This window comes from Mixophyes fleayi, chromosome 11 (genome assembly GCF_038048845.1).
Source record: "Mixophyes fleayi isolate aMixFle1 chromosome 11, aMixFle1.hap1, whole genome shotgun sequence".
Classification (NCBI taxonomy): domain Eukaryota; kingdom Metazoa; phylum Chordata; class Amphibia; order Anura; family Limnodynastidae; genus Mixophyes; species Mixophyes fleayi.
In genome coordinates this window covers 38,926,838-38,987,785 of record NC_134412.1, presented here as the reverse complement: position 1 = coordinate 38,987,785, position 60,948 = coordinate 38,926,838, and the positions used below count along the sequence as shown (strand labels likewise).

The 60,948-nt window shown below is 41.8% G+C and overlaps 2 protein-coding genes across 3 annotated transcripts; both read left to right on the top strand.

Moving 5' to 3' along the window:
- The first annotated feature begins 474 nt into the window (after positions 1 to 474).
- U2AF2 (U2 small nuclear RNA auxiliary factor 2) lies at positions 475 to 14,215 on the top strand. 2 transcript variants are annotated; one of them, XM_075190789.1, is made up of 11 exons: positions 475 to 671; positions 4,632 to 4,767; positions 5,186 to 5,289; positions 7,222 to 7,373; positions 8,320 to 8,436; positions 8,600 to 8,738; positions 9,077 to 9,156; positions 11,017 to 11,139; positions 12,464 to 12,550; positions 12,686 to 12,934; positions 13,651 to 14,215. In XM_075190789.1, exons 1-11 carry the CDS (start codon positions 623 to 625, stop codon positions 13,783 to 13,785), a joined length of 1,371 nt encoding a protein of 456 aa, XP_075046890.1. In that variant the 5' UTR covers positions 475 to 622; the 3' UTR covers positions 13,786 to 14,215. The 2 variants fall into 2 exon arrangements, with proteins under 2 accessions (XP_075046890.1, XP_075046889.1); XM_075190788.1 differs by having other exon boundaries at positions 9,077 to 9,183.
- An 18,220-nt stretch (positions 14,216 to 32,435) lies between these two features.
- On the top strand, positions 32,436 to 43,501 carry TMEM238 (transmembrane protein 238). The gene is made up of 2 exons (XM_075191712.1): positions 32,436 to 32,922; positions 43,035 to 43,501. Exon 1 carries the CDS (start codon positions 32,476 to 32,478, stop codon positions 32,917 to 32,919), a length of 444 nt encoding a protein of 147 aa, XP_075047813.1. The 5' UTR covers positions 32,436 to 32,475; the 3' UTR covers positions 32,920 to 32,922; positions 43,035 to 43,501.
- Positions 43,502 to 60,948: the final 17,447 nt, after the last annotated feature.

The window sequence follows — 60,948 nt, the reverse complement described above, 5'->3', positions numbered from 1 at the left end:
CCAAATGAGAAGCTACACTGGGTAATAATACAATTTTGACATATAAAACAAATATGACGACAAGAAGCTACTTGTGTGCGCCATGTACAATGCCTGCCTTGCTCACGTGATCAACGTGCGTGTTCATTCATACTCAGCCCTATGGCGCCATTTGTCCCCCTCCCCCACTTCACTTTCCACAGCGATACGCGCTTCAAGCACTGATATCCACTCCCGCGATTTTTACTCCCTACCCGCAGCAGCCATCTTTATCGGCTGAATTACGTTATAATAGGACTTGCAAGTTCACGGAAAGAGCCGAATGGTCATCGACAAACTACTCCCATCTGCGGAACAAGCCGAGAGTGTGAATAAAGCCACGCCCACAACTTCTGAAACAATAGGAAACCCTGAGTAAGCCCAACCTATATTTTCCGGAAATAGCCGGTGGTGAGGTTGCCCCGCCTCTTTCTTCCGGATACAGTCGAAGTCTTGCCTAAGTCCCACCCCTGTGTTCCGGAAACATCCGAAGTTCGTAGGTAAGTGTGGAGCTGGTGCCTCGTCTTCCTCATCCAGAGAACAAGAGCACGGAAGGAGGGAGTGTGCAGGCAGCGCTCAGACACGGGCCGCAGTTGTCTTAATCATGTCCGACTTCGACGAATTCGAGCGGCAGCTGAATGAAAATAAGCAAGGTGAGCATTACCCGGCGTTACCAGCCCGCCTGGGCCCAGCTCTGGGTGGTGGCGAGAAAATGTGCGCGGCTGTGGCCTGCTGGGGCGGAGCTCCTGTGTGATCTCGGCCCCTAAGAAAGGCACAGGCCAAGGAAGGCCTAGGCCTTGGCTTATATCCACGCTTCAGGCGTAGCTCTCGAGTGGGCACCTGGAGTAACACGGGGTCGCTGATTGTATTAGGCCTAATGTCTGCTCTTGTCTGATATCTTCTCGTGTAAATCATTATTACATTAGAGCCTATTGTTCTACAAGGTGAAAATACCGATCGCTATGTTATACTACAGCGGATAACAAACAGGGCAAATGGATGTCCATTCTCGATAAAACTAAGCATGTGCTTTCAATGTATCAATTTACTGAATACTTTTTTCTTTTGTTTTGTTTTTTTGTTTGTATTTTTTTTTATATGACTTGGGTTTTCTATTTGTGTATTATTGGGGGAAAAGTGCAAAAGCAGGGGTATGGTGAATATTTAAAATCCAATATTGATCGAAAATATTCAGCTCCAAATATCGTGTTAATATGTCCGCTTCTGGCTGTTGCAATTCCCTAAGTAACCTTTAAGTGTTTTAACCAAACTAATTTAGGACTGCTGTAATGGTTTTGTTTTTGTTCAAATACCATACTGTAAATTATATCAAACAAAACAAGGTAGTGGGTAAAGTGATTACTTTTTTATTTTTTACTATAGTTAATTTTTTTTATTTTACAAAGGGAAAAAAAATCCACATTTTGGAGCATCCTCATGCATGTTGGAATTGTTTTTTATTTATCAACAATAGTATTCATTTTACTGATGAGATTCAATTTGGTTACAATAATAAAATTTTAGGTGTGCTTTGCCATCTGTGTGAAAATAAGTAGGCCACTAAAAACTAATGCCATTTTATTTAAAGTACAGTTAAAAACATTGTCAGCCAATGGATTTTGGACAGTGTAGTTACGCAGCTCAAACACTATTTGCAATTGTATGTTCACACTAGTTTCATGAATGCAAACTAGCATAGGTGGCTTGCAGCATGAACAATACAGGTGGTTTTTCCTCCCTCATTTTAGACGTGGAGAGATTATATATATATATAATTTCTATGAAGTCTTATAAAATCAGGGTTTGTCAGTGGATTTTGAGGGTCTTTCTGTTTAATAAAATACATAAATCGTTAATATGGAATGTGAAAAACTGCATATTCTATATTTTGTGCTTGGGGAGAGTGTGCCAGGCCCTCCTGCTACAAGTTATGGGGGGGGGGGGGGTTTATGATGCTCATAATGGAAAAGCTCATCTAGTTTCTGTGGAACTGGTGTTTCTTGATGTCTCTAATCTGACTTGATTCAAATCTCTTAGTTAATTGTTTAGCAAGCTGTTTAACACTAAGGACAAGTTAACTATAGCAAGCCATCTACTCATGTTTAACAATGAGCTTAAACTTGGCAGGTTTTAAAAATGGCTGTGAGGTGCTGCTAGACATCAGTTTGATGCCTGGCTGTGCACAGTCCCAGTAATCAGGTACAGAAATTTCAGCTAATTTTCCCTTGCTTCTCAAAGGCGCACAAGGGAAAATGAGTGCAGACCATAGTAAAAACTCTGCTGTAATTTGTCTCCACAAACAGTTCTGGAGATTCACAGCAGGCAATTGAATTCTTCCTTTGTGTCCTTTAAATGGTGGACCTATCGGTGGCTATATTTGCCACTTGGGCTTAACAACTGCTTACTTCTGGCATCGCTGGAGTCTGCTGGCAAAGTTGGAAGATGAAGGCCAGAAATGTGTCATTATTGGGTCATTTGCCCAATATTGCTTAAAATATTGGTGTGTCCAGCATGACACTATGGGGGGTATTCAATTGTTAGCGAATTTGTAATTTCGAGCGAGTTAAGTTTTTTTGTTTTTTTTTTACCGAAACGGTCTTATCGCGCTCCAACCGTTTGTCAATGTTAAAGTATAGGCTGGATGCGAACCCTCAGCGGAAAAAGCTATTCAATTGTTTTTTTAACGCTGTGGGTGAAACAGGCAAATCTGCTGTTTCAACTCTCACCTCCTTGGTCTTTTTAAGTTAAGAAAAATCTAAATTAAACTGAAAAAATGGGTGTAAAAGTTCATTAAAATAACCTGAAAAGTACTATCTTTTTTTTTTAAATTCTTCAAAGTCCCCCCTTTAAAAAAAATCCATTAGTGGTGCATGTATTTAAACTTTTTTTTTTTTTTTTAGAGGGGGTGGTTGTGCCTGACCTCAGTCAGCTCTCATCGAAATTGTGAAAAGTAGCATGTTGGTTATTTATTTTTTAAAACCAAAAGCGTTTGCTCCCCACTCTATACTTTAGTCTTAACCCTAGTGCTGGCAGGCTATTGCTGTGTGTGTTTAAAATCTTTGAAAAATTTTGCGTAGGCCTTCCCCTATTTTAATTGAACCAGCACTAGACAAACCAGCCGGGGTGATAGGCACTATAGCAGGGGGGGAACACAGTTTGGGTCCCACGGCCATAATGACTAAACACCCACAGACTGTTCAGCGCTGGCCTGGATTCTCTAGGGAGTGTGGTCCGCTGAAAAATGTAAGCGGGCCACCCCCCCCCCCCCCCCCTCTCCCCCCTAGGGACACCCAGCCCAGTGTCGATAGCACTAGGGCTCTACCTACTACCCCTGGGTTGTGGGTAGTAGGGTAATAAATGGGGATTTTGTATGGGGAAAAAAAAATTGACTTGTGGAACTACATGTCCCAGCCAGCCATGTTGGCCTAAATAGTGTGGGCATGCTGCTACTTGTCTAACTACAAGCACCAGCATACCAACATTCTTTTACACCCACGGCTGGCTGTGATCTGTAGTTCCACAAAGCAAAATGTTAAATAAAAGCACAACACCCTCATTTCAACCACAAATCTTTATTAAAAATAATAAAACCCCAAGAAATGCAGTAAACGCCCTCATGTACACTATAGATTTTTATTAAAAACAAAAAAAAAACAAAATACTCACCATGGACGAAATCCTCAGTTTTCTGATGCTTTACCTACACACACTCATTTACGCAAAGTCCCAACAAATATTTGTACCTTATAAATGTCCATGCTTGGCCAGTGTTCACGAAATGTTTGTAAATGGCATTGTTGCTTGCAGTGCTGGGGCCCTTCTTGATTGCATTAATTTTTTATACTAAAATGACTGCCTTAACCACTCATTTCAAACTCGCTAGGACCAATAATAGAACGCGAGGGGGTGGATGCAATGTTAACAATTGAATTGAGCGTTTTTTGTTTTTTTTAAAACGAGCGCTTTTCACCCGTCTCGCTAACAATTGAGTGCCCCTATAAGCCTTATAAGATAAGGTATTTGGCATATCCTGTGTACTGTGGTGGTAAACATAAAAAAAAACAAAAAAAACTCCCCATCTTTCATTTACTGTTCTATGTAATATTGTCATATAGCAAAACAATTGATAAACCTAAAGCTGTTGTAAACTGCCACCTTTTGTCTGAGGCAGTGACATTTGGCTTTGCTGTTTTTAGTACATAGTGCTGCCATATGTATTAAAGTAGACGCATGCCAATTATTTTATATTGCATGTGTGCCCTTGCTCTTTCCTGACTTCTACTCTGGCCACGCCTCCACTAGACACACACAAGGAGGAACGAGTAGGAATGTGCCACTCTTTTCTCCATATTTGCCTTCATACCCTGCAGAGATTGCATGCAGCTTTTCTTGGCTAGAGTAAAATTTTGAATGAATAGTTGTTAAAACAACCTTGTGATAGTGTATTGGCAGCAATCTGTATCTCAATTTTAGCATGTCCTTTATATTAAAAGAAAAATAGTTCTCATTAATTTTCATAAGTTTAGATATGTTGGTAATCTCTTCTAGAAAATACATTGATATATTATGTAGTACTGTATTGTCTGCTATAACGTTCCTTTCACTCATCCAAGAGCGAGACAAGGAGAACCGCCATCGAAAACGTAGTCATAGCCGTTCTAGAAGCCGTGATCGAAAACGCCGGAGTCGCAGTAGAGACAGACGTGCTAGAGAACAACGTAGTGGTTCTAGGGATCGGCGGAGACGCAGGTATGTTAATGGAAGAAAGCCTCCCAATGTTCACTTACTGTTAGGTTTTTATGAAATGGTCAAAAATTTTAAGAAAAAAATACCTTTCAATGCATTCTGATTACAGTACACATACATGTTGTCACTGCTGCATAGTTAGAGGTGATGGAAAGGACCCAAAAGCTAGTAGGTTGTAGGCAAATGTTATTTGCTTAGACTTGACATGCTAATATCAGTAAATGTCTTGTGGAAGTGCAAATGCTTTTTGCCACAGCTTGGTTTTGAGGGAGTGGCTGTAGGGCTGGTTTTTGTAGTGGTTTTTTTTTTTTTTGTGCTGTCACCATGTCGTGTTTTTTTTTTTTTTTTATACTATTTACTGTGTTGTATTTTTCTTTAATTGTAAAACTTTTCTTGTTTTGTGCTCCCTTCCCCATGTCAGCCGGTCTCCAAGGCATGAAAAGAAAAAGAAGATCCGTAAATACTGGGATGTTCCACCTCCAGGCTTTGAACATATCACTCCTATACAGTATAAAGCCATGCAAGGTATTCTATTTCACTTTAATGTTCAAATTTTACCTAGAGGAATGATGCTTTTGGGAATAGGATGCAGGTGACCTTGCTGCACTGCTCCTGACAACTCATAGGGCTAGATTTGCTAAAGTGCAGTTTGATGAAACCAGTGTGTTTTAAAACACTGGATTTACTAAATATTGCTAAATGTTTTTTGTTTAACACTAAACTACAAACGGACATTTTTACTAAGTTGTTTGATAAACCCCCAGGAAAATCGCCAGATAAAGGTGTTTCAGAGGAGAGATTGCTCAAACTGCATTCTATTTGAGCTATATTTCCATTCGGAACATAGGAAGAAGCACCATTGACATATATAAATTATGGGGGCAATCATTAGTTATTGCTTATGGGGCACTTTTTATATTATGGGGATATATGAATGTATAATTGGGTAATAGTATTTGATTGTTAATGGGGAATATACTTATTTATGATGAACACATTCGGAATATATTGTCCCCATAATATAGTACAATAACATTTCCACCTTATTATAATGAGAAATAAAAGTTGCCTCATAAGTTACAAATTATGCGTTGATCAATGATTGCCCGCATAATTTGTAAGTAACTGATGCCTCTTATGTTCTGAATGGCATCATGTTTGTTTTTTGTAAGTGTGTATGTATAGATCTCTATCGTTTTGACAAAACTACCATCTGTTTAACAGTTTTAAATCCATCACACATCACCAGGCATTTTACATTGCGGCATCAAACCACCCTATGGTAAATGCGCTGGTTTGGAGCAATAAACCGCTGGCAATGTGTGGCAGTTTAAAAATGCCACCAAATGTGTTTTTATTTTTTTTATTTTTAATCCACCAAATGTGCCTACGTGAGAAAAGTTGATTTGCACTAAAACAGTATAACTATCTGCCCATACCAACAGTTGTAAACTGTGCTATACATCAGCTATAACTCTTATATTCTATATGGTAAGCCTAGAATTCCACTGAAGAAAAAAATTCAATAAACACATTAAATTTTAGTTTTCGTTTAATTTGCGAATTTGAGCTGTTTGACGTTCATTATGTTGAATTTAATACTGAAAGATTGTATAGTTGAATATTTTTCTTGAGGATTTAACATAAATTCAACAAATGATTTAAATCTAGAATAGGTGGTGGTAGGTGAGAACTTTTCTTACAGCTTCTGATATTTGCCAGGGTAATTAAATCTCAAACCATTTTCAATTACTTGCAGCTGTTATTAAAACAATGCAATTATCTGATACAAGTCAAAATGCAACAATTGGTGACAGATTAAATTCAGCCGTGACTAACACGGTGTTAATGCAAAGACCGTTAATACGGTAACAAGTCTGCTTTCTGTTCGCGGCTCAGAGCCGCAAGCAAAAAAGCCAGCGTTGAAATTAACGTATTAACGGTAACTACGCACACTATTGCTGCAACGCTGGTAATAGTGCGCAGGCTGCGTTGCTTTCAACAGTAACGCGGCCAATTGAATTTACCCCTTGTAGTTACTGTGACATCAGTTGTCTGCCCTTGTGTTTGTTTGTCAATGATGAAGTGTGAATTGGTAGACTCAGTCATGCTTTATTAGGGTTCGTACATTCGGACATTGATATTGACTAACAGTTCAAAAAGGAATGCATGAAAAGTGACCTTATGAAGAGCATTTGTTTCAGTATTAATGTTGCCTGTAGCTTTCATGAGCATTAATGGTTCTACAGGGAGCATCTGAGAACAGAATTCGTATGCTCCTTTAAAAGTGAGGACAAAGTACAAGGTTTTAGTCTAGGCTTTTGTGAGTCCTTTAACTCCTGTATGTATGAGCTCCAGTCACGATGTATTTTTAGCTTTAAAATTCATGTCAGATAGTGGCTTTGCTTGATGTACTTTTTCACTCATTTATGAAGTGTTTTGTATTTTGTTTAATAGCTGCTGGTCAGATTCCTGCTACAGCTCTGCTTCCAACAATGACACCTGATGGGCTAGCTGTTACACCCACACCTGTGCCTGTTGTGGGCAGTCAGATGACCAGACAGGCCCGCCGACTTTACGTTGGAAATATTCCTTTTGGGATAACGGAGGTATCAAGGACTTTTCTACTAACACTTATTCTGGATTTCCTGTTAACATGATCCTACATTTGTGTGGCTCTCCATTACTATTGGCCTTTTTACTTCAATGTGGTTATCCTTTTTTGCGTCCAGGGGGTGGATAGCAAACATTGTCTATTTTATATCCCTCTCATATGAACTCCCACAGTAGAAATCAATTGCTACTCCTATTCACCCACCACACCATCACCCTCCTATAGATTAAAATGTCTGCTACTCTATAAAAGAGTAGTAAGTAACTTCTAAATTTGCATGGGAGTTTACATCAGTATTGACTTGACTGATCAATGTTTACCACAAGGCGCGCACGCCAAGGTGGACTCTTCAGCTTCTGAATTATGGATTTGCTTTACACATTCTCAGCAGCACAAACTAAGCCTTTCAAATCTGCAAAAAGTGTGACTGCTTACAGGTGGCTTAAAAAGCTGCATTTTTTTTTTTTAAATTTGGTGTTTTGTTGTTTTGTTTAACAAATAGTCCGACCAGGCACAAATCTGTTAAAATAAAGTTTGAGGGCTCAGTGTTTACTCTTTTTACTTCTGGAAATGGTAACAGTTTTAGACGCCAAAGGGGACATGGCCCTGCGATCTGTATGTATTGCCTTTGTTTCAAAGTTTGACCAAATTACACTGCAGTTAGTTTGTTTGCAGAAATTGGTAATTATTTTGTAAACAAAAACCCTTCTTTAAACAAACTTTGAATAACAACCCTTTTATTTGAAAAAACACGATCAAAGAGTTGTTTCCATTTCTTTTTAAAGTGAAAATTGTGGGGCTGAAATCCCTTCGTAGCAAAATAAGTTTGCTACCATCATGCAAGGCAAGTAGGACATTCTAGATCTTACAAATGCTCTTTCTTTTACTGTTAGCAGGTACATCAGACAACCTACCTTTTCCTTTTTTTTTTCCCCTCATAGGAAGCAATGATGGATTTCTTTAATGCTCAGATGCGCCTTGGTGGGTTAACACAGGCACCAGGAAACCCTGTCCTTGCAGTACAGATCAATCAAGACAAAAACTTTGCTTTCTTGGAGGTTAGTAGAAATTGATGTCTGGGGTGTGTGTATATAGATATGTGATGGCAAAAAATGGTTGACGTGTACTAGCACAGTGCAGTAAATTAATTGCCATCTGACAATGTGTATATCGTGCTCAACTACAGTACCAGCCTTAAAATTTGTTTACTTGTCCCTGTAGTTCCGTTCTGTTGATGAAACTACACAAGCCATGGCTTTTGATGGCATCATTTTCCAAGGCCAGTCATTAAAGATTCGACGCCCTCATGACTACCAACCCTTACCTGGCATGTCTGAAAATCCGTCTGTGTATGTACCAGGTAAGCCATGTGTTGCGCTACTCAGTCTGCAGTTCTGTTAAATCGTGCACAATGCCTCAACGTGGGTTCTCAATACCCCTCATCTGTCGCTTTAACTTAAATTTTAGTATTTATATGGCGCTCAGACGAATTGGTTAATATACGCCTTGAACAATAATAACATCCTTTATTTTCTACCAGAGCACAGTGCAAATTTTATTATTGCAGAGCTTGCGGTTCCAACCAGGACTTCAGAACAGAAAAGGCATAGCTGGAAAATGTCCTTTGTGTAAAAGAATGGATCATGCGTCATATTAAGTGGGTTTTTTTCTCTCCAAATATCATTCCTTTCTTAACAGGGGTGGTATCCACTGTTGTCCCAGACTCTGCACACAAGCTATTCATTGGAGGTTTACCCAACTATCTGAATGATGACCAGGTAACCATGGCGTCATTAAGCCTATGGGTTGGTAATTTCAGGCTTACTTATTTTTTATTTTTCATACCTGGGAATGTTCTCAATTTGGTGTCCTATTTGAGATCACTGTGGTCCATATTTTAAATAGACCACTTTCCTGAAGTGTTCCATTACATCCAACTTCTCCTTTGTCTGTGCCAATAGAGAAGTCATAAGGTTGAATGGGCACAAACTCCGCAGGAGTATGGTTTCCTGAAAATCTGGTAAAGCAACAGTAGCATTATACCAAGGAAGCTTGTGATGTTTCTACTGTTGCTACAGTTTTTCAAGAGAAACAATAATGGTTTGGGTTTCATGTGCAGAAAACAGCACTTCACCTCTAAAATATATTGGGTGGGCATGTGAACTAATGGATTGTCTTTTCTGTTTAGTTTTTTGCAGTTTAGTATACATGTTACTCTTTAAACACTACAGTGTTCTCTCTAGTATTAAAGAGTAAAAAAAAATGGATATTTTTTTTTACTTGAAAGTACATGAGTCATTTTGTTGAAAGCATGAGGTGGTGGTGGTAGATATTAAAAAAAAAAAAAAAAATATCCTGCTATGGGCATTGCCTCAGACTTTTTTTTTTTTTTTTTGTTCTTTAATTTCCTTCAGCATATCTAGGTATTTAAAAGGAACCTTATACTGAAATATAGGTTTGTTCTTTTTATTAAAATGTACAGATATTTAATTTAACCTTCGTTTGCCAAGCAGTATGTCTCCCTTTTTATGGCAACTGTCAGTATGCCAAGGAAGGGGGGATGCATAATCAATATTTTATTTAATATTATTCAAATTGTAATAGACACTTTTTTTCATCCACTAAAGAAAAATATTTACCCGTTTCCAAATACCCCAGGTACTGGTAAATACAAATCTACTTGACACCTGTATGGAAATCATTGTAAAATTATCTGAACTGACTGGAGCTTAGGGGCATTTTCCCTGTTCTTTCTAAACTGTATAGTGTTAATGCAGAGTTTTTATCATTTTTTTTTAAAGCTGACAGTGGACCAGCTACTCATGAGCTCTTGGGTGGTACCAACTTGCACTAAGTCATGGCAGTGAATTCAACATGCATACAATTCAAGTAACTGTCTGTCTACCACAAGCCAGACCACCTGGTTGTAGTACACATTTGCATTTATTTACAATATTGGTTCTATAGAGAAATTCATAATTTAAAATGGCTCACAAAATTTGTACCTGGTCTTTAAGACCAGGCTAAAACAAATGAAGATCAGTGATTAATATTATCCTTTTAAAATGTACATTTAAGTCTTATTTCCTTAAAGAATACAATATATTTTATTCTCTCTTGGCTTTATGTATAATGGCATTACCACACTGGTTGGTGTGTGTATTTGTGTGTGTTTTTTATTGGTGTGTTTTTATACACTGCCTTAATTTTACCTTTTGGTTCTAAAAGATATTCTACAGTCGCATGTATAACATTTGTGTATTGCATAAAATTATGTACATTGAATCGTATTATGTACAGAGTAGTAGTTAAAAGTATGCAGTAGCCTTGGGTTTTTTTTTTGTTTTTTTTTTTATAAAGCAAAGCTTAACATTATTGTGTTTTGTAATGTAAATTGTGGCAGATCAGTAAAACATGTAACTGCACTTAAATTATGGCTTTTTACTAGTTTTAGTAGACTTTAATCTGATACTTTTTTTTTTTTGTACAAATTGCAGATTTCATTTTACTGTTTGTTTTTGTTGTGTGTTTTTTTTTTTTTTTTTTTTGCTTTTTCTTTTAGATTAGCAGTCTGTTTATATGTAACATTTGTGGTTTCAATTCTATTCCTGTTAATATTGTTGGCTATTTCTCAACAGGTTAAAGAGTTGCTTACATCTTTTGGACCTTTGAAAGCTTTTAATTTGGTGAAAGACAGTGCTACAGGTCTATCTAAGGGATATGCATTCTGTGAATATGTGGATATCAATGTCACAGATCAGGTATGACATCTAGCTTGATGTTAAAAAATTTAGATCATACAAATGTACTTTTTCTTACTAATCTTAAGCAGTTGCAGAGATGTATCTTATTTTAAAAATACTCCTGACATTTGACAAACTGTTTCCTTGTAGACAAGTCTAAGGACTTGTTTGCACTGGCATGTTATCTAAGACGTGTAGTAAACGTCTTTCCTGATTCCCCCAAAGCTTTTTGATTGAGTAAGGAAGTACGGTCATCTAGTGTGATGATGGGTAATGATTTGATGTAGCCAATGCTACATCTAATTGTTCCATAATAGAATATAACAGTCTTTGTAGTTTGGTGCTCCATTTTATAGTTTATTTGGATTGTGGACACAACAAAATAAAGAGTAGACCTTGCTTGGTATAGGGCAATTTTGGGGTGCTAATGATGTGGGATATAATGTATGCATTTGCATATTGATGATCAACAGATTAGGTGACTCTGATGTACATTCACTGATTAGCCTGATCCTAGACAACTTATTTTCAATTAATTACCTCAATACTATTGCTTTCAGGCAGCTTGTGTATATAAGCTGAGATTGTGCCTTTGCAATTACATTTGTGGATAAATCTGTTGCAAAGTTGTTTCAGCAAAGGGAATTAACTTATGTCAAGCCTTCTAGTAGTAATAGTGATTGGGTATAAATATATACGTTTCAGTGAGATGTTACATTTTAATTTCTATTCAGGTTGGTCACCTAATCTGTTGATTAACATCAGTATATAAATGCATACATACATTTTACCCCACATAACCTCCCCAGAAGTGCCCTATAGCAAAGTAGTTCTGTTTTGTTGTGTTCATCTCTGGAGTCATATTCCCTATATACATATTGAACATATGACTTTGAATCTCCTACTCGGTTTTCTGAAAGTTGCCGTTGAGAAGTGTATCTCTGTATTCCCAAACTAGCAAGCATTTTCCGAAGGTGGATAACCACTTTATACATATGTTGGTTTTCTTTGATTTGTCAGTATTTATATTGAATATCCATTAATAAATTATATATCCACGTTAAACTGGCACTTTTATTACTTTGAGATCTTTGCACTTAAACTACGGTTAAGAACCTTGTTATAACATGTTAATTTTTGATCCACAATTTGAGATATAAATTATTAATGAATTTATTCAGACGTTCTCAACTAGGTTTATCACCCTGGATTCTCTTCCCCCCCCCCCCAAACATGTATAAACCCCGATTTCTTTTGACAGATACTACTTCTTAGGCAACAAGGTTATACATTACTTCCAGGTCTTGTGAACATTCTTAAATTTTTATTTTTTTCTTACAAGGCCATTGCTGGACTTAATGGGATGCAACTGGGCGACAAAAAGCTTCTTGTACAAAGAGCAAGTGTTGGTGCAAAGAATGCAACATTGGTAAGGTCTTTCTTCATTTCTAGCCTCATTATTGTATCTCTGGCTTTAGAAAATTGAGCATATTTACTTTTTTGGCAGATATTGCCTTATAAAGGTCTGCATCCTTATCAAATTATACTGGTACCTTTCTTGCAGAGCACAATAAACCAGACTCCAGTAACGCTGCAAGTTCCTGGGCTCATGAGTTCCCAAGTGCAGATGGGAGGTCATCCAACAGAAGTATTGTGTCTGATGAACATGGTTTTGCCAGAAGAACTATTGGATGATGATGAATATGAGGAAATTGTGGAAGATGTACGAGACGAGTGCAGCAAGTACGGCATTGTTAAATCTATTGAAATACCGCGTCCTGTTGATGGTGTGGAGGTGCCTGGATGTGGCAAGGTATGTTTGCTGCTATCTTGATGTCAAAGGGTTTTATGTAGCTTTGGTTTATATGTAGATCAAATTGTACTCATTGCATAACTTGTTTTCATTTAGATATGCTGTTGAGCTGAACAGCAAATGTAATTTGGAAGTCAGCTGCCAGAAATATCATTGACTATAGGAAAATGTCAGCCACTTTTTCATTTAAGCAAACAATTGGTCATATGCTTAATATTTAGATTATCTATTTAAGTATTTATATATTAGATATAACTTTCACGTTAATTGCAAAAACCATTTGACCATTTTGTTACTATTGTACACCTGCCTATGTATAGTAAGGCATATTCTGGGTACTGGTTTCAGTGATATGATTTGTGCTCTTGGTATAAAGGGAAGTCTGTTGTTGCTATATCTTTTAAACAAAGGAGCCATGTACTGCTGTAATTAAGAATACTGTTTACACCATTGCTCAGTGTAGTGATTTGGCAAAACTACAAAACACTAGTTTGCTCATTAATTACTAGATTTCAAATCTAGACTGCTAACCCACCTTTGAAAATCTTAGAAAAGCATAATGTTGAAGTGCAATTTGATTTGTTAGTAGAAAAGTTTATTAATAGCACAATAATCTGGAGCTCTTAACTTTAGTTTTTATTTCTTCGCTTAGAGTTAAAACAATTATCTATACTGCTTGTTTGAAATATATTTACATGCCAATTTTTGTTTCTCAGATATTTGTGGAATTCACTACAGTCTTCGACTGTCAGAAAGCCATGCAAGGACTCACAGGACGCAAGTTTGCTAATAGAGTGGTGGTTACAAAATACTGTGATCCAGACGGCTACCATCGTAGAGATTTCTGGTAGATGCAGTTGAATACCGCATATGGAGTGAAAATAAAAATTGAGCTTCAGAGGGAAGTGGAAGCTCAGAAGGACTTACCTGTCTCCTCTCCCTGCCCCCACTCACTTTTTTTTTGTTTTGTTTATTCCCTTCCAGGAGGCTTTTTCTGATGAAGTGTTTATATTTTATGGCCAAATTATTTTCTCATACTTCCCTGAATTTCCATAACCACATTCTCTTTTAACGTACACATTAAAAAAAACATTTATTCCCTGCCCAACTCCCCATGTCAATGCAAAACAAATCCTGGAAGCCCCACTTTTGGCCCCATGGACCATGAGAAATGTCGGTGGTTATACTGTAGTAATATGTTGTCTCTCCCTAATTTCTTTCTGTGGCAGTTTCATATTTGCAAAGTCAAATTGCTAATTAAAAACATTTTGTTGTATTTTACTTTTATTCTTCAGCGGGTTTTTTTTTTCTTTATGTATTCCCCTTCACTATAAGGACAACATTGGTATATAAAATGTTCCCTATGCTAAGGCATTAGCACTTGCATGGAATTGGATAAGATTTGCAATTTACATACCCTGCATTCTATTCTGAGAAACAAAGGAAATTGTGAAGAAAATTAATTGATCACTTGCATTGTAAATGTGATGTCACTAAAAAATTTAATTGTTCAGCCCCTCCCCCCCACACACCCTCACTAATGCTAATTAGACAGAAAATCCATTTCATGACAATTTTCCTGTAAATAGCTCTTGTCATTCCAACGTATGGTCATAGGATGCCCACATTTTATGTTCAAATAAGGACAGACTGAAAAATGGTAGCATGTGTTAATGGTGAATTTAATTCTGTCCTGCTAATCAAATTGTTAATGATGTTGAATGGTGTTTGGTCCCATGCCTTTTTAATGTGTATTTTCTCTGCACTATTCCCCCACATGTAAAGTGTATCTTTTTTTTTTTTTTTTTTTTAATTTGCTTGCCTAACTGGCACAAGCTTTGTGAATCAAGACTATTGGCATTCTTGAGACTCAAATTTACTGACTGCTCTGTTCATGTTTAATATTTTTTCCATGCCATGTAATAAACAGTCTACCGCAGCAGTTGCGGTTACATGATTAGCTGGTCTTCAAATACCCTGAAAAGTGTAGCGCTGCTCTGTGCACTTCCTAGTAATTGTACACTTCATGCGTAATGGTGTTATTAGGAATTGCCTACAGTGATTAAAAACTAATGTTGCTATGACACAGTATGCCTTGGAAAACATTTAAAATTTTAGGTAAAAAGACCTGCAGAACTGACAACAGTTCTCTACATCTTATGGCAACAACCCATTAAAAAACAAATTGCAGAAATCTGGATATTGTGTCTTTGTTTCAGGTTTATGAAGCATAATGACATAAAGCCCTGCTGGGGTATTACGGTTACCCCATTTTATCATGGATCCTCTCTTGGACTGGTCACCTGAGTTTTCTTAGCTAAAGCTGGCCCTCTTGCAATGGGGGAAGTGTAGCGCCAGCAGGGCTTCTTTATTGAAGCCATACAAAATGGAAGGTGGATATAAGATACACAGGGGTAGGAAATCTTTATTTACTAATTTTATTGATATGAAAAACTAATTTTTAAGGTGTTGGCAAGAGATGTACACAAATTTTTGCTCACAATGACTTTCTGTGGTCTGGGATGGCACCTGCTTGAAGCAACAAATAAATGGCCAGTAAGAAGTGCTATCATTGTGAATTCCTTCTGTGTGGCTTAAAAAAAATAATAATTTAAAGAGAGCCTACACTATGTACACCACTTCCGATAGAAGTGTTTGGCCTTAATAAACATTTGTGTAGAGAAAGGTATGTCTGAAGGGACCAATCACGGCTATTTATTATGTAAACGCATTCAACCTCAAAAGATAGTCTGATTTTATATCCTATTTCACACTCCTCCTCACTGAAACTATAATCTTTAAAAGCACTTTAGTCTAGAGGATGAATTAAATAGGTTGAATTATTTGGTATAGCCTTACCTTAGAATCTCTTCTCAGTAAGCTAGAACGACAATGTGTACCTTAAGATACTGGTTCATTACCTATATCTTCTCTGGGCTATAAAATCTACAAGAAAGACACTACATGATGGAAAAACAATTTAAGGCTAAATAATGTGTGCCAGATCAGTCAGTGTAAGAGATCAAATGATACAATGGAAGAAGACCTTTTCTTAAGATTAAAGTGCTTAATTTAATGTTGAAATTATAGTTGCTGTAGTCTTATTTTGGATTGATTAAAATAAAATTTTTAGGTTGATGGTAATAGGAAAATGGAAACTAGTTTTATTCTACTCTGGCTCAAGAGAAAAAAAACAAACCAAAACACTATGCCAGCCTATTGTGATTCCTTTTGATAGGTGAATTTCCTTGGTCAGGGGTAAGTATACACTATAATTTGTGTTTAGTTGATTTAAATGCAAGGCAGTCTCCATAAAGTGCACTAATATAAACTATATTCCTGAAAATTAGCAAAATGTACATTTTTGTAAACATTTGGCAGGCATGTGTTTGCCTGGTTTTCAAATACTCCCAATCCATTTCTCTGTGAGCACTAACAGTGCATGGTTTCCAGGGCACAAGTGACAAACAATTATTAATGGTAAAGAGGATTCCATGGGCTGCATCTGTAAAAACATTTAATACTGTCTAGGCCATCCCATGGCCCAGCTAGACACTGAGTTAGCCAAAAAGAAAGACGGTTTCTGGGTGCTGAAATCAGACTTGCACAACAAAAGGCTCCCAAGTCTGCTGTCTGTGTCTGAACTGGTGGCACATATATAAACCGAACATCAATAAATTTAGGGTTATTATTTAGCTATGATTAAATCCAGATAGAAAGTATACTTTTGCACCGTAGCAAAACCATGTTGTACTACATGATGGGGAAGCAAACTTAAATGTGCATATTGAGTCTTTGGAAGAGAAGCAGATTACCTGTGGGCATGATGTCGCTGGTGAAAGGAACTCCTGGGAGCAGCATTTTACAGCACCCCATTGCTTATGCATACCTCCCAGCATTAGCAACCTGGTGTTACTGGATAACTATATAGTTCAAAGGAAGGGTACCTTTACACCAATGACATTCAGCTTTACATCTCTCCTGATTTAGTGTGGGCATAGCATTTCAACATTTGAATCTCTTGCACCGTACATTGATTTTTTTTATGTTTAACTTATCTAATGGGCTTGCTGCAGTTGGTGGCATTGCAGATGACTTTTTTTTTTGCAGCTGGGGTGTGCTACATGCGGTCACCGATTTTCCAAAATGCCAAGAATATGCCATCGTATGCAAACACCCTTTTAATATAGATTCTCTGAATGACCCTTTAAAAATTGACAAGTATTGAAAAATAGAAAAGAGAATATATAGCGTGTTTTTGGGTGTGCAGCTGCGTTGACACTTGCAGGCAAACAGCCAGTTTTTTTTTTTTCAAATATTCACACGATTACTTTCGCTAGAAAATGTAACATTTTAAAATAAATCGATTTGTTTTTTGGAATCTGTGCTTCTGCTGTATGACTATTAGCAGCACTGTTTTTTTCCACTACTTAGTTCATATTGATATCTAGCTCATTCTGTATTCTAGTACTATTATATACTATATGGACAAAAGTATTCGGTTGCTTGACCATTGCACCAACAGGGACTGTAATGACATTGTATTCAAATACATATATTTTGATATGGAGTTGGTCCCCCTATTGCAGCGATAACAGCTTCCACTTTTTGAAGGCTTTCCACAAGATGTGGGAGTTTGTGCCCATTCATTCTGTAGAGCATTTATGGGGTCAGGCACTGATGTTGGACGAGAAGGCCTGGCTCGTAATCTCCGTTCCAGTTCATCCCAAAGGTGTTTGATGGGCTTGAGATCAGGGCTATGTGTGGGCCAGTCATGTTCTTCCAGACCGATCTCATCAAACCATGTCTTTGTAGTCCTTACTTTGTGCACTGGGAAGCAGTCATGTTGGAATAGACAAGGGCCTTCCACAAACTTGCCACAAAATTGGAAGCATAGCATTGTCCAAAATGACTTTGTATGCTGAAGCATTAAGATTGCCCTTCACTGGAGATAAGGGGCCTAGCCCAAACCCTGAAAAACAGACCCATAGCATCCACCAAACTTCACAGTTGTCGTAATGCAGTCAGGCATCCGCCAAGCCCAGACTCGGCCCTTTGACTGCCAAACAGAGAAGCAAGTTTTGTCACTCCACAGAACACATTTCAACTGCTACACAGTCCAGTGTGCTCTACACCACTCGAACACTTGGCATTGGTCTTGGTGATGTGAGGCTTGCATGCAGCTGCTCGGCCATGGAAACCCATTTCATTAAGCTCCCACAGCACAGCTTTTGTGCTTACATTAATGCCAGTGGAAGTTCAGAACTCTTCAGCTATGGAATCAGTAGAGCGTTGGTGACTTTTACGCACCATAGCGGAATATTCACTCCACCCGTAATGTATGTGCACATATGTTTATTTACCACTGAGAAGATCTGTCACCTAAACGGCTGATTTATTGAGGATACACTTCCATTCTTCCACACATTAAGACTAGCAGTGAATATCACTGTGTGTAACCTATTTGATCACCGCTCAAAGCAGCGACATGTCAGCGGATTGAAACATCCTACAAAGGGGACTGATCATAGCGGCTATCTGTAAGGTACAATTTACTGAGGCTGGTGAATATAGTACGATTACTTACCTACTGTTTCATCTACAATATCAGAAGTTTGATGATCCTCCTTCAGACTATTTTTTTATTTGAATATATGCATGCATTTATTAATTAAGAGAATATAGACTGTGCTTGTTGCGACAAGCCTAACATATTTTTATCCCCTCTTTTTTTCCAATTTATTTTCCAATTTAATTGAGAACAAACAGATTGGTTCAGACAAAATTTATATTATAGTCTGTATATTGCCATTGGAGCTTAGATTTGTAAGATTATATATCACCGGTGATCTGTATTCAAAGTACACATATCAATGCACTGATTGGGAGGCCAAAATATATATACTCAGAGTTTTATATAGATTTTTATTACTCATTGTATAGTGCTTTGTGCAATAAATGTTTTATTATATCATCTTCATTTCACAGATCTAGGGGTAAATGTATGAATCTCCGGATTCTTCATCTCCGGCGTGTTCAGCCTCCTCAGCGCTTAAATTTAAAGCGGCGCTGCATTGTAAAGGGAAACTTCCCTTTACAATGCAGTTCATACATCTACCCCCTAATCTTTTGAGTGAATGCCACTCTCAGCAGTGTGTTTTTCTTGACTTTGTTTTCACTAATTAGGATCTCACAAATCCTTCATAGCTGCGACTGTTGCATTTACTAGATACGTTCTAGATACATAGCTTATCAGCGCTGATATTTCTTTCTGTCTAATATTTATTCTCCTGACAGCCATGGCAGCTCTTGAGTAAATTACTTGTTTCCATGTAGGAGGGTTCATAGCAAGGGAGATGTAAGAATACTATACAACAATACATGTCTTTCCTTCTTGCTTGTCATCGGGTATTCCATAAAGGTTGTGTTGGTGCCCTGGCAGGTAGCTCAGTAGGGAATGCCAATGCTTGCACAGATAGATAAATAAATAGGCAGGGATGAAAAGGAGGGATCGGGCAGCATTGCCTTTGGCCACCACAAGTGATGATGAGACAGGAAAGAAGCATCATCATCAACATTTATTTATATAGCGCCAGCAAATTCTGTAGCGCATTACAATTGGGAACAAACATTAATAAGACAATACTGGGTAATACATACAGACAGAGAGGTAAGAGAACCCTGCTCGCAAGATTACAATCTATAGGACAATGGGAGTTTGAAACACAAGGGCATGTGCTACATCATATTGCACAATGGACCAGCTAGAATGCAGAGGTAAAAGTATTGAGTGGGCTGTGTGTGTGGCAATGTTGGTCAGATGGTTGTTGTCTTGTGTTAGCTGTGTAGAGGGCGGTAATAGGGTAATCTAGGGAGATTAAGATGGTGGTTGAGGAATATTATAAGCTTGTCTGAAGAGGTGGGTTTTCAGAGAACGCTTGAAGGTTTTAAGACTAGAGGAAAGTCCTACTGTGCGAGGGAGGGAATTCCACAAAGTGGGTGCAGCCCGGAAAAAGTCCTGTAACCGGGAATGGGAGGATGTGATGAGGAAGAGACGTAGATCTTGTGCAGAACGGAGGTGTCGAGTTGGGAGATATTTTGAGACAAGTGAGGAAATGTATGTCGGTGCAATTTTGTTGACGGCCTTGTATGTTAGTAGAAGCATTGAAACATGTTCTATAATGTTTGAATTGGGAAAGCAGGATATTGATAAGCAGAAGTAAATAGCTTAGTGGCAATTACCTGATGGGGGAATGTACAAGAGAATGACAGAAGCTACAAATAAAAGGCCACACATGTAATTTGTCCTTGATATGCTGGTTGTAGTGGGAAATTATAGCTTTTCCGTGGGTTTATCCCTTAATATTGTATATGTTATTTAAAATGTAGGTGAAGTCTATCTGCTTAGGGATGTTTTCTGATGCTTATGTTTTGATGAGGATTTTCCCTTTAAATACGTCATAGAAGGAAAATAAATAATAGGAACTTTTACAGTTTATTCAAAAGTAGTAGCTAGTACCAAGAGTGCTGCATGAGAATTGCTATCAGAGATACAGGGAAACTTAGTGCCAAGTGAAACAATTAAATCACCCACTTATGATCATTTTTCTCAGTTGAAGATACTGTAATCCAGGCATATCATACCATCTTCATTGGATAAGCTTCAAGTCATTAATGCAGGAGCATAATGCAAAACTCCCCTTAGTTAATGGTCATCAGCATTATTTCTAAGTACTGGGATGGCCGTGAAAATCATCTACCAGTCTCTCGGCGGGTCACCTCTACAGACTGAATACTCCATTCTCCACTCTGCAATTGGGCCTCCGCTCCCAACATTCCACTGAGACTGCTCCATTAGTGTCTCTACCTCTAGCACATCCTCTCCTCCCATCTCTGTGTCACTTGGGGTCCCTCAGGGCTCTGTTCATTTCTCACTGTACACCTGATTGTCTTGGGGAACTAATTTGTTCATTCAGCCTCGATTACCACCATCTATTATGATGACATCCAAATCTACCTCTCCCTCCCTTCTGTACCAACTGTCTCTCTGCTATCTGTACATGAATGTCCCAATGCCACTTAAAACTCAGCATATCCGAAACAGCTTATCATCTTCCCTCCCAGAGTTACCACGTGCTCTCAATTCTCCCTCATGTCTATAACACCACAATTTCCTCAATCTCCCAAGCCTGCTACATTGGTGGTACACTTGACTTCACGCTCTGCTTTTCCCCCATCCAGTCTCTCCCAATCCTGTCACCTCTACATTACAAATTTTGCCAGTATACATCATTTTCTTCCCCAAGATACTACTCAAACTCTTATCCAGTCATTATCTACCGCCTTGATTACTGCAACATTCTGCTATCTGGCATTCTCACTCATCTGCTTCCATCCATCTTAGACTAACATGGCAAGACTGACCTTGCTCTTTCGCCATCTCAAATCTGCCGCACCACTTTGCAAATCCCTACACTGCCTTTACTGTGTCCTCCAGAATTACTCACCCTTATCTACAAAGACATCTCCACCCCTTCATACATCTCAAATATCATCTCAAAATACTTGCTGTCTTAGACCTTTCCCTGATTTGTACTTTGCTTCATCTCTGGTAATCACCTCTTACTCCCACCTTCTAGACTTCTCACATGCGCGCTACCCATTTATGAAATTCGCTACCACGCTCGGACAGTCTCCCCCACAACCTTCAAATCTTTAATATTTGTCTGAAAACCATTCTCACACATATCCTGCCCACACTAAAGCACCCTCACAACTGTCCCAATATCCACTCTGAGCCATACTCGTTCCTCTTGTTTCAGATGTGCCCTCTTCCAATTAACTCCAATAAAAATAAGCTCTCTTATGAACAGGGTCCTCCCTACTCTTTGTTCTCATGTCTGCATTTATTTTGTCTACATTTATGTCCCTGGTTTATGTATGTCCAGTTTTCCAGCACTGACTGGCACTTACAAATCAATGATAATAATAATTATACATTTAATTTAATATGTACATGATATAGAGGAAGCCTTATATTGTATATCTGTTTAGAATAGAGTGCAATAACAATAACCAGCCTTGAGTGCTAAGGCCGATTGGGACCCGTCCTCTACATGACCTGCTTGTTTGTGTAGGTACGCATGTTTTCAAGTATCTTTTGCACCTGCTACAGGGCATGAATAGATTCCGTCTGGTAATGATGACCAAGACCGCATTACCTCAGAGAGGTTTATGTTGTATACGCGGAATGCGCATGCGTATAGCTTGCTTGCAATGCAAATGTCCACAAATGTTTATTTGCTAATTACACTGAAACTATGTTGTGCAAGGATTATTATATGACACTGTGTCCCAGTTCTGTCTTAAGATTTTTTTCAATATATATGGATTCAAAAACTAAAGGTAGCAACAGAAGTATAACCTTAATCCATTATATCGTTATTGATACCAATTTGCGATTCAGCTTTTTTGAAGGGGTCTGTTGAGATATGTACCTGCAACTTCCCATCTGAATTTGTTCAAATAGAAATCTAATTCTAAAGTCTGGAATTAAAGTAGCCTTCTTGCCCTATAACAATTCTATTTAAACTAATCAACTGGCTTTTAGGAAAGTCCTGCTGATTTATGCTGGCTATTAGTATGGAGGTAAGTGTTAATGTCTTTTTTTTTTAAAAAAAGTTTTAGTAAAAAAACATATCTGTGTTGTTTTTTATAAAAAACAGTTAAATAAAGAAACGAAATACTACCTGCATTAAACTCATAGCTGAATTTAAGGTTAAGAATGATTGTATAAACATCTCAAAAAGGCATCCAATGTAACATTATTCCATCTATATAAATCTGAATTTCTATATACACATTTCATATAATGTTGTGTGCTGTTGTTTTTAATCGTTGTGGTTTACTAAAAGTATGTTTTAAGCATATACTTTTATGTGATCTTGATCTACCTTATTAATAAATTATTAATTTATGGATGCTTTACATATGTTATTAGTGCTGTTCTTTTGCTGTGACTACAAGATATGGAATGAAACTATGTTTTCATGTAAGCTCTAAACAATTAACCTGTATTTCCATAATTTTAACATGCTTTACAGAATATTTAACTAGGTCACCAGAATCTGTAATTTGGTTTACAATCTAAAAAAATATTACCAACATAACAATTATAAAGATCTCTACTTTCCTGTTGGTTTCCTTCAGTAGTAGTACTGTAGAATCATCGTCGCTGACACTGAGTGGGATTTTTACTAAGTGGTGGTTCAGACAAACCACAGATCTTGGCACTATGCTATCATTTTTTTTAAATCACAATTTTATTAAAGACAATGCCCGTCGGGTTTTCACTCTAATAAAATCGGCGTTTTAAAAAAATTTACGGCAAAGTGCAGAGAATTGAACTGCAGCTTAGTGTGTGTGTGTGTATATATAATGTTCGTATAGTCGCTATCAATAAATATTGTCCACTGCGATCAATGTGGTTCCAAGGTTCCAATGCACAAAAGAAGTTTAATAGCAAGATGTAACAAATTACAGTTAAATATAATAAAGTACAGCCAATACATACGCAGCACACTGGATTCAGCAAACAGTCATTCAGTCCTGAAGCCTGTGATCAAAGTAGACTGAATGATAGTCACAGTGCCTGGTTTATATACAGTTTGGGGTACATAAAAAACAGTGGTGATGTCATAGAGTAAACAGAACCATTGTAAAAGCATTTTCCATTGGTTCTGGATTTAGTTCAGTCCAGTAGAATGCAGGTCATATGTTGGTTCAAACGATGCTCTCAAGGGTGGGGGGGAAGCTCTCCAACTGTTGGCTACGTGTCTTCCCTCAGGAGCCCGCCGAAATACTGGTTCAAACCAACCTATTAGCATTCCAAACACATTATCATTTTGGGAATTAATCCTTTATCATCCATAACTAGCATACGCAAGGTGCCTTCGCTTAGCCAATTGTAGCGGATGTCTGATGGTGAAAAGTGGATTAGTATGACACTAAACATGATACATTTCCTATATCCTGAACCTCAGATGTCAATAAAGTGGTTTTAACATTATTATATTAAACTATTAAATCTATTATATTTGAATATAAAAGGCGTGCTGGAACTTTATTAAGGTGAACTATTTACAAATGTATGTGTAAGTGTAATTGCATTAAGAAGTGTTCGCTAGTGTTATTGCGTAATAAGCCCTTCCACGCCGTAGTGTACTAATTTTCACAAAAAGCCAATTAAATCAATGTTTATTAATTTGAAACAACTTCATCAAAATTACTGCAAGCATTTGAATGCAAATCAACATGTGTTTTAACCACCCGACTTTTACCATTTCTCAGAGTTGATCATAATTGATCTGGTTCTATAACATAATTTTCAGGGTTTTTTGTTTATTTTTAAGGGTCTCATGTTCAGACTGATTTTCAGTATTATTGCTCTAATTTTTTATATTATTATGCATATAACCTGCATGATTTCTATTAAATTTGGAACATTTAACCCAAATAATCTTGTTTTTATTCATGTGCAAGTGGGTAGATAACCCAAAATCAAACTCTTAGTAAAGAGATATACCTTGATATGTTATAATTCTAAATCTGTCTGCACATTTTAAATTAGGCCTCCTCCTGCAGTGGTAACAAACTATGAAAGAGTGAAAGAGAAGATAAGAGGGTCCTGCATGCTAGAACGTGTACCTGAAAACAATATGTGACAAATGAAACCAGCTTTACTTCCTGTTTTGTACAATGCACTTTCATATATATATATATATATATATATATATATATATATATATATATATATATATATATATATATATGCCATTGGTCTGTTTGTTTGTCCGGTTATGCATTTGGACACCCCTGTACCGATTGGGATTAAATCTACGCGTGGTGGTCCAGTTGGATCAAGCCAGGTTTTAGGGGGTTAGGGTCCCGGTTGGACCGTCCTTTGGTTTACGCTGGGCAGAACTTTGACACAGGAAGCCTGTTCTGAGCCTGCATTCGGACACCCCTGCACCGATTGGGATGACACCTATACAAGGTGGTCTAGTAGGATTCTGGCTGGGTTGTAGGGGGAGTTTGGGTCCCAGTTGGACCTCTGTTGTTGTACGCTGGGCAGAATTTTGATCTGGGGAGCCTGCATTCGGACACCCCTGCACTGCTTGGGATGAAACCAACGCAAGGTGTTCCAGTTAAATTGTGGCCAGGTTTTAGGGGGTTAGGGTCCGGTTGGACTTCCTGTAGGCAGAACTTTGACTCAGGGAGCCTATTCTGAGCCTTCCACTGGATGGGTATGGATGATCAATTCACAGACTGATAACATTGGATCCCAGAGGACATAATAGGGGGTTGAGGTCTTGGTTAGACCTCCCATTGGTGTACGCTGAGCAGAACTTTGACCCAGGGAGCCTGTTCTGGGCCTTCCACTAGATGGATTTGGATGACATTTATTATAAAAACAAAAATGACACTGGGCAGCCAACTCATGGGCGTGTTGGAAGAGCTACTAAGCTGCTAATTATTTTTAAAAGGTTGACAGTTACATCCAACTCATTGATAACTTAATAACCTGATGATTTAAACGCTGGATACTTTAGCTAGTGTATTATATAGATGCTTAAAGTAGGAATCAATCATTAAGTTAATTTCTGTGCAAGTAAAGTAAAAAACAAAGAAAATGTGTTAGTAGCAGATGCAATTGGAGGTTATAAAAAGGACAGGAGTAATGATATAACGTTAACTGTTGTAGACAAACAGTAAACATACTGTAGGGAATAGGTGGGGTTAATTCATACATGCTGACATCATAAGCTGTGGGTGAAAGAAGCCGGGCCAGAAGGAGAAGCGGTGTGCAGAACCCAGTGTGATGATATGTTTCATGTAATTCATGTCAGTTGCTCTGCCCACCATGGCATGCTCCGCACCTTGTGTAAAAATTGTATGTGCACTTCCAGTACCCTTTTGTCAAATCTAGGGTAGTCAGATATTGCCTACTGGCCAGATTCTCCACTAGCTCATCTAACCGCGGCATTGGATAGGTGTCAAACCTAGACACTTTATTCAGCTTCCTAAAATTATTACAGAAGCGAATGGCTTCTGAAGGCTTCAGCCAAAGGACTATGGGGTTATTCCACTCACTGGTGGATTCCTCCACTACCCCAAGTTGCAACATGTCCTCCACCTCTCGATTTACTGCAGCCCTTCTCGCCTCAGGTATCCTATGTGGCCGCTGGTTAACTATAACTCCTGGTGTAGTGACAATGTCATGTTCAATTGCTCTAGTACACCCAGAAGTAGCCGAAAAGATGTCTGTATTCTGAGCTACCATTTCTAAGGCTTGTCGTCTCTAAGTCGGTGTCAGAGGAGACTCCACGGGGACTATGCAGTTCACGGTTTTTATTGCTGACAAAGTCATTGTTGGGGTTTCTTCTACCCACGGCTTTAACAAGTTGACATGATAGACTTGCTCTTTTCGCCGTCTACCGAGCTGCCGTACTCCATAGGGAAAGTAATATATTTGCTCTATGGCCTCTATTACCTCATAAGGGCCTTGCCTATGTGCATACAACTTGCTTTCCTGAGTTGGTACTAGGACAAGCGCCTTGTCACCTGGGTTAAAGGTGCGTAGGATGGCTCGGGTATCATAACCCTTCTTTTGCCATCCCTGCGCTTCTGTCAGATGTTGTTTTACCAGCTCGTCTGATCATTTTCTTTAGGGTCCTTTTAAACAGCTCAACTAACACTTTGGTTCGCGGATGATAAACCGAGGTCTGCAGTCTTTGTACCCCTAGCAACTTGCATATCTCCTTCAATAAACCTGATATTAAGGAGGTTCTCTGACCTGTTAGGATCACCTTTGGGATTCCTAGTCGAGTGTACATTAACAGTAATTCTTTGGCAATAGTGCTTTATTTAATATTCCTTAGTGGAATTGCCTAAGGGTATCGTGTAGCGTACTCAAGGAATACTAATACATATTGATGCCCTCGGGCAGTCTTCTCCAAGGGACCCAATAAGTCCATGGCAATTTCCTCAAATTGAACTGGAATTATAGCTGGTTTAGGGGCCGTCCACTGGCACACTGAGCATGCTTGACAGTATTTCTTGACTGCCATACGGATTCCTGGCCAATAAAACCTCAGGAGCACTCGATTTAGAGTCTTCTCCTCTCCCAGATGCCCCCCTAAAAGGTGTGTATGGGATGTTGTTAGTACCAAAGGAACGAATACCTGTGGCACCAAGAGTTGATTAACTATTTTCTCCTGTACCACTGCTATCCCATATAACAGATCCCCTTTTATTATAAAATAAGGTTCTCCTGTGGCTGGTCTCTCAGCCTTCCACACTACATTCACTTCCACCACATATTTATAGGCATTTTCCAAAGCACTATCATTAAATTGGTCTCTTGCAAAGTCCTGGAGTGACACAGTCCTGGATATTGGGGACCAATCTCCACCCTCTGGCAGGGCTTCTGTTCCTTCCTGATTTTCTCCAGCTAGGACTTTTCTCTCCTGTGTTCTGGAACGTGACGGCGGCCTAGTGCAGTCAAAGCCTGGTATTCAGGCTCCAGGTACTGCGGCTTCTTGGCCTCTATCTCCAGTTCCTTGGTATGAAAGACAGGATCAAGTAGGGTCGGAGGTCCGGGCAGTGACTCAGTTGCCGGCATGTCCTGACCGATCCGGTCGGCTATAATTTCCCGGAACAGGAGAAAGTCTCACCCCAGAATAAAGGGGTATGGCAGCCTTGGGGCTATTGCTGCCACCACTTGCACTGTTCGTCCCTCTACAGTAATGGGAAGATTGATACGGTCATATTCCTCGGTGCCCCCGTGAATGCACAGGGCTTTCACTGATGGCAGCAGGGTCGACAGGCCTTCTGGAACCACAGCACCAGATACCAAGGTGATTTCACTACCCGAGTCCACCAACGCTAACACCGCTTGTTGCTGTATCAGGACGGTCACCCGGAACAGCAGTGGATTTCCCGTGGACGAGGACATGGTGAAACAAGCAGGAAACCTGGGGTCTAGTCGAACTACCGAACAATCCATCGGTTCTGAATGTTTTGTACATTGTCTCCGTAAGTGCCCCTGCTCACCACACTCAAAACACTTCGTTGGGGTCACTTTGTGGTCTGTCCCAAGCTCTGGTATTGGTTTCGGCTGAAAGTCCGGCTTGACAACTTTCCGAGCTGTCCGAGCCATATTTTCCAACAGCGTAATACCAGTCAATAGGCATTGCAAGCTCCTCAAAGGATTGAGGGGCGGTCTGTAGAACCCATCTCTTGTGACCTAGATTTCGTTCACAATGGTCGATAGCCAGGATTTCTAACATTTTGACCGGTGTATTACGGTCAGGCTTCAACCAACTTTTTGTTAACTTTGCCAGGTCTGCCAGCTGGGCACGGGTTGCAGATCCTGGTCTAAACCGCCAGTCATGGAATCGTTGTGCCTTCTTTGTCCCTGTCACCCCTATTCGTGCCAAAATGGCCACCTTTAGATGCTTAAAATCCGCTGCCTGGTCCTCAGGCACATCCATATAGGCCCGCTGGGCTTCACCCGTCAAATAAGGAACCAGTTTCCCTACCCATTCACCTGTTGGCCATTTAAGAGGTGTCGCCGTCCTTTCAAATAGTAATAAAAATGCCTCAACGTCATCTGAGGAGGTCATCTTTTGCAACACAGCGGGTTAGTGCTCACTTCATCTGAGCTGACTATGCTCTGCCCGCAGCATTCTGTTACTTTCCACCTGAGCCTTAGCGACGGCTCGCATTTGGCCCTGCTGGGCCTGCTGTGTGGCTGCCACATTAGTTAGCGCTCTGAGGATTTCCCCCATCTTGCTTTCTGATCTGGCGGGATAGTGAAACTGTGCTTCCATTATCATACACTGACAAGTACATAGGAAAAACAACAACAAAAGAAAAACCCAAACTTATCTTTTGTTGTCTGGATGGCTGGGTGGACAGCTGTGGTTTTGGCTGTCCATTTAAGATCCTACGATGACAGCACTTTGTAGAAACCACCAAATAAATGACTTCTCAGTCCAGTCTTCTTAAGCAATAGCTGTTTAATTTCAGCATAAATAGCATAACATAAGCAGTAAAGTCCACGGCTTCCTGACAAGCTATGACCACAGCCCGTTACTATCGTCTGGCTGCTTGCCAGCATCTGAAGCCCCGCCCACCAGATTCCACAGTCCTTTTATATACACAAACACACACACACACAGCAATCACACCCATGTTGTGCACCTGTGTGTGAACTCCTTTCTTTAGGTAACAGCAGGATCATTAACCCTGTCTGTACTTCTCCTTGCTGGACAGGTCCTATTCTAATTACCTTTTCCACTATATATATATATATATATATATATATATATATATATATATATATATATATATATATATATCTTTTGACAGAACTCCTTTATTTGATTAATTGTGCTCCCTGATTTCCACATTGCATTATTAGTGACACAGTAAAAACCAGTATAAGTTAGCTGCCCGAGTGTAGACCAATAAAAGTAATATACAGCAATTAGACATTGGCGCTCTACTTATCATCCAGTTATAGAAAATAGAAATAAATAACAAATTGTCAAAATAACTTCCACATGTACAGGTGGCAGCCCAAGTCCATAGACTGGTAGGTAAGTCCAGATATAGACAAAATTGTCTAATTGTTGTATAATATATATAAGATATATATATATATATATATATATATATATATATATATATATATATATATATATATATATTATAGAGCTTTTTGTGTTGTGAGAGGAGAGTCAATTAGTTGTCTCAGGAATGTCCACGAGACACTTTGCCGGCAATTGAATCTCCCGCCATATTGTTACTTTATGAATAAATTAGTTTGGAGTTTCAAATTTTATGTAATTTTTTTCTTATCATTATTAAACTTATGTTTACGGGTTTTTGAGCGCATCTTAATTTTTATTGTATATTTATCTTTGTATTTGGTTGTAGAGCCCCCCCACCCCTAGAGGCAGCCATTTCTCTTATACAGCTACAATTTTATTTCATTATCTGACCATTTCCAAACATACAGATATCTGTGATTATTTTTATCAAGCATATTTTGCTAGTTATATAGTTATATACTACATGATCTGTGTTGTGTACTGTGTTCACTAATTATTTTCCATATTTCATGTACATTTTCTAAATAGGTCCCAACATTCCAGGATCCATATAAGAATCCAGAACCAGCTTGTGAAAGCTGCAATAACAGGTAAATGAGAGTAACACCATTTTAATACATAATGGAGAGAATTCAATTGTTGGGAATGTGGCGCGCAGACATCGCGCCGCACAGATTGCCTTCAATTACGGTAGAAATTTCTGTCAAAATCTCAGTGAGGAGTTTAAATTTAATTCTGTAGGCCATGCGGAGCCAATATAGAGACCGGTGGAGGGGGGCAGCAGAGATAGTGCGACAGGAGAGAAAAATGTGGTGGGCAGCAGCATTGAGGATAGACCAAAGGGCAAGGTGAGAGTCCGGAAGGCCAGAGAGAAGGAGGTTATAGTAGTCAATTCGAGAGATTACAAGAGAGTGAATAAGCGTTTTTGTGGCTTCAGTGGTGAGAAAGGGCTGTATCTTGGATATATTCTGGAGGTGAAAGTAGCAGGCTTTTGATAGGGACAAAATTTGAGGTTTGAAGGAGAGGGAGGAGTCGAGGATGACCCCAAAGCATTGTCCTTGAGGGACAAAAACACAATTGTTATAAAATAAGTGTTTTCTTGCAAATGCTTGAAGCATCTTACCTTTGTGGCCATTTATAGTAGGATTATTTTTAATGCATTTTTGAAACACACAGTACACATTTTTATATATTAAAGAGAGAATTTGACTGGTAGTTTACAGCTCGTGATGTGAAGGAAAGATGCAACAGTGCGGTGAGGTGCTTATATGCTGCTCTGGCAGACTGATGAGATAGAATTCTGCCATGTTTCATAATAGTTAAACTTATTAAACAAAGTCAGATATGTTTCTATGAAGGGAATATTGGAAGGATGTATGGGAAGGCAATTAAACAAGTTTGAGCACATAAACCAGTCGCAGATAATGTAAAATGATTCATGTAGTTTTATAACACAGGGCTGGCAGTCTTTTCCCTACATTGCTTCAGAAATGACCCACTGTGTATTAAGTCATCACATCTAGGTTTTCTTAAATGTTACAACCGAATTCCAGTAGTTCTAAATCCGGCTTACTTTTGTGCTGGCCCCACCTACAGTTGATTTGGACCCGCCCAAGTGAGGCCACTTCAATAATTTTTTCCAGGGTCACTTTAAGTTCCCAATCCACCCCTGCTAGTTAGCATAACATAAGGAAAAGGGGATATTGAAAACCTTCTTGTCGCTTGTGTTTAGTTAAAACATCCTGTGAAATTCATGAGGGCTTTCCAGCCCAAACAAAATCCCTAACGAGAGATTGCAAGTCCACGAAAAATTTAGGTTGGATAGCAATCGGAAGTGTCTGGAGTAGATAAAGCACCTTGGGCAAGATATTCATTTTAATAATATTAACCCTCCTAAGCCAAGAGAAGCCCCGAGGATGCCAACGCCGAAGCTTGGCACGCAATTTTGTCAATAACGGAATAAAGTTTGTCCTAAACATATACTGGAGATCTTTGGTAATAAGCACCGCTAGGTATTTAATATGTGATGGGAGCCAGGTGAAGAGGAATGCATATTGGATGCCTGCTAATGTAGTACTTCATCATCATCATCATCTTTATAATCATCAGTTATTCATTTAGCGCCACTAATTCCGCAGCACAGTAAAAAGAACTCACATCAGTCCTTGCCACATTGGTGCTTACAGCCTAAATTTCTTAACACACACACACACACACACACACACACACACACACACACACACACACACACACACACACACAGACTTTTGTCATTTTAATAGCAGCCAATTAGTCTACCAGTATGTTTTAGGACATCACAAATTTGCAACTGTGTTACATTTGTGAGAAGATGGTTATGTGTAATTAAATAAGAATATTTAAATATTAGGTTTCATTGAATCATTTTCTATCTTGTTTTCTAACTATACTGGTACATAGTATCACTGTTTAAAGAGATAACAGCTTCTATAGTGAATAATTAATATCAAGTACAGTGACAACACATTCTTGTGTGGATTGCACATAGTGCAGTTACATAAATGTAGAGTTCTTTGTTCACCATAGCTTGCAGTCTTTATTAGTAGTGTTTTGTGTTATCTGTGTGCTTGTTTTGTCTTGTGCAACAATCTTTATCCTTTGTACATACAGGCACAAATGTGCATTTTTTGTTAAGTAAGAGCTCTGATGAGTTTTACATAGGTGTGTCCACAATAACAGGAAAAGGTTAAACAAAGAGCATGAAAACCGATCCCTTTCACCCCCTCCTATTGCTTTCCTAAACCAGTCAGACTAGTTCCTTACTTTTCACAATCCATTTGGCTTGTAGTCTTGCATGCGCAGACTTCCAGCTGTGGACAGAGTATGACAGTAGCAATGGCTCCTAATGCTTTAGCACGCTGTAGGCTTGCCCTCCTTTTCGCCATTTTAATGGACTTGATTGGAGTGGTCTCTCTGCTTGTTGGGATATTTGCAGAACTGCAGCTTAATGGACAAGATTTTGGTGATCTGCTGATTTACACCGGCGCAATCCTTGTGTTTCTGAGTTTAATTGGATGGATTTTCTGGTACACAGGTAATATCGAAATATCACTTGAGGATTTACAGCAAGACTATATGGCTAAGGATGGGACCCTTGCTCGATTAGCACGTAAAATCTCCCGACACCTATCTCATCACGATGTTAACCGTGGAAATAGGAGATGGAAGAACGAGGGACCAGGGGGATCAAACAAGCCAGACACACTACAGCTGTCAAGAACAAAAGTCCCGAAAAAAGACTTATTAACAGGAGAATCTAATCCATAACTTGTAAGTTGAGCTTCTTGCTAAAACGTAGAAATGAAATCTTTCCAGATAAATTAAACATTTAGGACCTCATTTAGAGTCGGACGCAAAGTCTGTGTAAAGAGTGTAGAAGTGGGAGTGTGCCGCAGCTTGGTAGGGTATTACGAGTTGCAAGCAAACCCCGGTTGCGTCCCACTCGTAATACCCTATCCAACTGCGAGCAGTTCCTGCAGCTAGCTAACGCTTGTGCCACCTAATTCCTGCCGCACATCTTTAGCCCTGTTTTGACGTGTGTTGCGTCTGCGCCTCACTGCGACTAGGATGCATTTACATGGTCACGCCTTCACAATTCCGTGTTCCTCCCATTTTCTCGTAGTGAGTCGCAGCTGTCGCAAGGGTTAATTGCGTCCAAGATGCAGGCGGATTTGGAGCTTTCTGCACATGCGTGGTAGTGTTTTTTGGTTAGATGCGCCTAAATCGGACTTTGCGTCCGACTCTAAATGAGGTCCTTAATCAGTATGGGTTCTCAATGTAACATAGGTAATTCCTTATAATAGAAATTTGTAAACGAACATGTATGGTCACTTGCTATGTATAGTACAGTATAGTATAGTGAATTTACTTGTGCACTTTATCTTTTCCTCTTTTAAGGTGTACATTGCCATTGTATGAAAGTGTCACTGCTTTATTTTCTAACCGCGTTGAATACAATAGTATTTCATAGATAAAACTGATTTACAATCTTCTTTGGACCAAGAAGTACAACACTGCTTATAACTTACGCAGCTCACATTCACAAAAGATAAGTTTGCTGCACCCAATGTACTCCCTAATCCTATGTATGTCTGTAGCTGTCACCTTGTTGAATTAATGAAGGTTGAAGTGAACAGACAGACGCGGTGCCATCACTGTGCACACTGAGAAGAGCTGAACTCAGACACAAGTCCACTCATTTTAGTACATGGAATCTGTTATACTGAAAAATTTGTTATTTTGAAATAATGATATATTTTGTACAGTTCTCTTTTCTATGCTCAAAAGTTATTGTTTAGAAATGTCATAAATTAATTTTTCCACTATTCATGATAATTTGCCCTTAGGAATGTTCATATATGAATGACATTGCATTTTATCTTAACAGATTGTTTGTCTCAGTTGATATGGCAGCTTACATATATGTAAATGGATGCAAAAACGCATTACAAGTAATTTATGTAACTGTAGTGCATTTTTATGTGCGCATATGCATCTACTTTTCCGCATAGTGCATTTCATTATGTATGTCCACTTCAAAGTCTTTAGAAACACCTATGTAAAATCAATTTGCATATAATTTTGTGGGTTGTGGATACTGATTTATTGCTGCATATGTTTAAAGCACTATTGAGTATTGTTGCACTACATACATGAATGTTGGTGATGATGACGTACTTCTACTAATATTTTTTCTCACATAAGTGTATCTGGAAGGTGAAAAATATATCCCATTTTAAGTATAACTATGAAATACAATCTCCAGGACCTCAGAAGTCCTGGATAATTCAGGTCATTTTGTGGGGAGGAAAAGGCTGTGCGTGCTCCCACAAAGCTAAGAACACCCCGGGGTATATTTACTAAGCTGCAATGAGCCAAAAATCTGGAGAAAAGAAAACAGTTGTTTTCTCCAGAGAATGGCCATCGCAGCTGTACTTTTAATATTAAGGGGTTAAAACAGGAGAAATCAAGAATCATTAAGAGGAGGATCAAAGAGGATGAATTACTCTGTTTTTTAGGGCTGCTTTGTATCCCTTTGAGGTCCACATGCAGCCCTCAATCACTGGTATAGATGGTTTCACTGAATTGTCACTAAGGAATCTATTTATCAAATAGTAGTTAGATTTTCTAATGCTGCTTGGGGCAATGAGAGAAAATCTTTCTTCCCGTATTTTATCAGTACATTTTGGCCAGTGATACAGGCTGGCAGTGGTAAGGCTGAACTTACTGCTTTGCCAGGCCTGTTTGGAGCATATGCACACTGGAAGTCCAAACTTGGGCTTCCAGTTCCACTTTCCATTAAAAGTAAAAATAAGTTGAAAAAATAACAAAGAATTGTCTTCATTTCTGTGTTTTATTTGAATAATAATACAGCATTTTTCATACGTTGAGACTGTTATCACCATCCTGAGAAGGCGATACTGCCACTGTTCATGATAAGTAAGCTTCCACATGCTTTGCATGGGGAAGTTTTGTTGGAAGTCCCTGGTGAAGGTTATAAATAGGGAGCATCCAACATCATCAGAGTACAGGTGATATTGGAGGCCAAAGGAGCTGATGAGATCACCAAGGGAGGAGGTATAGAAGGAGAAGAGTAGGGGGCCAAGATTAGATAACTGAGGAACACTGACACATAAGGGAAGAAGGGGGGGAACAGAAAGGGAGTGGTTGGAACGTTAGGAGAGGTGTAACAAAACAGAGCCGTAACTTAGAATTCTAGTGACTGGGTTGAGAAAGACAAATGTCACCCCCCTAGCCCTCAATTTTGACCAAATGTACCTAAAATATTCCTAAATTGCACCCCCCCTTCAGCGTTGGGCCCTGTAACAAAGAGGTGTAGAAGGAGTTCTAAAAGTCAGGACTTTTTCCCTGACTTTAGGAACTGCTGTGAGTAGTGTTCCACTGAGAGTTGTGGTGAGTAGGTGCCTTGTGTGCCTGCCACTTGTGCGCTTGGCAGTGCGGTTGTTTTGGGGGCAGAGTAGCACTTCTGAAGTGCATGGCATGGCCTGTGGGATATGGCATTTTCCAGTGTGACGTGGCCATGCCCAAAAGTGTGAAGTGAACATAACCAATTTTTGGTAACAGACACTGTTTTGAGGAACACATTTAAAATGCTGGGCACAATATTCCCTAATGCTCATCATTCATTTAAGACATAAATGGGACTTAATGAGCAGAGTTTTAGAAGAAACATGGGAAAAATGTAAATAGTTAGAGCAGAGCTGGATTAAGGTTTTGGGGGGCCCACGGCACTTAGGACAGGGGGTTCCCTATTGTCTAAAATTAAGGGCATAGTGTTATCATTCACAAGAATGAAAATCTGTGGTTTTGTTACCCTCCTATCTCTCTCATTCCCTTCCATGCCTTTATCATTGCAGCCCCTTCCGTGTCGTTCTTGTTGCAGCTCCCTCCATGTCACTTTTATTACTGTGTCACTCTCATTGTGGCCCCCTTTGTGATGCTCTCTTTGCAGCCCCATTCATGTTGCTCTTATTTCAGATCCTTCTGTGTCTCTCCAACTGCAGCCCCCTCGGTGTCTCTCCAACTGCAGCCCCCTCGGTGTCTCTCCCATTGTAGCCTCCCCCCTCTCCGTGTCTCTCCCATTCCAGGCCCCTCTGTGTCTCTTTCATGGCAGCCCCCTCCGTGTCTCTCTCATTGTGCCTCCTCCATATAACTCTATTTGCAGCCCCCTTGGTGTCTCTCCCTTTGCAGCTCCCTGTTCTTTCTCATTCCTGCACCCTCTGTGCCTCTCTTGTTGGGCCCTCTGTGCATCTTTCATTGCAGCCATCTCTGTGTCACTCTCATTGTGCCCCCACTATGTTACTCTCATTGCAGCCCCCCCCCGTGTCTCTCCAGTTGCAGCTCCCTCTGTGTCTCTCCCATTGCAGCCCCCCCCACACCCCCTTGTCTCTCCAGTTGCAGCTCACTCGGTGTCTCTCCCATTGCAGCCCCCCATCCCCCCATGTCTCTCTCATTGGCACCTCCGTGCCTCTTTCATTTCTGCCCCATCCCTATAGCTGGTGAAAATTCTTTCCCTTTAGCTGGATTTGCTCTTAACTCTAAATGAAAGAATTAATGTGTGTGTCTATAGCAGGGTGACAAACAAGTGGACCTTAAATGGGACAGCTGACCATAATAATCTCTGCTCTCTGCTCTTCTTACTAGTGATTTTGTGCTCACAGAATAGTCCAGTGTTATCACCAGTTTGATTAGCCACTCATATTTTAATATACAGTTTAATGCTCTGTTCACTTCATGCTGGTGCTCTGGGAGTATATTTACTAAACTGCGGGTTTTAAAAAAATTGAGATGTTGCCAATAGCAACCAATTTGATTCTAGCTGTCATTTGTAGAATGTACTAAATAAATAATAACTAGAATCTGATTGGTTGCTATAGGCAACATCTCCACTTTTTCAAACCTGCAGTGTAGTAAATACAACCCCCCAGTCTCAATGTGAACTGATGCCTTTTCACAAAGGTAAAGCTTGTCCTGTTTTTGGGATCAATGGCCACTTGTTAAGATACTGAAAAATATCATATTGCCATCCACTAGTTTATACGGTTTCATAAAGCTGCTTTATCTGTAGCAAAATCTAATGCCCATCTTGCTGTGCCGAGAATGAAAACATGAGCATCCTGTCACAATGGTTAGAGTCCCATGGTCACTTCAAAGAACAATCTACCACTATGAACCAGCCCCAGCCATCTAGTTATGCTCCATTAGCCACAGTACTTCTGTACTTTATTTAAAACATTGTTTTGAAAACAGAAAGAGGAGCATATTCTGGTTACAATCATGAAGCTGCATTCTTTACTTCAAACCAAAGGATATCATGGCAGGGGCGGATCTAGAAAAATGCTGTACCCGGGGCGATTTAGGGGGGGGGGGGGCGATTTAGGCCCCGCCCCTTTCTAACATTTTAGGCTGCCGACAGCTGCACAGTATGTGCAGGTCCGTCCAGCCGTGACAGGCAGGGACAGTGTGCTGCCCGGCTGCTCTGATTGTGGTCAGAGCAGCCGGGCAGCACACTGTCCCTGCCTGTCACGGCTGGACAGACCTGCACATACTGTGCAGCCGTCGGCAGCAAGTGTCTGCTAGGGGGCCCCCCCCCCCCCCCCCTGGATCCGCCACTGTATCATGGCACATAATTACTCCATCAGCTGCACACACCAATGAGGTTCTCATATATATTTTAATTTTCATTTCGAAGGTATTAGCACAATATAAATAAATAGCGCATTTTTTTGTGTAGGGCAGTTACACTATTTTACTTCCTGTGTGCTACCAGACCTCAGACTTACACACTCCTGCGATACAGTTAGACGTGCCATTAACTATTAATTATCAATGACATTTGATATTAGGTTAGATCAGATGGTTGCTTGTCAATCTTGAGTTAGATAAATATAATTTTTAAAATATATCCTAAAGAGAAAAAAAATAATTAAAGCATAAAACACTTTGTAAAAGATATATCTCTATGCAGTTGAAGCAAACCTGCAGTGCACATTTCTGTTTGAAACAATTTTTTTTATCTAAAGCTCTCATTGTAGCCGCCCCATAGGTCTCATTGTAAGTCCCCCTATAGGTCTCATTGCAGCCCCCTCCACCCCTATATGTCTTATTGTAGCCCCCCCATCCAATAGGTCTCATTTCAGCCCCCCGTCTAATGGGTCTTATTGCAGCCCCCCTCCCTCATAGGTCTCATTGCATATCCCCCTCCCCCATAGGTCTCATTGCAGCAATGTCCTCCCCATAGGTCTCATTCCAACCCTTCTCGGCCATAGGTCTCATTGCAGCCCCGTCCTCCCCAATAGATCTCATTGCAGCCCCCCCTCCCCAATAGGTCTCATTGCAGCTCCGTCCTTCCCATAGATCTCATTGCAACCCCCCCTCCCCCATAGGTCTCATTGCAGCCCCGTCTTCCTCATAGGTCTCATTGCAGCCCCGTCCTCCCCATAGGACTCATTGCAGCCCCCCTCTTCCCCCCATAGGTCTCATTGCAGCCCCATCGTCCTCATAGGTCTCATTGCAGCCCCGTCCTCCCCATAGGACTCATTGCAGCCCCCCTCTTCCCCCCATAGGTCTCATTGCAGCCCCCCTCTTCCCCCCATAGGTCTCATTGCAGCCCCCCTCTTCCCCCCATAGGTCTCATTGCAGCCCCCCTCTTCCCCCCATAGGACTCATTGCAGCCCCCCTCTTCCCCCCATAGGTCTCATTGCAGCCCCCCCTGCTCCCCCATAGGTCACATTGCAGCCCCGTCTTCCTCATAGGTCTCATTGCAGCCCCGTCCTCCCCATAGGACTCATTGCAGCCCCCCTCTTCCCCCCATAGGTCTCATTGCAGCCCCATCGTCCTCATAGGTCTCATTGCAGCCCCGTCCTCCCCATAGGACTCATTGCAGCCCCCCTCTTCCCCCCATAGGTCTCATTGCAGCCCCCCTCTTCCCCCCATAGGTCTCATTGCAGCCCCCCTCTTCCCCCCATAGGTCTCATTGCAGCCCCCCTCTTCCCCCCATAGGTCTCATTGCAGCCCCCCTCTTCCCCCCATAGGTCTTATTGCAGCCCCCCTCTTCCCCCCATAGGACTCATTGCAGCCCCCCTCTTCCCCCCATAGGTCTCATTGCAGCCCCCCCTGCTCCCCCATAGGTCACATTGCAGCCCCCCCTGCTCAGAGCGCTGAGACAGGGTGGCTCGAGACACGTGCCCTTAATTCCCCCCTTAATCTGGCTCTGAATTAGAGGGATGGTCCTAAAGTAATAGTAGCCAGTACTTTGAAATTACTGTTTACACTTACATAATCATGTGAACTGTCAAGTAAAGTGATTTTACACAGGCAGTTCACAAGAGCAGACTGTTGATATGCACCCCTGTATGTGTAAGGTGGACAAATAGGCCCATTTGTGCACCTCTTAAGAATCGGACACCTGCCGTTCCCTTACTTGCTGGGCAGGAGGATTAATTATATTAAATAATATTTTGGAGTCTGCCAAGTGTTAGAGAATATCTCCAAGAATAGCTTCACTCATAATAGGGTCTCTCCACTAAGCAAACCTCACTCGGACTCAAGTTTGGTGGGGTTATCTATCCTGGTAAATCTTACCTTAAAAGTAGCACGAGAACAGAAGTAGGTGCAGTCATATTCTCCAGTGTTCTCCCCAGAAAATGTTGCCAGCTGGGTGGCATTAAGAAGTAGCCGGGTGGGGGCAGTTGTAATACTTTGCAACAATATTGATTTTTTTTTGGAAGTTATTGTCCACACCTGCCAGGACTGGTCTAAGACACACTGATGGCTGTAGTGCTCACATAGTGCCTGTTAAAACAGGAGATACAATGGTCCATTCTATTATAATAGGACTCTGTTGGGCTCCTAAAGCTGGGAAGCAAGTAAAAAAGCTGGATGGAGCACCTGGAAAATAGGTGCTGGGGAGATCATTGCTCCCTATAAAGTCCGAATCTGCACAAGACAAAATAATTATAGATTGTCAACTTCTTCCTAATAAATTGTACATTATGAAATGTCCATGCAACAGAAAAAAGAAAGGTAGTCTTAAATGGGACACGCTTGGGCTGGAATTAGAACTCAGCTTTATCGATATGCATTAAAAATAAGACATAATCTTTATATATAACGTGAAATAAAAGTGATTTGTGAATGTTAAAATACTGCTAAAAATAAAATATGAACCTTGATGTTTAACATTTTGCCTTATATACAAAAAGCATAGCTTATTTTCAATGCATATCCCTGGAGCCTAGCCAGGTGAAAAGGTAAGGTAAGCCTTGCTTCCCCCGGCCAGTCTCGCCAGGCACCTGAATATCACAACAATATTTACTTAGTAAGTTGCTTGTGATAATTAATTTTCTAAGAAAATCAGCCTTATCCCAGCATTTTAATAATTAGGCCCCCTTATCTGTGTTAGTTTTGGGTGGACTTACACTTTAATTCTTGCAACACACTATCTGTATTTCATTCAGATGCAGTGGACCTTTCCATTGTATTGTTTCTCAAAGCCAGTCACTCAGAGATTATATTACTCTGCATTACAAAGAACTTCTAGATTCCATTATTCAAATTTTAACTTCCTCTCTTATAACATATAACAGCACTGAAGTAAAGTATTTGCTTAGAACATTGTAGTAAATTTACATTAACCATCAAGATATTATCTTTCACAGGCCTGTGTAAAATATACATCAATTCCAGGGCAGTCATTGTTTTTTGCTTAGGGTAGATCCACATGTTCCCCAGATGACCTGGATTAATGGCCATTTAGCAGCTGTAATATAAGTTATAAAATAGCAGAACCAATTGTAAACTTAAGTCTATCTGTATGCATGCACCTAGCATAACACCCAACTGACCCGATTTCAGAGTGATAGCCCTGACTTTAGTGCTCTGTCCCACTGTCCTGCATGTGGACATGTTTGTCCCGTGGGTGGGATTGTTGGGGGAAAAGGAGATATCCTATAGCAGGATGTGGCCACACCCCCTGTCCCGCTGCCCAGGACTGACATGCTGGGGGGTATTTACCCAGTCAGGTTTCAGGAAACAACATAGTACTGAAACAGCCCTGGTGTGTGTACATAATGATCTTCTGATGGTAAGAAACAGAGGGGATTGTTTATATTTAGACCTTCTGAATTTCTCAGAGGCATGTGATACCGTAGACCGTGGGATTCTAATAGTCCACTTGAAGAATTTCTGTAGACTGGATCCCACAGTCCTTAGCTGGTTAACATCTATTATCTTTGGTAGGTCACAGAAAGTGTCTTCAGGAGAAATTGTATTCTGCTCCAATACCCCTGCCATGAGGTGTGCCACAGTGCTCTATCCATCTCCTTTGCTGTTTGCAGTATACATGCTGCCTCTGGGTGAAATAATCAGATGTCATTGGCTGGGACTTCTACTGGTATTCAACTGTACTTTTCTGCGGGTACTAAGAACCCAATACCAATCCTAAGTGGCGGTCTAGCTGAGCTCCAGGTGTTGATGAGTGCCAGGTGACCAAGATTGAATCTTGATGAAAAGTTCTTATAATGTAAGATTACCGTCAAATAATACTGCAGCTGCACCAACCAACTTGGCTTAAACTTAGGGGTTCAGAATTGCAAAACTCTGATCACAATTTTAGTTTTGACCTTGATTGTGGCTTGACACTTAAACTTCATGTTTCAGCATGATCAGATCTTCATTCTTTCATCTGAGGAACATCACCAGAATCAAGCATTCCTTCAGAAGATCTTCCTACACTCAGACATGATTCGTGACTTCACACTTGAATCACTGCAATGCACTCTGCCTGCGTTTCCCAGAAAACGAACTGCAGGGCTTATAGCTGGTAGAAAATGCAGCAATCAGGCTGTAAATAGCCAGGGTGTTAGGTACTTCAAGCAACTTCCGATTCCCTATACTCACCCTGGGTTCCTTCATCCTGCAGATGAAAGTTTAGCACTACCTAGATTGTCCCATACTTTATTTGGGGTTTAAGCGTTCAGCTTTGCGTGTCCTAATCTCTGGATCTCTCTGCCTCACAACGGTCTGAGACCCCACCAGGGCAAGCTGGGATGTGGGACAGGGGGGCATCTTCCCCCTGGGACGGTCCCATAGTGGGCTACCTTGGGCTGGGTCACTGGGCCACCTGCATTGTTTTCCTTTAAAATGCTCCTAATAAGTTGCTGAGTTTAGTCTTGTCCCTGGGCTAAAATTTGCCAGCCCTCCTCTGGACCCCACTTTATAAATCTTCAAAAACAGACTCAAGACTTACCTGTGTACTCATGCATTTCATTAATGCCCCTTTATTTTTTAAAAAACCCAAATGCTCTCTTTTCTGTACTCTGTTAATCCTTTATATGTTTATTTTGTATCATGTGGTTTTTTTTTTTAATCTGCAGATGTAAAATATATTGTGTCCTATTGGGAGAAAAGTGATATATAAATACAATTATTATTATTATTATCCATGTATTTTGAACATCTCATAAAATGTGCATGGTGGGCTTCTCTTTTGTGTTTTGTTTGGAATCAGTTCAGAATTACCATATTAACTAGAATTCCAGAATAAAATTCATTCTTACTTTTATTTAACTGAGACCAGTGTTTAATTCATAAAATGCAATTCAATGACATGAAAGGACCTACTGACAATGCTTACTTTTAAAATTGTTCACTTGGATCGTGTGTCACAACATTGGGCTGTCACTTGCAGCATGATTTCAAGCATTGTGCTGCTGGCTCATGTCTGAATCACTAATATGAGTGGAACATTGAATTAATACAAAGTAATTACAAAGTAATATTTGTTGAAATTACTATTAGTAATAGTAATACTTGTATTAATTGTTAATCTATTTAACTACTCCATATTATTTTTTTCTTAGATTCCACAATACTTCCAGTTGAATTTACCTGCAAAGGAGTTAAATTAAGCTACTGGGAAACATTCTCTACTGAAAAACTGTAAGGAGAACATTTTCAAAAAAAAGTTACATTTTTGTGTCAACTCAACATGGATACAATAATATTTTTGTCAATTTACAACTCTGCATGACATATGGACAAAATAAAACATTCAACCATGTTCATCCGGCTAAGAAGACCGTTTTCATTTTTCAAGATAGCGGTTTCTGATATAATCTGGGAAAACATTTGGAATCAATGCAGTTTAGTTCACTGGCATTGAGGTATTTCTTGATGTATGTTTATAATAAGGGACATTTATTGTCACAAGGTTTGTACAGGCTACACCAATATTCAAGACCTATAAAATAATATGAATTAATGTGTGTGTACAGTAATCTTTTTTTTAAATGTAAATGGATTAAACTTGATTAAAAAAAAATGGATTTATTTGAAATAATCTTTACTTTTTCTTTTATAATTTCCAGTATTTTGTATCTTTATACTTTTTAAACCCACTTTTTAATGGGTTTTGATATATTAAATCAATAAACTAATCAGGTCTCTTGAAAGTTCAGTAATGAAAATGTTCTGTCCTCTTTACATGTGATGTGACGAGATACAGATTGACAGGAAGCTAATCGCCCTCCTTTACTCAATCAATGAGACTGTGGAAGAGTCATCTTTCAACATTGTTACGTTACAGGATGGGGTGAAATGGGAACAAAAAATAGTAGCATTTACTATCCAATATTATAAACAGAGATTTCTACTTAAATGTCTAAAGCAATGGTCTATGTGGAAATTTAGAAGTGCTGGTATGGACATTTGTAGAGAATAACCGAGAGTATATGAGCAGCTTCAAAGGCTGTGGCACATACCGCCCCACTTTGATCACTGGTCTAACGTATAGCATACTGTATATATGCATAGCTAACAGAATATTTAAAAAAGGATACATAAATAATGCTTACTTGCCAATTTTTCCTCGTTGGCTTCAAGGAGATCCCAGGGGAGGTGGGTATGCGAGGTCGGGGCTTGACGAATTGCATCATTTTGGCACTGCCCCCTAAACAATTGTCACAATTTTGGCCAATTACAGCAGGGGCAGGCTAAGAGGACGCAATATTTGCGTCATTAAGCCCCACCCCTGCCGCTCTCCTATTGCGGAGGCGAAAACCGCGAGGTTGTCCTGCTCTCCTGGGAGCCCAGGAGGTCTCCCAGAAATGCAGGAGTCTCCCGGACATTCCAGGAGAGTAGGCAATTATGCGTGAAAGAAAAGCAGCTAATGAATCTCTAGAAACTGAAGTGTCTTTTACATTTCTGTCTCCATTACTGAAGTCATGTTTTCTTACCTGTCAGTCTTTGATTAAATCTTGGTCTCCATGAAAATGGCCACCTCCATAGGCATTAATACATGGATATAGGACACAATTTCTGAACTGTGTCATCATGCCACAGATGGCGAAGCCAACCACGTCTTGTACTGGCTCAGCATCAGGGAAAATGCCAGACTCTTTAGTGAGTGAGGGAGATCACCCCTATTTCAGGGAGTCTCCCTGACATTCAGGGAGAGTTGGCAAGTATGAAATAATGCAACTCTAAGAAGCCATGATGAATTGAACATCCAACAAGTAACAGCATAAATCACCATATAATCAATTAAGTAAGCATCTAAATCAGTCATGCATAGCACTGTTGCAGACATGGAGCATGTTATTGATATATTTTGGTAGGCAGACAAGCAATATGGCATTGAGTAACTTCCAGATTAGTTCACATGTTAAATTAAGGAAACTGCTAAAGGACAACAATGTTGGTTTATGAAGAATCACCAGCAGATGGAGCTAAGAGCATAAATCAAAAATTATAAAAAAAGGAAATATTTATTAAAGTCATGACAGATATACTACCATATAAAGTCCATCATGTATGGCTCAGCTGTTCAAAATCAGTACTCAAGAGCTATCAACAGTTCATGTTTTCAGGATGTCTTTAATCATGCATAGGTGAGTTATTATATTTTTGTGGATCAGTAATTATCCTACCTGTTGCTACAATCAGAAATCCTGAAAACATGAGCTGTTGGTAGCTCTTGAGGACTGGATTTGAGTACCTCTGATATACAGTGTTGATTCAAGTAATTTCCAACAAAAAACTGTATACATTACCACCTACACAAACCGGCAGAATGATTTAAGCAAATTACTATGTGTAAAGAAAGTTTTTCGCTTTTTCATGTTTATATACAGAGTATATATTGTCTTTAAAGTATTTCAGCATTTGTTTAAATGCGATACATTGTATTCTCAAATGTTAGGGGCTGCTTATTACTAACTATTGGTTTACCATTTTAATTACTGAATTACTGTGGCTTCATTATTTATTTATAATGAGTCCCATATTAATGAAACTCCGTTATTAACCGTTTCATTGCTAGGAGAAAACTATCAAGTGTAGAAAAAAAATTGGAACTAAATACAAGCAAGAGATAGAGATGTGTATCTTTGCTACAGAAGTGTTTAAAAAGATGACAGGGAGGAAGATTTTACAGGTGATGCAAGACAAGCACATGTGAGAAAGTGTACAACAGAGGTATTAACAATTATTTATATAGCGCCTGCATATCCCAAAGAGCTTTAAAGAAAGAATTTAATCATGCACACCCGTCCCTGCCTCAGTGGAACTTACAATCTATATCCCCTACTACACAGAAACACACACACATGCACAATAGTGAAAATTGGGGCACAAACCAATTATCCTACTAATTTGTCTTGGAGGTGGGAGGTAACCTGGGGAGAACATACAAACTCCACACAGATAGGGCCCTGGTTGAAATCAAATCCATTATCTCAGTGCTGTGAGGCAACAATTCTAACCACTGTGCCACCATTACTGCATCTGAAGGGAAGATATCCCTATAAACACACTGCATCCCGGACCACCACTGTCTGCTCTTAGGGTGTTTACCCACTGGTTTTAAGAAATTACCACTGACCATATTTGCCTACTCTTCCAGAATATCCTGAAGATTCTAGAAGTTCTCTCAGGCACTCGGAGGAGCAGGTCTTTCTCCCGGGCCTCAATAAAGGGATACAGAGGGATGGAGAGATTATTAAAGTCGGCAAGAATGCCACTGACACTGCATGTGATATGTGTCTCTTACACCAGTTGCTTGAGGTGTTTCAATGGAGGACACTCTGTTTACCCCCCTTATACTCACTTGCATTGAGTTGAACCAAAAGTGTCCAAAGATGTTGTGGTGCCAGATGCAAGAGCAAGTGGGTATGGGGTCATTGGAATCAATAGGTAACTACAGCGTGCTTCCAAAATTACATTTCAAGTTCAACTATCATAGCTGCTCCAGAGCTTGCTGTGTCGTCTCCCAGGGTACATCTTCCAATTACTGTCCATATTCATCTAAACCATCTAAACCATTTTTATGGGAAAAAAAAATACCTCTGGTGTTTTACTATTATATATATATAATTTAATATACTGTGCTTCTGATTCAAGTCCGAATGCAAATTGACTGTAATTTGCATGTTTAAAAAGAGCATGTAACTGGTGTATTGTTCAGCTCGTATAGAAATTGTACAGTGCATAGAATGAGCTTTGAAAATAAATCTTAAATACTGAGATGCATACGTGTAACTTTTAAATCAAAGACTATGCCATGTCGGTCATCAATATCATCCTCCGTTTATACCTGCCCTGTAACAGATGTAAAAGATAAGGCTGGACATGGGCTACATTAGTCCTTTCCTCCCCCATTCTGCCTCTCAAGTTGTAAAGGGCTATACCTGTCAAATGCGTGTGGATGTGAATTACTACAACTGCACTCATTGGTGTAATGTCCGTATCTGAGCATGCACAGGGCGGAATCACGTAATATATGCTACACAAACGGACAGTCATCTTGACATGAATGAAGTCCTGTATCTTTAGGAACACACCCTGGAACATCATGGGAATTGTAGTCTTATTTGGTATATGAAGCTTAGTTCTGCAAGTTCAGTCCTGTCAGCAAGGCATGGGGAGAAACAAATCCTAGTGAAGTGAGACGTTCTCTCAGGGCATGAACAAGGGTTCAGACGCTCGTAGCACCCCCCTTGCTTTCTACGCCAAGTAAAAAGAAACTTGTCCTTAATTTAAAATCCAGTTTCCTTCACCCCCCCACTTTGACATGTTTATGTTCCTGTGTTTTTGAAACCCTGATCCACTTGGATTTTTAATAGGGTCTTGGCATCTTTGTCACTCATTTACTTTTTATTAAAATCAGAACTATATAGCAGACTGAAGGCATGAACAAACACTACTTAGGGTGAAGATCTGAAGGTGGAGGGGTCTGCCAGATATGTGCCTGTCACCATTCTTGTCTCTCCTACTAATTGCTTATCCTAAGGCACTCGCCCAAGGTTAACTCATTGTCTTCAGACTTTACCATAGCAATACTTTAAGTTTAAAACTTTATTACATTTTTCTTTCATGTTTCCTTTTTACACTGGAGCACAACTATTCTCTTGTTTTAAAATGTATTTCAGTTTATACATCTCCCTTTCACAATTTTACACCACAAAATATTTTGTGCCCCCAAAACTACCTTGCACCTTAGGCTGCAGTCTGGTCACCCTATTGGATAATCAGGCCCTGCTATTTCTAACCTGTGATATTATATTGTCCGGCTTTTGAAGTTGGGCAACGATGTATAAAAAGATAAAAAGAAATAAATAAAGAAACCTTCTACACTAGTTTTTCAGACTCTCCTCCGAGGTCAATATATTGTTTATGTCAGTGTGTATGGGAACAGTGGAAAGCAATAAAATAAATCCCCACCTGGGGGCCCATCCATGAATTTAATCTGTCATATCAGACATATCACTGTAAAATTGAAAATATCAGAACACCGATAATATAAATTTAGCGCATAAAAGAAGAATGTAAAAGTGAAATGATAGGTGAACTGTATATAATGATATATGTTTTTTTTTAGCAACCACATATCGGTTTGTACAAAAATGCTACACCATGATCTTCATTATAATGGATCTTTCTATTTCCACCTTTACATTAAGGATGGGTAAATCATTTTGAGCAACTGAGAAATACCTTATGCCTACTGGAGAAAATAATGAAATCAACAAATATTGCGTGCCTTGTGCCATGTAAAAAGAGCTTAACATTAAGGAAAGTTAAGCAAAAGTAAGTAAGGCAAAACCATGTTGCATTGGAGGGGGAGGTGAATTTAAAATGTGATGGCCAGAGCCGTAACTAGGGTGGTGCGGGCGGTGCCGTCGCCCCGGGCGCAACCCCGAGGGGGCGCAGTGGCCGCCCGCTACCTTCCCCTCTGTGTTACATAGTAAAAAAAAAAAATAAAAAAAATAAAAAAATTGTGGCCCCTCCCCCGACTTGCGGCACCCGCCCCCCCCCCCCCACCGGGGGAGGGGGGTGCCACGAGAGGGCGGAGGGGCTAGTGTGGTGGCTGGCCCATGAAAGGAGTATGAAAAAAAACGCCGGCCCCTGTCACTGCAGCATCACTGATGATGTCACCATGCTGTCAGTGCAGAAGAGCCAACACTGCGGGGTGCTGAGAACAGACCTTAAGTAAGTGAGGGGGAGGGGGATCTGTCAGCTCCATTAGTTGTTCTCTCCCTAAGCACTAGTCTGTTATATCACATGCTGTGTGTTAGCAGCTCTCTGCTTCCAGGACTGCCCCTCCCAGCATCCCCAGCTCCTCCTGACAGCCCTGTGTTCCACCAACACTCTCACCTCAGCTCCTGATAACTATCATCATCATCATCATCATCATTTATTTATATAGCGCCACTAATTCCGCAGCGCTGTACAGAGAACTCACTCACATCAGTCCCTGCCCCATTGGAGCTTACAGTCTAAATTCCCTAATATAGGCACACACTCACACAGACACAGACAGACAAAGAGGGAGATAGACAGACAGAGACTAGGGTCAATTTTTGATAGCAGCCAATTAACCTACTAGTATGTTTTTGGAGTGTGGGAGGAAACCGGAGCACCCTGAGGAAACCCACGCAAACACAGGGAGAACATACAAACTCCACACAGATAAGGCCATGGTCGGGAATCGAACTCATGACCCCAGTGCTGTGAGGCAGAAGTGTTAACCACTAGGCCACTGTGCTGCCCAGTGACTATGACTCCAGTGCCCCTCCCAACTCTCGGTACAGTACAGAGCCCCCATCATTGACCTTTCCTTGCCCTGCATATCAGTTCCCACTGTTTCTATCCAGATATGTTTCCCTTCCTTCTGATCCCTGACACCTGTCAATTCTGACTCTTGGACCCCCGAAATACAGCTGTAACCTCATGCACCCTCTCCATCACAGGAATGCTCTCTGTATAGTATGGCGGTCACAGGAATGCTCTCTGTATAGTATGGCGGTCACAGGAATGCTCTCTGTATGGTATGGAGGTCACAGGAAAACTCTCTGTATAGTATGGTGGTCATAGGAATGCTCTCTGTATAATATGGTGGTCATAGGAATGCTCTCTGTATAGTATGGTGGTCACAGGAATGCTCTCTGTATGGTATGGTGGTCACAGGAATGCTCTCTGTATAGTATGGTGGTCACAGGAATGCTCTCTGCATGGTATGGCGGTCACAGGAATGCTCTCTGTATAGTATGGCGGTCACAGGAATGCTCTCTGTATGGTATGGAGGTCACAGGAAAGCTCTCTGTATAGTATGGTGGTCATAGGAATGCTCTCTGTATAATATGGTGGTCATAGGAATGCTCTCTGTATAGTATGGTGGTCACAGGAATGCTCTCTGTATGGTATGGTGGTCACAGGAATGCTCTCTGTATAGTATGGTGGTCACAGGAATGCTCTCTGCATGGTATGGCGGTCACAGGAATGCTCTCTGTATAGTATGGTGGTCATAGGCATGCTCTCTGTATAGTATGGTGGTCATAGGAATGCTCTTTGTATAGTATGGTGGTCACAGGAATGCTCTCTGTATAGTATGGTGGTCACAGGAATGCTCTCTGTATATTATGGAGGTCACAGGAATGCTCTCTGTATGGTATGGCGGTCACAGGAATGCTCTCTGTATAGTATGGAGGTCACAGGAATGCTCTCTGTATGGTATGGAGGTCACAGGAATGCTCTCTGTATATTATGGTGGTCATAGGCATGCTCTCTGTATAGTATTGTGGTCATAGGAATGCTCTCTGTATAGTATGGAGGTCACAGGAATGCTCTCTGTATGGTATGGTGGTCACAGGAATGCTCTCTGTATAGTATGGTGGTCACAGGAATGCTCTCTGTATATTATGGAGGTCACAGGAATGCTCTCTGTATGGTATGGCGGTCACAGGAATGCTCTCTGTATAGTATGGAGGTCACAGGAATGCTCTCTGTATGGTATGGAGGTCACAGGAATGCTCTCTGTATATTATGGTGGTCATAGGCATGCTCTCTGTATAGTATTGTGGTCATAGGAATGCTCTCTGTATAGTATGGAGGTCACAGAAATGCTCTCTGTGTGGTATGGGGGTCACAGGAATGCTCTCTGTATAGTATGGAGGTCACAGGAATGCTCTCTGTATAGTATGGAGGTCACAGGAATGCTCTCCGTATAGTATGGCGGTCATAGGAATGCTCTCCATATAGTATGGTGGTCACAGGAATGCTCTCTATATAGTATGGAGGTCACAGGAATGCTCTCTGTATTGTATGGCGGACACTAGGAGGCTCTTTATATTGTATGTGTGTGTGTATATATATATATAATAATTTCGTGTGATGGTGATAAGGGGGCACAATGTGATAAAGATGGCTCCATGGCACGGTGTGATAAAGGAGAAACTGTGATGGAGGGCACAGTGGGATGAAGTAGCAGTGTGATACAGATGGTACCGTTACAATTATGTTTTAATTTATTTCAGTGAGTTTTATTTAAAAAAACAATTCATTTTTTATACAACTAGCATGTGACAGCTGCATTTAAAGTACTTTGATTCTATTGAGGCTTATTACATAAAGATCCTTACAAAGCCAGACCGTGAAGAATGGGGAGGGGGGGGGTTTCAGTGCGGTCTAGAACTTGTAAAGCGCTAGCCACGCCCCCACAGTAGGTTGACCACGCCCACTCGACTATTGACACTCCCACTTAGATGGGGGGCGCCGGTGCCCTGTCTCTCCCAGGGCACTAAAATGTCTAGTTACGGCACTGGTGATGGCAGATTTATAGTTGGGGTAGGGCATTTCCTAGATCAACTTAACATTTCAGTGTACAAATAAGCTGTCAAGTATTTGTGTGCTATATGAAAAAACAGGTAGTATTTTCCTTATGAGCACAATAATAAACTAATTTGCACTCCTTCATTGCAACATGGTTTTGTCCAGAAAACTTGAGTAAGAAAACTTACTCAATTTAATATCTTAACTTTCTTTCATCAATCAGATCCACAGTCCCTCTGGCACTCATGCTTCCTAGATTGTTCTGGAAAAAAATCCTCTGTGGATGCTATCTGTGAACTGTGACATGAGCTTTGACTATCAGTGGCCTGGCCTATACCATTCCTGACTTTTTGGCTCACTGTATTTGGTACATAGCTGTCTGATAGTTTAGCAGCATTGCTTGATTTGCCTGTTTTTTATATAACTTAACTCTTTAGTTAAGCATTTGCAATGTATAGGAGTCAGTGTTGGACTGGGCATGAAGGGCCCACTGGGGAAATCAATGGTAGGGCCCCACTTAACAGTATGGGCTGGAGGGGGGTGGCAATCCTGTGCAACGTGAGACTAGCGCTTAATAACAGTGCTTAAATTACTATTTATAGTAACATTACTCATTTTCAAGTTTATGAAAAATAAAAAAAAGACTGCCCCATATATGTTGCTACAAGGAAGACAGGGCAATGAGGAAGGAGGGACAAAACATGAGAAAAGAAAGTTTTTGTCTCGCCAACAGTCTGGATCCTGTTATAGATCAGTGGTGCCCCCGCACATAGTTGGAAAAGGGATGTGTGCCACTGATGGGGTCGTGGCCACATAGTGATGGGGGTGTAACCAACACAGGGTGGGGCTGTGCCTTTTTAGACATGACATATATGACATATAATGTATTAAAAGGGTGTTGCTCTCACCTACCTGTTATTGGTTTATCTGCATCAACTGATCTACTGTGTACCGACCCGGCTTGTCAATTAACCCTTCTCCTGCTGAATCCCTGGCTTATCTGCATCAACTGATCCACTGTACCGACCTGGCTTGTCAGTTAACCCTTCTCCTGCTGAATCACTGGCTTATCTGCATCAACTGATCTACTGTGTACCGACCCGGCTTGTCAGTTAACCCTTCTCCTGCTGGGTCCCTGGCTTATCTGCATCAACTGATCTACTGTGTACCGACCCGGCTTGTCAGTTGGCCCTTCTCCTGCTGAGTCACTGGCTTATCTGCATCAACTGATCTACTGTGTGCCGACCCGGCTTGTCAGTTGACCCTTCTCCTGCTGAATCCCTGGCTTATCTGCACCAACTGATCTACTGTGTACCGACCCGGCTTGTCAGTTAACCCTTCTCCTGCTGGGTCCCTGGCTTATCTGCATCAACTGATCTACTGTGTACCGACCCGGCTTGTCAGTTGGCCCTTCTCCTGCTGAGTCACTGGCTTATCTGCATCAACTGATCTACTGTGTGCCGACCCGGCTTGTCAGTTGACCCTTCTCCTGCTGAATCCCTGGCTTATCTGCACCAACTGATCTACTGTGTACCGACCCGGCTTGTCAGTTAACCCTTCTCCTGCTGAATCCCTGGCTTATCTACATCAACTGATCTACTGTGTACCGACCCGGCTTGTCAATTAACCCTTCTCCTGCTGAGTCCCTGGCTTATCTGTATCAACTGATCTACTGTGTACCGACCCGGCTTTTCAGTTAACCCTTCTCCTGCTGAATCCCTGGCTTATCTACATCAACTGATCTACTGTGTACCGACCCGGCTTGTCAATTAACCCTTCTCCTGCTGAGTCCCTGGCTTATCTGTATCAACTGATCTACTGTGTACCGACCCGGCTTGTCAATTAACCCTTCTCCTGCTGAATCCCTGGCTTATCTACATCAACTGATCTACTGTGTACCGACCCGGCTTGTCAGTTAACCCTTCTCCTGCTGAGTCCCTGGCTTATCTGCACCAACTGATCTACTGTATACCGACCCGGCTTGTCAGTTAACCCTTCTCCTGCTGAATCCCTGGCTTATCTGCATCAACTGATCTACTGTGTACCGACCCGGCTTTTCAGTTAACCCTTCTCCTGCTGAATCCCTGGCTTATCTACATCAACTGATCTACTGTGTACCGACCCGACTTGTCAATTAACCCTTCTCCTGCTGAATCCGTGGCTTATCTGCACCAACTGATCTACTGTATACCGACCCGGCTTGTCAGTTAACCCTTCTCCTGCTGAATCCCTGGCTTATCTGCATCAACTGATCTACTGTGTACCGACCCGGCTTTTCAGTTAACCCTTCTCCTGCTGAATCCCTGGCTTATCTACATCAACTGATCTACTGTGTACCGACCCGGCTTGTCAGTTAGCCCTTCTCCTGCTGGGTCCCTGGCTTATCTACATCAACTGATCTACTGTGTACCGACCCGGCTTGTCAGTTAGCCCTTCTCCTGCTGGGTCCCTGGCTTGTCTGTATAAACTGATCTACTGTGTGCCGACCCGGCTTGTCAATTAACCCTTCTCCTGCTGAATCCCTGGCTTATCTGCACCAACTGATCTATTGTGTACCGACCCGGCTTGTCAGTTAACCCTTCTCCTGCTGAATCCCTGGCTTATCTACATCAACTGATCTACTGTGTACCGACCCGGCTTGTCAATTAACCCTTCTCCTGCTGAGTCCCTGGCTTATCTGTATCAACTGATCTACTGTGTACCGACCCGGCTTGTCAATTAACCCTTCTCCTGCTGAATCCCTGGCTTATCTGCATCAACTGATCTACTGTGTACCGACCCGGCTTGTCAGTTGGCCCTTCTCCTGCTGAGTCACTGGCTTATCTGCATCAACTGATCTACTGTGTGCCGACCCGGCTTGTCAGTTGGCCCTTCTCCTGCTGAATCCCTGGCTTATCTGCATCAACTGATCTACTGTGTAACGACCCGGCTTTTCAGTTAACCCTTCTCCTGCTGAATCCCTGGCTTATCTACATCAACTGATCTACTGTGTACCGACCCGGCTTGTCAATTAACCCTTCTCCTGCTGAGTCCCTGGCTTATCTGTATCAACTGATCTACTGTGTACCGACCCGGCTTGTCAATTAACCCTTCTCCTGCTGAATCCCTGGCTTATCTGCACCAACTGATCTATTGTGTACCGACCCGGCTTGTCAGTTAACCCTTCTCCTGCTGAATCCCTGGCTTATCTACATCAACTGATCTACTGTGTACCGACCCGGCTTGTCAATTAACCCTTCTCCTGCTGAATCCCTGGCTTATCTGCACCAACTGATCTATTGTGTACCGACCCGGCTTGTCAGTTAACCCTACTCCTGCTGAATCCCTGGCTTATCTACATCAACTGATCTACTGTGTACTGACCCGGCTTGTCAATTAACCCTTCTCCTGCTGAGTCCCTGGCTTATCTGTATCAACTGATCTACTGTGTACCGACCCGACTTGTCAATTAACCCTTCTCCTGCTGAATCCCTGGCTTATCTGCACCAACTGATCTACTGTATACCGACCCGGCTTGTCAGTTAACCCTTCTCCTGCTGAATCCCTGGCTTATCTGCATCAACTGATCTACTGTGTACCGACCCGGCTTTTCAGTTAACCCTTCTCCTGCTGAATCCCTGGCTTATCTACATCAACTGATCTACTGTGTACCGACCCGGCTTGTCAGTTAGCCCTTCTCCTGCTGGGTCCCTGGCTTATCTACATCAACTGATCTACTGTGTACCGACCCGGCTTGTCAGTTAGCCCTTCTCCTGCTGGGTCCCTGGCTTGTCTGTATCAACTGATCTACTGTGTGCCGACCCGGCGGCTTGTCAATTAACCCTTCTCCTGCTGAATCCCTGGCTTATCTGCATCAACTGATCTACTGTGTACCGACCCGGCTTGTCAGTTGGCCCTTCTCCTGCTGAGTCACTGGCTTATCTGCATCAACTGATCTACTGTGTGCCGACCCGGCTTGTCAGTTGGCCCTTCTCCTGCTGAATCCCTGGCTTATCTGCATCAACTGATCTACTGTGTAACGACCCGGCTTTTCAGTTAACCCTTCTCCTGCTGAATCCCTGGCTTATCTACATCAACTGATCTACTGTGTACCGACCTGGCTTGTCAATTAACCCTTCTCCTGCTGAGTCCCTGGCTTATCTGTATCAACTGATCTACTGTGTACCGACCCGGCTTGTCAATTAACCCTTCTCCTGCTGAATCCCTGGCTTATCTGCACCAACTGATCTATTGTGTACCGACCCGGCTTGTCAGTTAACCCTTCTCCTGCTGAATCCCTGGCTTATCTACATCAACTGATCTACTGTGTACCGACCCGGCTTGTCAATTAACCCTTCTCCTGCTGAATCCCTGGCTTATCTGCACCAACTGATCTATTGTGTACCGACCCGGCTTGTCAGTTAACCCTACTCCTGCTGAATCCCTGGCTTATCTACATCAACTGATCTACTGTGTACTGACCCGGCTTGTCAATTAACCCTTCTCCTGCTGAGTCCCTGGCTTATCTGTATCAACTGATCTACTGTGTACCGACCCGACTTGTCAATTAACCCTTCTCCTGCTGAATCCCTGGCTTATCTGCACCAACTGATCTACTGTATACCGACCCGGCTTGTCAGTTAACCCTTCTCCTGCTGAATCCCTGGCTTATCTGCATCAACTGATCTACTGTGTACCGACCCGGCTTTTCAGTTAACCCTTCTCCTGCTGAATCCCTGGCTTATCTACATCAACTGATCTACTGTGTACCGACCCGGCTTGTCCGTTAGCCCTTCTCCTGCTGGGTCCCTGGCTTATCTACATCAACTGATCTACTGTGTACCGACCCGGCTTGTCAGTTAGCCCTTCTCCTGCTGGGTCCCTGGCTTGTCTGTATCAACTGATCTACTGTGTGCCGACCCGGCGGCTTGTCAATTAACCCTTCTCCTGCTGAATCCCTGGCTTATCTGCACCAACTGATCTATTGTGTACCGACCCGGCTTGTCAGTTAACCCTTCTCCTGCTGAATCCCTGGCTTATCTACATCAACTGATCTACTGTGTACCGACCCGACTTGTCAATTAACCCTTCTCCTGCTGAGTCCCTGGCTTATCTGTATCAACTGATCTACTGTGTACCGACCCGGCTTGTCAATTCACCCTTCTCCTGCTGAATCCCTGGCTTATCTGCACCAACTGATCTACTGTGTACCGACCTGGCTTGTCAATTAACCCTTCTCCTGCTGAATCCCTGGCTTATCTGCATCAACTGATCTACTGTGTACCGACCCGGCTTGTCAATTAACCCTTCTCCTGCTGAATCTCTGGCTTATCTGCATCAACTGATCTACTGTGTACCGACCCGGCTTGTCAATTAACCCTTTTCCTGCTGAATCCCTGGCTTACCTGCATCAACTGATCTACTGTGTATCGACCCGACTTGTCAGTTAACCCTTCTCCTGCTGAATCCCTGGCTTAACTGCATCAACTGCATATAAAACATTATTTTATATGCCATTATTTTGTTTTTCCTGATTGTACATTTACAAGTTTCTACTTTTTCCCTGTTATTATTCTACTATTTATATGCCTTTATCTTGTTTTTCCTGATTTTATATTTACCAGCAACTAGTTTTACCTGTTATTATTCTTGCCTATTTCCATTGTCCTTATTACCTCTCCTTCTATTATTCTTTGCCTTCCATGCCCTAATTGGTTATTGTCCTCCATCTTGCTATTGTCTCCCTGCTTATTCTTACCTGTTATCCGCTGTCCTTACTATCTTACTGTTCTGCTATCATTCTTACCTGTCTTCATTGTCCTTATTATCTCACTGTACTGTTGTTCCATGCCCTCCACGCCCTAATTCGTTATTATCTTCCACCTTTTCATTGTCTTCCTGCCTTTGTTCTTACCTGTTTTTCACTGTCCCCACTATCTCACTGTTCTGTTACTCTCTCTCCCTACTATGCCTCCCCGCTCTCACTCCATACCCATACTCTCCCCCCGCCCTACCTCTCCCGTTCCTCCCCGCCATCCCCCGCGCGCTGCTCATATTGCTAACCTCATCCCCATTTCCCCCCTCTCCTCTCCCCCTTTCTTCTGTGCCCTCTGGAATGCCAGATCCGTCCGCAACAAGCTGACTGCTATCCACAACCTCTTTCTATCCAACTCCTTTAACCTTCTTGCCGTTACTGAAACCTGGCTCTCCGATTCTGATACTACTTCCCCCGCTGCCCTCTCCTATGGTGGCCTCTCCTTCACCCACTCCGCCAGGCCTGGTGCCCGCCCTGGCGGTGGAGTTGGCCTCCTCCTCTCCTCCACCTGTACTTTTCGTGTCATTCCCCCTGAACCCTCCCTCTCCTTCTCCTCTTTTGAAGCTCACTCCATCCGCCTCTTCTACCCAATCCATCTGCGTCACTGTCATCTACCGCCCCCCTGGCCCCACCTCCCTCTTCCTTGACAACTTTGCTAGCTGGCTTCCTTACTACCTCTCCTCCGATCTCCCCTCGATCATTCTCGGTGACTTTAATATCCCCATCGAAAACCCCACCTACCCTGCTTCCAGCAAACTGCTCACCCTCTCTTCCTCCCTTGGTCTCACCCAATGGACCTCCTCCTCTACCCACTGCCTTGGTCACTCCCTTGATCTTGTCTTCTCCTACCTATGTAATCTCTCCGACTTCTCCATCTCTCCCTTTCCTCTATCCGACCACCATCTTCTCTCCTTCTCTCTCTCCTCTTCTCCTGCTCCCCTCCCCCTGCCCAAACCTACTCTGTCCATACGCAACCTCGATGCTCTTGACTCTGCCTCTCTGTCCTCCTCTCTCGATACCCTCCTTTCTCCCCTTTCCTCCCAGGCCTGCCCCAACCAGGCGGTCTCCCTCTACAATCACACCCTCACCTCCGCTCTGGATGCGGTCGCCCCTGCCCACTCCGTCCACCCCCGCTGCTCCAAACCCCAACCCTGGCACTCCAAATTTACCCGCTTCCTCCAAAAATGCTCCCGTTCCGCCGAACGTCACTGGAGAAAATCCCGCTCCCTGGCTGACTTCCTCCACTTTAAATTCATCCTTTCATCCTACAGCTCTGCCCTCTCACTCGCTAAACAATCTTTCTTTAAATCCCTCATCTCTTCCCAGTCCTCTAACCCCCGCCGCCTTTTTTCCACCTTCAGCACTCTCTTGGCCCCCTCCCCTCCCCCCACCCCCTCCTCCCTGACTGCCTCTGACTTCGCCTCCTTCTTCTCCTCTAAAATAGAGGCCATCCGACTTGAAATCTCCTCCTCCACTCTCTCTTCCACCCCTCCCACTCTTCTGTCCTCCCCCCCAACCACCTTCCCCTCCACTCCTTCCGTCCCACCACCGGCGAGGAAGTCCACTCTCTCATTTTATCCTCCCCCCACTACCTGCCCCCTGGATCCCATCCCCTCCCACCTTCTTCGCTACCTTTCCCCCACCACCTGCTCCCACCTCGCTCACCTCTTTAATCTCTCCTTCTCCACCGGCATTTTCCCCTCCTCCTTCAAACATGCTCTCGTATCCCCCATTCTTAAGAAACCTAATCTCGACCCCACTTCTCTCTCGAACTATCGCCCCATATCTCTTCTCCCTTTTGCCTCCAAAATTCTCGAGAGGCTGGTCTGCAGCCGTCTCACCTCCTACCTTTCTGAATACTCCCTCCTTGATCCTCTCCAGTCTGGTTTCCGCCCCCTCCACTCCACTGAAACTGCCCTGGCTAAAGTCACCAATGACCTCCTCTCTGCAAAAGCCAGGGGCCACTTCTCCCTTCTCATCCTCCTTGACCTCTCTGCAGCCTTTGACACCGTTGACCACCCCCTCCTCCTTCACACCCTCCAGTCTTTCGGCCTCTCCGGCCCAGTCCTGTCCTGGTTCACCTCTTACCTTACTCACCGTTCCTTCTCTGTCACCACCTCTGGGTCTCTCTCCCCCCCATCCACCCTTCCAGTCGGGGTCCCTCAGGGCTCTGTTCTGGGACCCTTACTCTTCTCTCTATACACCTCCTCCCTGGGTGAACTCATCAGCTCCTTCGGCTTCAGCTACCACCTTTACGCTGACGACACTCAACTATACCTCTCCTCTCCTGATCTCTCTCCCTCCTTCCTCTCTAGGGTGTCCGCCTGCCTCTCTGCCATCTCCTCCTGGATGTCCTCTCGATTCCTCAAACTTAACCTTGCCAAAACTGAGCTCATAGTTTTTCCTCCCTCTCATACCCCATCCCCTTCTGACCTCTCCATCACTGTCGACAACACCTCTATCTCCCCTGTCCCCCAACTTCGCTGCCTTGGTGTCATCCTCGACTCCTCTCTCTCCTTTGGCCCCCACATCCTCTCTCTTGCTAAATCCTGCCGCTTCCAGCTGCGCAACATCGCTCGCATCCGGCCCTTCCTCTCCCAAGATGCCACCAAATGCCTTATCCACTCTCTGATCATCTCCCGCCTGGACTACTGCAACCTCCTCCTCACTGGCCTCCCCCACTCTCATCTCGATCCCCTTCGATCCGTCCTTAACGCTGCAGCTAGGCTTATTTTCCTCTCTCGCCGCTCCTCTTTTGTCTCCCCCTCTACCTAGCCCTTCACTGGCTCCCATTCCCCTTCAGAATCCTCTTTAAGCTCCTCACACTCACCTACAAGGCCCTCACCAACTCCACTGCGCCCTACATCTCCACCCTCCTCTCTATTCATGCTCCATCCCGCCCTCTCCGTTCTGCCTCTGACCGTCGCCTCTCTTCCCCCCTTATAACCTCCTCCCACGCGCGTATTCAAAACTTCGCCCGCGCTGCCCCCCTCCACTGGAACAAGCTCCCTCCCTCCATCAGAACTTCCCCTAATCTGTCCAGCTTCAAACGGGCCCTAAAAACCCACCTTTTTCTTAAAGCCTTTCTGTCTCCCACTTAACTTCCTACCTTATCTTCTGCCTCTGTCCCCCTACTCTCCCTCTCTCCCCTGCGTCTCTCTGTCTGTCCACCCCTCCCCTTAGATTGTACGCTCCTCTGAGCAGGGCCATCTCTCCTCCTGTTTCCACCACTTCTAACTCTGCTCTCCAGCTACTTAGCCCTCCTCCTCGAGGGTCCTCCACCCCACGTCCACTCTCGCTCCCTCCTCCCCCCTGGGGGTCTCCCTGTCTTCCGCGCCCTCCTTCTTGGGCCCCGTCGTTTGCGGATCCCCCTTCCTGCCCTCTCTAGCTGTGCATTGAGCGTACTGAGTTGCTGTGTTTACTATACTGTGCTGTCTCCCATTGTATTGTGATTTTGTTTGTCTCTGTACGGCGCTGCGGACGCCTTGTGGCGCCTTATAAATAAATATTAATAATAATAATATTAATAATAATAATTGCAGCTTTCACAGCCTGGTACTGGATTCTTGTATGGATCCTGAAATGTCGGGACCTGTTTGGAAAATGTATAGGTACATTAAATATGGAAAGCAGAGCAATAAGGGACCACAGACAGGGCCGTTGTTAGCATGTCTGGCGCCCCCCTGCAAAAAATTAATTTGCGTCATATGTAGAGATGAGCGGGCTCGGATATCTGAAATCCGAGCCCACCCGAACGTTGCCGATCCGAGCCGGATCCGAGACAGATCCGGGTATTCCCGCCAATTGCAAAACTGAAACCGAGGCTCTGAGTCATAATCCCGCTGTCGGTTCTCGCGATACTCGTATTCTATAAA

What these genes read in the sequence shown, in the direction of transcription:
- U2AF2 (XM_075190788.1), top strand. Translation starts at nt 623, where the DNA reads ATGTCCGACTTCGACGAATTCGAGCGGCAGCTGAATGAAAATAAGCAA. An exon ending in GCTGAATGAAAATAAGCAAG is followed by an intron (nt 672 to 4,631) that starts GTGAGCATTACC and finishes CACTCATCCAAG; the next exon opens with AGCGAGACAAGGAGAACCGC. An exon ending in ATATCAATGTCACAGATCAG is followed by an intron (nt 11,140 to 12,463) that starts GTATGACATCTA and finishes TTTTCTTACAAG; the next exon opens with GCCATTGCTGGACTTAATGG.
- TMEM238 (XM_075191712.1), top strand. Translation starts at nt 32,476, where the DNA reads ATGACAGTAGCAATGGCTCCTAATGCTTTAGCACGCTGTAGGCTTGCC.